At 41.2% G+C, this 65934-nt stretch overlaps 6 protein-coding genes across 9 annotated transcripts in view; 3 read left to right on the top strand and 3 right to left on the bottom strand.

The window, feature by feature from the left end:
* Positions 1-8744: 8744 nt before the first annotated feature.
* Positions 8745-9953, top strand: LOC308099101 (uncharacterized protein). The gene is made up of 2 exons (XM_080447694.1): positions 8745-9589; positions 9647-9953. Exons 1-2 carry the CDS (start codon positions 8759-8761, stop codon positions 9752-9754), a joined length of 939 nt encoding a protein of 312 aa, XP_080303820.1. The 5' UTR covers positions 8745-8758; the 3' UTR covers positions 9755-9953.
* Positions 9954-11841: 1888 nt separating this feature from the next.
* On the bottom strand, positions 11842-15151 carry rpl27 (ribosomal protein L27). The gene is made up of 5 exons (XM_080447700.1): positions 15091-15151; positions 14018-14100; positions 13483-13652; positions 12769-12879; positions 11842-11927 (listed from the first exon to the last, which is right to left on the bottom strand). Exons 2-5 carry the CDS (start codon positions 14096-14098, stop codon positions 11879-11881), a joined length of 411 nt encoding a protein of 136 aa, XP_080303826.1. The 5' UTR covers positions 14099-14100; positions 15091-15151; the 3' UTR covers positions 11842-11878.
* Positions 15152-17809: 2658 nt separating this feature from the next.
* On the top strand, positions 17810-23000 carry ifi35 (interferon-induced protein 35). The gene is made up of 10 exons (XM_080447691.1): positions 17810-17842; positions 18103-18146; positions 19336-19413; positions 19607-19765; positions 20139-20255; positions 20717-20864; positions 21242-21351; positions 21484-21667; positions 22122-22231; positions 22556-23000. The coding sequence occupies exons 2-10, from the start codon at positions 18129-18131 to the stop codon at positions 22751-22753; spliced, it is 1122 nt and encodes a 373-aa protein (XP_080303817.1). The 5' UTR covers positions 17810-17842; positions 18103-18128; the 3' UTR covers positions 22754-23000.
* A 650-nt stretch (positions 23001-23650) lies between these two features.
* On the bottom strand, positions 23651-44992 carry LOC308099098 (branched-chain-amino-acid aminotransferase, cytosolic-like). Of its 2 annotated transcripts, XM_080447690.1 has the most exons (18): positions 44753-44992; positions 44609-44647; positions 44308-44405; positions 43468-43534; positions 43277-43368; positions 42886-42990; positions 42719-42786; positions 42480-42576; positions 34118-34189; positions 33194-33394; positions 32106-32216; positions 30704-30823; positions 30200-30363; positions 28245-28387; positions 27978-28063; positions 26198-26338; positions 25929-26003; positions 23651-25754 (listed from the first exon to the last, which is right to left on the bottom strand). In XM_080447690.1, exons 1-18 carry the CDS (start codon positions 44841-44843, stop codon positions 25713-25715), a joined length of 1812 nt encoding a protein of 603 aa, XP_080303816.1. In that variant the 5' UTR covers positions 44844-44992; the 3' UTR covers positions 23651-25712. The 2 variants fall into 2 exon arrangements, with proteins under 2 accessions (XP_080303816.1, XP_080303815.1); XM_080447689.1 differs by lacking the exons at positions 42480-42576; positions 42719-42786; positions 42886-42990; ... (3 more) ...; positions 44609-44647; positions 44753-44992 and adding an exon at positions 35219-35248.
* Positions 43547-52677, top strand: kcna7 (potassium voltage-gated channel, shaker-related subfamily, member 7). Of its 3 annotated transcripts, none has more exons than XM_080447678.1 (4): positions 43547-44122; positions 46757-46791; positions 46994-47709; positions 50380-52677. In XM_080447678.1, the coding sequence occupies exons 3-4, from the start codon at positions 47044-47046 to the stop codon at positions 51343-51345; spliced, it is 1632 nt and encodes a 543-aa protein (XP_080303804.1). In that variant the 5' UTR covers positions 43547-44122; positions 46757-46791; positions 46994-47043; the 3' UTR covers positions 51346-52677. The 3 variants fall into 3 exon arrangements, with proteins under 3 accessions (XP_080303804.1, XP_080303802.1, XP_080303803.1); XM_080447676.1 differs by lacking the exon at positions 43547-44122 and adding an exon at positions 46271-46363; XM_080447677.1 differs by lacking the exon at positions 43547-44122 and adding an exon at positions 46318-46370.
* Positions 52678-57766: 5089 nt separating this feature from the next.
* The window catches only part of slc1a9 (solute carrier family 1 member 9), a gene marked incomplete at both ends in the record, with an annotated part of 14953 nt that continues 6785 nt past the window's right edge, over positions 57767-65934 (bottom strand). The window contains 7 exons of the mRNA XM_080447671.1: positions 57767-57952; positions 58101-58539; positions 59817-59951; positions 61000-61194; positions 62378-62611; positions 65405-65531; positions 65649-65754. Coding sequence (XP_080303797.1) covers positions 57767-57952; positions 58101-58539; positions 59817-59951; positions 61000-61194; positions 62378-62611; positions 65405-65531; positions 65649-65754 — 1422 coding nt within the window. The remainder of the gene's footprint in view (positions 57953-58100; positions 58540-59816; positions 59952-60999; positions 61195-62377; positions 62612-65404; positions 65532-65648; positions 65755-65934) is intronic.

Here is a 65934-nt window from a genome sequence, read left to right as displayed (position 1 = left end):
CCCTTTTGGGGAGTCGCGGCCTGAAAAGGTTGAGAACCATTGGGGTAGCACATAAAGTAGCTGGGTACAGGCCTACAGGGTACCTATCATAATAATGAAAGGGAACGCACATCGACTGGTGGGTGCTGGGCTAAAGAGCCTTCAGTTCAAAGAGGGGAACACCTGCATAAAGCTGAACTGTCAACAAAGCACTTCAGTTCATCAGCACCTGAAGAAGTAAGAGCACAGCACTGAGACTAAGCAGATTGGCACCTACAACTAAACATGGACGAACATTCAATGTACATTGTTATTTTTAAAGATGGATACAAGCCGTACAAATTATAAACAATAATATATTGATAGTTTTTTGTGATAATAGAACCAATGTCAGTGGTAGAATGTAAGTTAACTGTATGTTTACTTATTAGTATTGTAGGCTACTTAAGAATTGTACTTCAGTACAATTTTGAGGTACTTTTACTTTACTGGAGTATTTCCGTTTTCCAAATATTGTCTAATCCACTACATCTCAGAGGCAAATATTGTACTTTTTACTCCACTACAACTATTTGACAGCTTTAGTTAAGTCATTTTGGAGATTTTTGTTTTCTTTGGTGCTCTACTGTTTTAGCTACAACTGAACACTAGCAATTTAACTAACTTTCAGTTAGGATGATCTGAATGAGTGACAACCCTGTACAAATTATCCTGAGACCCCTGGTATCTGGCAACCATATCTTAAGCACCACTGCCTTAAGGCTATATTTTTTAATTGATTGATACCAGACATCATCCACACTAGCATTAATAAAACATATGTACAGTAAACAATTGGGGGTGGGGTCATTTCTGGTGTTAAGCTTAGACGTTAATAGGACCAGTTACCATTTGCAGACAGGTGCTCTTTTACGGCAGTTTTGAAGGTAAGCCAGAGTCACACTTTTTGATGTCTGTAGGTAGGGCATTCCACATTCTGGTCACCTGGTGGCATAGCAGTAACACACTTACTACGTGAGTAAGGGCTATGGGTCGCCATTCATTTAGGCTGCTCACTTTCTGCTGCTTGGGAAATGGGATTTTGATGCTGGTTAAAGCAGGTGGGGACAGAGCTGAGGGAAAGAGACTGGTTGAAAATGTCAGGGACTTTGTTGGCAGTATTTTCTCTATTCGTCACTTAGGAGTATTTGTATGTGGGACTACGATGGAAATGAGCTTCTAGGTAAATCTGGCATATTTACATGAAATCATGTTTATTGATTGAAATGTTCATTAATGTGTAATGTCCCGGAAATAAACAAAGTACATCTACTAGATAATTAGACTCACCTGCTGCCACAGAGGTCGAAAGAGAGGGCAGACACTTCCGAAGTGTCTACATAATGTAAAGTGCATGGTTTTCTTAGTCAGTATGACGTTTTGCCAAATTATTGTGTCTAATCCAGGTCCGTTGTTTTGTTTACATTTGTGAAGCATCAAATGGATGGCTTCAATAGATTTACAAATTGGTTTACATTTTTCAAATTACGATTCTATTTTATTTATGCAATTGTAAACGTGTAATGTGATTAGACAACACACAGGTTTTATTTTGAAATCCACCTACTGGAAGTTGGAAGTGGATCGTCTTCAAGTAGACAAAATGGACAGAGGGGTCTCCGGTTGACAATTAAGTATTAATGCACACAGGGCCCTGCAGGCTGCGGGCCGTGGGGCTTAAGCCCCCCTGAACTCAATGGATAATCTGTGTGTGCAAGTGGTTGCTGTTGTGACTTGTTGAGTTGTGAATCATTGGTGTGGACTGGGCTTTAGCAAAACGAGGGAACTGACATACTAAACTCAAAAGTTAGAGTCAAGAGTATGAGGAGTGCCGACCCAAAAGCCATCACTCTTAACTAATGACATGACATTTTTTTTTTTTTCAACAATATGTTTATTTATTTTCTTTTACACACATTACAACAACTTATAATACAATAAAAATAAAATATACAGAAAGCAAAAATGAACTTTTACATTAAATTATACAAGACAGTTATTGAAATGACAAAAAACAAAAACAGTAACAAAGACAAAAGAAAAACATACATAGGCATCAACACTACTCCTCTCCAGATTCTTCCATTAAATGTGGCAGATTATTATTTTCCATGTATTGAATAAAGCAACCCCACACCTCCTGAAACATCTCTTGTTTGTCCTTAAGTATGTATGTGATTTTTTCTAAAGGTAGGCATAAAGACAATTCCCTGAACCACTGTGCAATGCTTGGTCTGTCCGGCCTCTTCCAGGTCAATGCAATTACTCTTTTGGCTTGTAAGAGACAAATGTCTATGAATATTCTGTCACTACGCCTAATTCTTTGTCCAACTGGGTAGAGGCCTAGCAGGAAGAACTTAGATTCTGGTACGATGTTAATTGAAAGAATCGTTTGTATTTCCTGCCCAATCTCCCTCCAAAAGTCCTTCAATCTCGGGCATGACCATAAGCAGTGGAACAGTGTGCCTCTATCTTCACCGCATCTGGTGCATAGGTCCGGGATATTGTTATTAAACTTATTGAGCTTCACAGGTGTGATGTACACTCTCATGAGCCAGTTATATTGAAGGAGTTTTAGGCGTGTATTCCCAGTCTGGGATTGAGCCAGTTTACAAGCTGTACTCCATTGCTCCACTGTTAGGTCCTCCTGCAAGTCTGCTCTCCAGGCATTAAGCCTATGCTCAGAGGATTCCGGAGAGAATGACATTAGCAGGTCATAAAATTCTGATATTATTCCCCTTCCGAATGGATTTCTAACCAAAACTCTCTCCAACACAGATAAGGGAGGGGCCAGCATGGATTGATCCTGGTTAGCTCTAATAAAGTCCCTCAATTGCAGATATTTGAAAAAATGAATGCGAGGAATATTATTTTTCGTGACGAGTTCTTCAAAAGTCAGCAAGCTCCTATTAGCACCAAAAACATCCCTCATTTGCCCCACTCCCCTATCAGCCCACAATTTGAAACCCCCATCCGCTCTCCCTGGAACAAATTGTTTATTGCCCCAAATTGGACTAAAACGGGAGAGGCGAGATGGTTCGCCCAGGTGTTTGTTTACCTCATGCCAGACAGAAATCATAGTTTTAGTTATGGGATTGTGTGTATTCTTCTTTAGGTTCTTAAGAGTATCTGAATAGATATATGTAGGGAAAGGTAGCTTCAAGGAACTTGACTCCATATCCCTCCATGCTGGCGCATTCTCCACTGTAAAATAGAACATTAGAGTTCTCAATTGGGCCGCCCAGAAGTACCACAACAAGTTAGGACACTGTAACCCTCCCCTGTCATAGGGTAAGTGGAGTAAGGACAAGCGAAGTCTAGCACGTCTATTATTCCAAATAAAATTAGTAAACATTTTCTTGGTTCTAGAAAAAAAGTTTGAAGGAGGTGGTAGGGGTATATTTTGAAATAGATACAATAGCTTGGGAAGGACATTCATTTTAAGTATATTGATCCTGCCAACCAAAGAGATTGAAAGATTTGACCATCTATCAATCGAGTTTTCAATTGTGGCTAGAATTGGGTTATAATTGGAATTCACAACATCTTCCAACCTTGGAACAATTTGGATTCCAAGATAAGTAAAGACGTTTACCGATCTGAAGTGACCAACATAAGTGGGTGGGTTAGATCTTTCTTCCTGATTCAGAAGCATAATGGATGATTTAGCATTATTAACTTTATAACCAGAAATGCCGCCAAATGTTTTAATTAGGTCCAGAAGAGCCGGGATAGAGACTTCCAAATTTTTAAGGAAGAGGATTACATCATCGGCATATAAGGATATCCGGTGATCAAATCTTTCTATCCTAATGCCTGTTATCAGAGCATGCTCTCTTATAGCAATGGCAAAAGGCTCTATTGCGATCACGAACAAGAGAGGTGATAGAGGGCATCCCTGTCTACAGCCTCTATTGATCTTTATCGGCTTAGATATAATATTGTTGGTGAGTATTTCTGCATATGGGTCATTATACAAGAGTCTTACCCAATTACAAAAGTTCTCCCCCAAACCAAATCGACCAAGAAGCTCAAACAGGAACGGCCACTCCACCCTATCGAAGGCTTTTTCCCCATCGAGAGCCAAAAAGGCTGTGTCTGGCGCCCCCTTCTGGACATGTAGTATATTCAGTACCCTCCTTACATTATGAAAACCCTGCCGGCCCACAATAAATCCATTCTGGTCATCTTTTATAATTTCAGGTAATAGAAGTTCCAACCTTTTTGCTAAGATTTTACAGAGTATCTTCAAATCAGAGTTTAAGAGGCTAATTGGACGCATATTTCCGCATTTGTCATTAGGTTTACCGGGTTTTGGAAGGAGTGTAATGAGGGCTCCTCTCAAAGTGAAAGGCAAAGCACCTTCCTGAAATGATTCAGAAAACATGTCCAAGAGGGGTTTCGTTAATTTGGCCACAAATTTTTTATATATATCTATTGGAAGACCATCGGGCCCAGCTGCTTTTCCAGATGTCATGTTGCTTATTGCCTCTGTTATCTCACCCTCAGTCAAACCTGCACCCAGCTTTACACTGTCCTCCACTTGGATTTTGGGAATAGTAATGTTGTCTAAAAAGGAACTTTGATCCAGTTGTTCTTGGCTTGACTCAGAACTGTATAATCTACCATAATAATCTCTGAATGCCTCACTTATTTGAATCGGGTCTGTTATCGTCTCCCCCAGATCATTTTTTAATGTGGTGATAGTTCTTTCTGTTTGGAGCTGTTTAATGCGCCAGGCCAGAACCCTGCCAGACTTCTCTCCCTGGTCAAAAATGGTTTGTTTTAGTTTTAACAGGTTAGCTGCTGCTTTGGAAGCGGAGATTTCATTATACTGTGCACGTAATAGTAAAATTTGCTGATGTAATATGGGACAGTGCTTCTTAAAGTAGGAAGCCTCCAAAGCCTTAATTTTTGACTCCAACAGTAGTATTTTTTGTTTGATTTTTTTGGATTTGGAGCTTGTAAAGCTTAAGATCTGACCCCTGAGAAAGCATTTAAATGCTTCCCATCTTATGCTTGCCGACGTCTCATCAGTATTGGCAGCGAAATAAATGTCTATTTGTTCTCCCATAAAAGTTAGCAGTTCAGGGTTCTGGAGCCATCTCTGCTCGAACCTCCACTTAGGGGGATCCCGCATCCGACCCGGGTCTACATAAGTCAAACTGATAGGAGCGTGGTCTGAGATTAGAATGCTATCATATACACAGTCTTTAACTCTATTTACTAGACTTGCCGAAACAAGAAATAGGTCAATTCGACTGTAGGTTTTATATGTACTAGAGTAACATGAATACATAGACACATCGGGGTTTCTATCTCTCCATATATCCCTAAGATTTAAATCATTAGCAAACTGGTGTATAATTTCCCTACTTTTGGTGTGTGTTTTGTCTGATTGTGTAGATCTATCCTTGGTAGGGTGAGGGGTAACATTCCAGTCCCCCGCCATCAGATAGTGACCTCTGAGAGATGTTAATAACAAGAATAAATCACTGAAAAATTTTGGGTCGTCCTTATTTGGTGCATAGATATTTACCAAAATAATACACTCTGCAAAAAGATTACCTTGAATGATCAAATATCGCCCCTGTTTGTCAGCTATTACCTTGGTAACGTTAAACGGTATAGATTTGTGTATAAGAGTCATGACCCCTCTAGATTGAGAGGTGAAAGGAGCCGAAAACACTGCCCCCCGCCATCTCTTTCTAATTCTAATATCCTCATTTGGTGCTAGGTGGGTTTCTTGGAGAAATATTATTTTAGACTGAACATCTTTTAATCTACCCATCACCTGTTTGACCTTTTTGATTTTCTGTAAACCCCTACAATTCCAAGAAGTAAATTTGACCTCCAATTCTTTAGCCATAATCACCAATCTCAAATGACTTTTTCACGCCTGAATTGAAAGTAGTGCCATCAAACAAAAACAACAAAAACACATATAAGACAGAAAAACAGGCTGCTTCAGAGAGCCTGAAAAAACGCAAAGTATCCCTTGAGCCCATACAATGGACTTCCTCCCCCCTCCCTGCTTCCCACCTCAAAATGGCTGAGGACCATTCCACACTCAGTGAGGAGTAGTCAAACATCACCATGCGACCTGTGGTGATCTCTCCCTCCATCAATGTAAATGAAAACAGAACTATATCCATAGTTTGAAACCTTGAGCAAAATTTTTTTTTTTTTTTTTATTATACTTGTTGCAACCCAAGCCTGAATTCCTTTTTTTTTTTTTTTTTTTTTTTTTTTTTAATTTTTAATTTTTTAATTTTTTAATTTTTTAATTTTTTAATTTAATTTTTTAATTTTTCAATTTTTAATTTTTCAATTTTTAATGATTGATGATTAATATAATTTTTACTTGTATACATACGTACGTGCGCAGACCCACCAGTCACTATTACATTCTAGAAATAAAAAATTTCCTTCCCTTCCATTATAACCATGTAAATCCGGGTGTAGTACCGGAGGGCGCCAGCATTAGCGAACACCTCACATTCCCAAACCCCACCCGCCTATACCTGAACCGGAAGTAGAATGTGAAACCGGATGCCAAATGCATCATGGGAAATTGAGTTCCGTATCTAGCGCGATGCTGCATGTCTTACAAACATCCCAACAAAAAGAAAAACAAATCGGCTACAACAAGCACAAACTCAGTCAAATGTGAACAGGATGATTATAAACGAACATATCCCAACCAATAAAAAGTATCCTTATGAATCACACAAACAAAAAAAGTGCACAGAAGTGCTAACCACGGGGTTAGCTTACCTTCGGCCATTATTAGCTTCTAGCCCCCATGCTAGCCCCACAGTCACGACACACCAGAACAAGGTATTAAAACCAACTTGTTCAATCTCCAGTGTAATAAAAACAATATATCGTGCCTAGCACGATAGTGACCTAATCTAAAAAAATATATCCAACACTGGTTGCTTTATATAAAAATAAAAAAATAAAGGATCTGTGCCCCGTGAAATAAAAGTATTTTTTAGATGCCACGAATTAGCTAGCTTTAAACAACAAACAAACAAACACCCAAATAGGGCTAGCTAGGCCTGGCCTCCAGCCAACAGTGACTCCTCAAACCAGCACCCATTATAAAACAGCGAAAAAAAGTAGTAACAGTAGTAGATTCTTTCGGATATAATATAAAACTATATCGCGTGCCTAGCACGAATTTGACCTAAGCAAGTTTAAGATTGAATAGAATATTGTAAACAAAGTCCCGTGCCCCGTGTATTAGCTGCTTCAGAATAGCCAGCTAGCATACCTCTCCTCCTCACTCCGGCTCCAGCTCCGACGCGGATGCCGGTGCGGCAGTGAGCATTAGGCCTCTCCCGGCTGGTGGCGATGCAGTAGCCCCTGTAGATGATGGTCCTGGCGACCGCGTCGCAGCCTTCTCCGGTGCGGGAGTGTGCAGTAGGCCTCTCCCGGTTGGTGATGACGAAGCGTCCCCCGCAGACGAAGGACCCCGCGCTGGCGTCGAAGACCTCTCCTTTCCCTTGATACGTCGGATAAATTCTTTCACATCCTCTGGTTTGTCAAAGGCTTGGGTTTTGTCTTTGTATGTTATCAACAGTTTTGCTGGGTACAACATGCCTTGACGAATCCCAGGGATATCACGGAGTTGTTGACGTACCGCGTCGAATTCTTTCTGTTTCTTCCGCACCTCCAGCGCCAGGTCCGGGTAGAATCTGACCGTCTTGCCGTCGTACAGGACTTGGGCTTTGGCTCTGGCTGCCGCGATCACCTTCTCCTTGTCTCTGTAGTCCAGAAACTTCATAATCAAGGTTCTCGGGGGAGCATTGTCGTCCTTTCTTTGGCCGATTCTGTGAGCTCTTTCCACAGATAGCTTCGATGCTAACCCCAATGTTTGAGGTAACCACGTTTCGAGAAAGGCACATGCATCGGAACCTTCTGCCTTTTCTGGTAGATTTACCAATCTCACATTGGATCTTCTGGCCCTATTTTCAAAATCGATTAATTTAATCTCCATTTCCGTGTATTTTCTTTCGAGGTTCAGGATCTTGGTCTGTAACTCAGCAACAATGTCCTCGGTGCTAGAGATGCGAGTCTCCGCACATTTGACACGTTCTGTACATTCCCCGACCTCCTTCTTTATTCCTTCAATCGCCGTCATTACAGAGTCAAACTTGTCGGAGAATTCGGACTTCATATTCATGATAGCCTCGAGTACTGGTGCATTACTGCGGCCCAGCTCTTCTCCCGATTTCTCCGCCGTTCCAGAGGCCATGTTGCTAGCGTCAGCTTCCTTAGTGTTTGGTGAAGTGGAGCTGAAGTTTAGTTTAGGCTGGTTCTTCCCACGAAGTCTTCTTGATGTTCTGTTCATCTGGAAACTTATACTAATAGTATAATTGCTCACTTTTCCATTTTATTCTGTTTCTTTTGTTACACAATTTTAACGAACCTACGGAGCGGAGAGATACACGTCCGCCTAGCTCGCCGCCATCTTGAAAGTCCTAAAGGCACTTTTTTAGCAGTGCCATGACATGACATTTTTAATAACATACAGCAGCAGAAGGAAACAAATGCATATCCTCTACGATTCTGAGAAATGTGAGTGTTCCTGGTTTTAGAATTTAGGACAGTCGCAAACGTCACAAACGTTCTACTTTCCCTTGATAGGCATCTCACCACACACAGGAAGTGGAGACTGCAGCCAACAAGAAGCAGAGAGTCTGTATCAAACTGCATTCAGTCACTTGTCAAGATGGCATTTGCACCAACCTGTATCATTTCATTGTTGTATTTCCTCATTTGCTGTGGACCTGCTCAAACAGATGTTGATCATCCAGTGAGGCTGGTCAACGGACCACACTCCTGTTCTGGCAGAGTAGAGATCTACAATGATGGCAGATGGGGGACAGTGTGTGATGATCTGTGGGATCTGCCTGATGCCCAGGTAGTGTGTAGACAGTTAGACTGTGGAAAGGCTCTGTCAGCAAAGGACAATGCATTCTTTGGACGGGGTGATGGAAACATCTGGTTGTATGATGTCAGATGTTCAGGCAGTGAATCAAGTCTCTCACAATGCAGCCATCCAGGGTTTGGAACCGACAAATGTGGTCACCGTGAAGATGCTGGTGTTGTTTGTGAAGTATCTGGATCTACTCAACCTTCAGTGTCTGGATCTACTCAACCACCAGTAACTGTACCTCAGGAACAACAGAGTTCTCCACATGTAGTGGGGTTGATTGTAGGACTTGTTGTTGTGATTCTACTGACCATCCTTCTGATCCTGCTGTGTCGATACAGAACATCTAAAGATCCATGTTGTGTCAGATCTGTCAGGACCCAGGGAACCAATCAGGACGCAGCAGCAGACCAGAGGACCAACCAGAGTGGACGTCCAGATGATGGCCACTCCCCACTTCAGCATGATGAGGCTGCAGCTGAGTCCAGTGATGTGACATATTCACAGATTGACCTAAAGGATATTGGCAAGAAAAGGAAGGAGACAACTGCTGATCCATCTGAGAGTTCTTTGTATTCTGATGTAAAGACTGGATCACACACAGAAGCAGATGTGACCTACGCCCAGGTTAACTACCAAAACAAAGACACGAATAAGAAAGAAGCAGATGTGACCTACGCCCAGGTTAACTACCAAAACAAAGACAAGAATAAGAAAGAATCAGCAGCTCCAGAACAAAGTGAAGATACAGTTTATTCTCAGGTCAAAGCAGGAACATCTCTTGGTTGGTAAATGAAGAGGTCAGGAAAACATGGTAAAGAGAAGACAACATGGAAGAAGTCACATGGATTCACACTTTAACAATGTGATTTATATCCACACATTGATGAGTCATTCAAATGTATTTCATTTAAGTCTCCACTGTGTTCTGTGATACCTACTGATAAACGTTTAAGTTTCTTTTTTTCTCTCTCTCTAAAAATGTTCAACTATAATTATATACCAAAATGATTGAAGGCCAACATCTGGGAGACTGTCTATTAGGAAAACGCACCATCAATTACTAACCATACTGAAGAGAGAAAGAAAAGCCTGGTGGCTAAAGAACCAAAGTGTTGCTTTCCTTGTGTTGCAAATGAAGAAAGATTCAAGTCTCTGTTGAAGGCATATTTTAATTGTGATTGGTAATGGTTCAGAGATCCAACCCTTATTTCTGTGCCAGGAAGTCTCCTGCATGTGTAATTGTGAGATGTGTTAGAAATGGTGATATTAGGTGATATAACGTTCCCCCCTTTCTGTATAATCCATTGAACTTGTAAATACAGCACAGAGCAGTAGGGCTGAACAACCAGTGTTGTTACGATTGTTTTAGTATAATTTGTGGAGTTAGGCTTACTGTTTTTTTTATGTCTTTCTTTATTTCTTTCTTTTTATAAAAAAAAACATAAAACATTTTCTCTTGTTTTAGACTCAGACCTCTAGATGAGGGCTTGACTACTGTTAAACTTTTTACAAAACATTGTAAATGTGAAATGAATCAATAGTGTACATCTGTAATGGCCACGACACATCAGAACTACAAACATTTTAGTCATACTGATCATTGATCATGACACCGGCTTTATTCAGCAAAGGACTGATTTGGAACAGAGATGTGTGCATCTTAGTACGGTTACAAAAAGGAATGGGCCACAAGACTCCAACCATTTTTCTAATTGGACTGAATGTAATTCAGTACCTGAGCAAAACCAGTGACAGCAGGATCACCTGTGATATTCAGTACTCTCCTTTAGGCAAAGAAATGCCCACTATCATTAATATACTGGGCATAACATGCCTTTTTTCCCTCCAAACACTGGATAAGTTTGCAAATGTTTATCAATCTCAGCTTAAAAAAACAGGAGGCAGAACCAGGGTGTAACAAGGCTGAAGGAGCCTGGTTGGTCGGTCAGGGACCATTCAGAAGGCTGAAAATGGGTCAATTAGGTGTACAGTAGCCTACACTGTTTCACTGTCTCTCACTTGTCTAGGTCTATGACCGTGACTTGGTGATTTGTGCATTTTTATACAGTACATGATTATTGACAGCTATCAGAACCTGTTGCATTTCATGTCAAATGTATTGGTAGTGATTTATTATCTTTAACTATTGGTAACATTTTGTATAATGTCACTAATGTCACTCCGGAACTCATTGGTTTCAATTAAAGTCAGGGATCCACACCATGACAAGCACTTGGAATTGTAGGCATTACATTTAGTTAGTTTCCATATTTGACAATTTGGTTCTAAAAGTCAATAAATTGACGTGCCGATACCCTGTATACACTTACACTGCATGTTCGTTTACCGTTGAGTGAGAAAACAATGTTGCATATCACGCTTATCATCTGGGGAGCCCCCAAATTAATTTGGGGACCCCAACCTTCAGTTTGAGAACCACTGCACTGTCAGTTTTTTATTAAACTAGAAAATATTGCTCCAGAAGTGTGGGTTGCCATGTTGATAGTGTTAAACAATGTCTGAAGATTCTTGCCCAATTTATGTTAACTCATGACACATTGTATGCCAATTTTTTGTAATCCATTATAAGATCCAATATTTGCAATCAATTATTCCCAGAATCATACACCAAGTAGTGGAGAAAAAAGGCCTGTGATACACTACTGTGATGGTTGCCAGTTCCGTTTTAGGAGCCACCAACCAGTAATACTTATCAGACAACAGTTTATCCGGGATACTAGGAGAACACAATTAACTCAAAAAACCAACAGTACCATAAGATGTCAATACAATTAACAGATTTTATTCAAACCACTTTTTCAAGCCACATCCAAAACATCACAAATATACAAGAAAAAAAGACAAAAGTCATGTGATCAATTTTTATACATTTATTTGGAGAACCAATGGAGCCTAGAATCTGAGCTTCTGGAAGAACCATTTGTTCTTGCCTGTCTTGTACCTGTGGAAAAAAACAAACAAACAAAACTTTAGAAAATACTATTTACATCAGAGCCAACACTGTACATTTTCACACCAACACAAGGTTGTTCAAGACATAACCCTTTGACAGAAGACAAAGTTAATCATAATTATCTCAATTGTTTGACATTGAAATTTTCAGCAGAAGCAGGTTTTCAAAATTTCAGATGGAGCAGTTATTCTGCCAAGATACTTTTCTGAACAGAAGAAAATTTAACACTTTTCTGTCATTTCAGAATTAAGCAGCAAGGCATTACTTGGTTTACAGGCAAATAAGACTTGCTGCCCAGAGTTAAATGCAGACTTGATGTCATGCTCAGTTGACTGGCTGTTGTAGGTGTTCATTTAAAAAAAATGAACTGTTACAATGACATGGCAGTATACCAAAACCATAAAAAAATGTAATAACGCAGCAGCATATAAGGATAATTCCTTTTAACAGGACGTTCATGAAAGTCCTTGCGGGCTTGTTTCCAATGAGGGCCTGTGAGCAATTAGGGGTTAAGAGTCTTGCTCAGGGACAAATTTCATTTCATCGACACATATGCTGGCGTGGCCTGGAATCGTACCTGGGGCAACCAGGGCCTCTGGCTCCCTAGGCGGGCTCACTAACCACTCAGCTATGGCCTCACACCACTTAACAATTTTGAGCATTAAGCAAAACAGATTCATTTTAACTTGTTAGAACTTACGTTGTGCAATCATGTGGACTTTTATGTAGACGGTACATTACAGGTGGATTTTATGTCCATGTGCATATACATTTCCACAAAGATCCCCAAAAAAATAAATTGCTCACAAAAAAAAACAAATAGTCTCACCTCTCCTCAAACTTGACCTTGGCTTCCCGCCTGGCTTTGCGTTTCAGGGCAGGGTCCCTGAAGACATCCTTGTTGACGACGGTTTTGTCCAGAGGAATGTCCACAGAGTATCTGAAAAATAATTAGCAGTAGTCCATTAGTCAAAAGCCCATAGATTTTTAAACACTTTTGTTCAATGCATTTCCTGATCATGCAAACTTGAACTAAACCCTGCTTTACATTTACTGTCAAATCTGAACACCATCTAGTCGAGTAGCAACAACATTGAGCATATAGCAACTGGGGGTTGTGAGCATTGTTCAAGGCAGCAGCGTCGTTGTTTACGCAGCCATCCTAGTTTATTAAGAGGTTGGCCTCTGTTGCGCTGAAATTTCTCTCAAACCAGAGTTTGCTGGTATGGGGCACACTAGATCGGTCACAATTATAACCAATTCCCTGATTGCAATTATTTGAATCGTTAGTCACGAGTTGTACTGCAATTAATGGTCAACAGAAATGTCAATCGTGACAACTACACACCAATGTGGCACACTCACACATGCAAAAGAACAGAAATGCCAACAGGATTTTAGGAGTGTTGGACGGTCTATGACCAGACTGTTAAACATCTAATTTCAACATAATCTGTTGCTTGTTCAATGTAAAACAATATATATAGTCTGAAAACATCTTATTAGATTGAACTATTATCCACATCCATCAGCTGGTACTGACCTGGTGGGCATAAGGTGATTGTAGTTGAACACCTTCACGAAGGCCTTGATCTTGGACCTCTTGGCAACCTTCTTCTTGCTCATGGATGCGGTCACCTTACGAGGGTAGCGGTCGATACCTGAGACCAGAGCGTGGCTGTAGGGTCGGTCAGACGTGCCATCATCAATGTTCTGCAAAGAGAAGCAAAACGTGTTGACATAGCGTGCTGTGTATAATTAAATTAAGTCATGTTTCAACTTTAATTCAATTCTGTCATTGACATTAAGCCATATTAAACAATGGTGAGTCAAATTGGGGGGGGTATCGACATGTACACAAGTAGGTGGATATATAACTTGAAACCCATGCAAATGTGACATGCTGTTACTGCTGTCTTGATGAATTGAATACACAGGTCCTCAATGGAAATAAGCCATGGCTTTTTTTTAGTTATCCTTTTGTATATATATATCTGTACCACTATGCCTTTTTAGCAAGTTGTTAATAAACAAACTAATTGTTAATCAATCTACATATTTATTAGTGTAGCCTTTACCTTCACGATGACTGCTTTACGCCCGGCGTAGCGTCCAGCGAGGACCATCACCACCTTCCCAGGTTTCATGAACTTGCCCATATCTGGAACAAACAAAACACAGTAAGCTCTCGCACACACACCACATGTTTATATAGACACCACTGGAGGCTTTGTATGCCGTCGTGTAAACTGCACAAGTAAACAATATATTATGTGGAATCGCATGAGTTATGGTTCAAAGCAGCCAGCTTGATTACCCAGCAGTGTTGCCAGATTCGGTGAGAGAAACTAGCAACCACTGACCAGGTCTGGAAAACGAGCACATAAGCAGCGACTATCGGGTCACGAGTGCTTAAATAAGTTAAATCATACATCGGATATTTGAAAATAGCCAATCTACAAGCTCACAACGCACATATAGGCTACAGGCTCACATCGCGAGCCTGTATACGGGGTCCCTGGCACATAATATTTTCAGATGGGGGCCGGGGAACAAATACATATTAATGTGGGGCCCTTCCCATTAAAATGTTTTAGAGCCACTGATTTATACATTAGGAAACGAGCCCATATAAGCAAATACACTTTAAAAAACAAGACAAAAAAAACCGCAGCCACCAATTTTACAAGCAACTTAACAGAAAAACAAGCCCGAAGTCACTTATAATCAACAGACATGGCAACACCGTTAGCCAACCGAGCTAACATTAGCCAGTGGCTGCGGAATGCCGGTTACAACCACAAAAGGTTATTATAAATATTTCGAGTGGCCAACAGCTCAATGTGAACAGATTACGCATTGAAAGCAGGTCGGTGTCCAGACACCTAAAGCCAAATAACAGCACGGTTCAGACTGTAATGAACAGAGAGAGCATCTACGTGCAGGAAGCTGCCATGTTGGAATGCTGGCTACAGAGACCAACTCTTACAACATAGTTAATTTTCCTCCACTGAAAAATCGAAATGAACGGAAATAACGGACATATCTGAGCTTTATGTATGTCCACTGCACATACGTTGTAGTTGAAACGATTAAAACGACTAGGTTTTAGAGGATGATTGAAGATTAATAAAAGGGGAAAATCACTCACTGGTGCTGTTCTATGGCCACCGCTATCAGGAAAGGAAGTTGGAAAGGTTTTTTTTAACCTTTCACACCAAATTGGTAGACGTCACTTCCTGCTGAACCTTCAGAAACAGCGTTGCCAGATTTTGTGAGATAAATAAGCAACGGCTATTTTCAACAACAAAAAAAGCTTATAGAAAATTTGGGAAATGTTGGAAAATGTGGAATATTTTTGAAACATTTTAACAACTCAAATCTTGTATGGGGGTCCCTGTCAAACATACTTTTCAGATGGGGGTCCGCAAACAAATACATATTAATTTGTATGTTCTTGACTTGAAATTGTTTGAGAACCACTGGTTTAAACAACATAGGAATCAAGCCCAAATAAGCAACTAACTTTAGAAACAAGCCCAAAAAACCGCAACCACCGATATTTACAACAAGCAACTAGAAAAACAAGCCCAAAGTTGCTTATAATAAGCCAACATGGCAACACTGAACACAGGTCTAGTCAGAAATGTGTTTATGATTGTGAATACATTGTCAATTAGAATTTACTTGTGAGCTAATTTATTATTTATTTGAAGGTAGAATTATTATTTAATCCCAAATTATATTTTTCTTTTTTTCTTTATGTTTAGTAAACAGACTATGATGATTGTGTTGAAATAACACAAATCAACAGGACTTCATAGAAAACGAAACAAAATAAGATAAAAGAGACAATACAAAATAAAATAAGACAACTTGGCTCACTGCATATTCATGCCTTATATTCAAGTATGACATTATGTCTGTGTTTCTGATCATGGGGCTTTATCCATCCAGTTCAAATAATATAATTTCTTGCACCTAAATGTACTTTTCAGTAAATGCGTAACTTTATACATGACTAAGTTTTATTGTCCTTAGCACAAAATTGATTAAAAGTAACACATCATAAAGGTGAATTTTGTGTGTGTGTGTGTGTGTGTGTGTGTGTGTGTGTGTGTGTGTGTGTGTGTGTGTGTGTGTGTGTGTGTGTGTGTGTGTGTGTGTCAGCTATAGCAACCCCTGATTTACCATAGCAACCATCAATTTCACCTTAGCAACGGCCAGGTTTACCGAAGCAACCACCGGTGTTACCCTAGCAACCGAATGTTAGACTCTAGCAACCAACTATTAAACCCTTGCAACAGCTAATGAGACTGTTACGTTCCACGTAGTTTTGGTTTTGTTGTTTGGGATTTATATGTATTCTTCCTCCCCCTGTCTCTCCTTCCCTCTATCGAGGTGGAAAAACTGGTGACCGAGGTTACCCTCTATCACTCTATGCAGGTCTGAAGTCACCAATCACCTCATATGCTGTCAATCAACTCATTACCTGACTCCACCTTCATCCATTCATAACCATCTGCTGGTTATAAAAAGCTGGGTCCCACCTTAGCTCATTATCTCTCATTCCTTTGACCTGTCAGCTTGTAGCCTTATGTTTGCAGCCTTGTGTCTTTGCCTTGTGTTTTGATTACCCAGAGCAACCTTTGTATATTTTCTCCTACTTAAGAAATTGTCTGTCTCTAGGCTCTGCCTAGAGACAGGAAAGACAGAGGCCTCTATACATAGGCACCACGTAGGCAGAACCCTTTGTTAAGCACACTTGGTAAGGGGTGGTTGCCACTGTATTTTTGAACATTGGTTCGGTTAGAGTTGTCTGTTAGGTAGGCAGGCTTTTTGTTTTCACTATCGATCCTAGTTAATTAATTAGTTAGTCTGTCTTTGTTTTCCCTAGCTGCTTATTTTGTTTTGGCAACATCTGTGTCCCTTTGTAGTGTCTTGTTTTTGTTTATGCCCTGTGCATATCGTGGTGTAAACAAGAAACTCACTAAAATGGCACCTTTTGCACTTTGAAACCTTGTGTGGTCTCCTTTATATTTGCACCTCATGCTCAACAGCCCGATAATTCCATCTTCAATATGTTTGTTACAAACTCATCCCTAGACCCAAAAGGGTTTTGTAACAGAGACCCTAGCAACCACCACATATTAGACCCTAGCAACCGCCTAATAGTCTATAGCAACCACCTGTTTTACCCTAGCAACCACCTGTTATACCCTAGCAACCACCTACAAGACCATAATAACTGCTTTTACCCTAGCAGCCACTTGTTTCACCCTAGCAACCACCTAGTAGACCCTACCAACCGCCTATAATATACACTAGCAACCATAAGACCATAGTAACTGCTGTTTTAACATAGAAACTGCCTGTTTTACCCTAGAAACCAACTCTTAACACTAACATGGCTTAAAACTTAACACTGTCAATAGGCTACTTAACACCATCAACACTCTTTACACTAACAATACTTAAGCCCAGTATGTGCACTTTGTAAATTTATAATTGGTTCTTTTGGCCCTCAAGTTGTTGCAAGGAACAGGGCGGGTTATTTCTAGCCTGGTAAACCCTCCCTCCGGAAATCTCATTTCCATTTGAGGTCCTGAAATCAAATGGAAATGAGATTTCCGGAGGGAGGTTTTACCAGGCCAGGTTATTTCACCAAGGACAAGGGTCGACTGGAACAACTTTATGACATTCCAGGCAATTGAGCACAGCTGTGTGTGTGTGTGTGTGTGTTGTTCCACCATGGTTCCGCCCTAGTTCCACGCTCAACCAGTGACGACTCAGAACGCCCTCCAGTGGAGAGACCTTTGTATTACATACAAGCCATCCTGTTGGTGACTAAAGAGAAATAGAAACCGAAACAGATCTAGATTTAGTACACATCGACACGACTGGTGAGTTGAGACCGTATACCTATACGTAGTTGTATTACCCCAGTCAAATACTTTTTGACAATTTGATCAAACTTGTTAAACCAATAATTGAACGTTCAAATGTTGAGGACTATTATAGATTGAGTTAAGTACGAGTCCTCCTACACAAGATGTAAAGGGGCATTTTGCTGTTTGTTATTCATTAGCTATCTGACCAATCTTGCCTGTAATTAGACCATTAGTAGTTATATTGATTCATAATCTATGTATACTTCTTCCAGATGGTGTCAAGTGTCAACACTGTACCATGTATTCAGATGACGAGGTGAGGTGAACCTGTGGACAAATCGTGTGTGTGTGCGTGTGTGTGTGTGTGTGTGTGCGTGTGTTTGCACGCGTGTGACAGATGTTTGATATCATTGATTTATATCGAACATAACACATTTCAACTAGAAGTGAGGTCAACCCTTTCATTACATTTGGGTGTTTATTGTGAAAGTGACTATGGTATATCCAGGACTAAAAGTATAATTTCAAATCAAACATGAGAACATGGATTTCCATGATATTCCATTTCATTGGTAAAATACTTGAAGGTTTGTATTTAGAACTGTGTGGGCTCAGCTGTAATGCAATGAGTTCAGAGTTCCTGGCCATTGTAGAGTCCAGGTAAGAGGTGAGAGTCACAACAGTCCTTCTGATAAACCTTTTGTTCCTTGGTTCAGAGGCATTGACACCCTCCGTCTTGTCTTGATCACTCAGAAGAAGGCTTTTGTATTCATTTAAACTAATCAGAGTAATCATTGTTCCTTCCTGGGCCGATCAGCTACAGACAGGAACTGTGTAGTGAATGGTTGGAAGTCAGGTCAAGATGACTGGGTAAACAGTTAAAATATATACACTTTGGTTATTCTTCTTTCTTAGGTCTTAAGTGTGTAGTTAAAATGATTAAAGTCTGGATAACTATGACTGTTGTTAACAAAGAGAAATGTAATTTAAGGAAAATATTCTGTCTTAAAGTAACTGTTGTCTTTGTTGACTCATTGTATTTCTAACTGCTGTTTGCAATTGTGAATGTATAATGTGTGTGGACTTAATTTGAAGCTAATAAGATGATTTCATAATATGAGCTTGTGTAAAAGTATAGATTTATAGATAAATCTAGGCGGATGCTAATTTCTTGTGCCGATTGAGAAGGCTGGCCCAAGAAGCCTTGTGTTTCTAAAAGCTTGTTTGTGAGTGGTCAAGAAAGAGGACTGGGAGGAGGTCCTAAGTCAAATGTCTGTCTGTATAAAGTGCAATGTTTTGGTGATTCAGGTACACTCTGTGGATTGGCAATGCAGGTGTCACGTCTGTGGAAATAAAAGCATTTATATGGACAAACCCTCTTTCAAACTGGATCCTTGTTCTTTTTGAATTCAGGGAATAGTTATGGAATAGTGTTTTTCTTGTCTGATCATGGACCAATATACGACATGACAAAAGTGTGAATACATTTTGTTTCCCCCCTCCAGGATTTTTCACTTGTGTTAGAAAACAAGCAGCCCATGGAGACCTTGGAGGGAATCAAAAAGGCAATCAGCAATTACAAGGTGGATTACAAAACATTACAAAAACAATTATTGCAAGAATTATGTTGTATGACTGCATTTGTATTGAGTCTCATTTTTGAAGATGCTAAATGGGACCACTCTCCCTCCCTATCAGTTCTTTACCCTGAGCTGTTGATTGGTTATGATCACTGCATCGAAAAATACAAGGATTCATTACATCCTCTGTCCACAGATGCAATATGAGCAACTCCTTCAGGAACAGAAGGAGCTCTCTGATTCCAGGCATGAACAAAAGGACATGGCAGAGAAGTTCAGGCAGCGCTCTCAAAAACTGATTAAGGGGTTGGAAGAAGACCAGCATGCCCATACCAAGGACATTGATGACCAGAAGGTAAGGCGAGGAGAAGTACATTGTTAAGAGATAGGTACACATTTACAGTGTCATTTAAAGGCATGCTAATCTCAGTGTGTCTTAGAAACAGGTTCTGGTTATTGTAGCATTAAAAATGTTATTTAACCACTTAAACCCCAACATCCATATTGTGGGGAGAGCTTTCGCAGAAAATAGTAGATCGACAAGCTCACAACGTGTCGCACTGCAACGTGTCGATCAGCTATTTTCAGCAAAAGCTTTCCCCACAATAACAGAAAACAGAAAATACACTAGTACAAAGCCCTGAGGGACTCCAGTCCACCATATAGGGTTTATGTTTAAAAACCATAGAGGTTACTAACTATTCTGACTGATGTTTTTCTCCCACTAGGAGAAGCTAAACAAACTACAGCGAGAGGAAAGCCAGCTAAGGAGTAAGCTCAAGGTGTCGGAGGCTGCCCTGAATGAGACGGAGGCAAATAATAGTAGTCTAAAACAACAGACTGATGTAAGACACTGGTTCTCAAACTTTCCATGTTAAGGACCCCAAAATGAATATGTGTTTGTGCCAGAGATCCCCATGAAAGATTTGTGTTGTTAAAATGTTTCCCTTTTTTAAGAAAGAAATTCAGGATGATTTAAAAATAGTTTTTTAAATCACCAATGCATATAGGGGTTAAAGTGTTTAAACTGATTTTGATGCTATATTGTCTAATCGTGTAGGGTCCCCCTGAAACCCCCTCAGGGGACCCCACTTTTAGAACCACTGATGACACACCTCAAATGCATGTACACACAGTAAACTCCTCAGTGTCATTTTAACTCTTGATTTACAAACGGGGAAAAAATGATTACACTAAGGATTTTCACTGTGTACGGATTCTATATCACCCCTTGCTTTACATTGTGACTTTATTTTTCGGGGTTCTTTTGTTGCTAATCCATTAACACAGTATATTCTCATCATAGTTGTCTACAGCTGATGTGCCTGAAAAGAAGGTTGTCTTCACTGGAGCGACTGGGGATGCAACCAGTACACAGACATTTGACATGAAGGCCCATATAGTCTATCCAATGGAGGGGGGGACTGCACTGATTACTTTTGAGGAGGAAATAGGTGAGGTTGTGACATGTTTTATTTGTTAACAAATAGCAGGGTTTTTTCTGGACTTATCGATGCAAAGGTAACATAAGCAGATGCCTAAATTGATACGTAACAGGCTACGGACTCCAGCAAAACAGTTAATCAGTAGTCATTTTCTGAAGAAAACACCACAGTCACTCAACTATTTGAAAACATGCTAAATGCTTTTACATTCTAGTTTAGATCAAAATCATCTACACATGGCTACAGTTTGAACACATACACTGTTGGCAGCCCAATAGTAATTCCTGTTGGAATCTATGAGTTCATGCACCTTTCCTAAGAGTGACTGTTATTTTTTTATATGTGGCTACTGTATGTGGACTGAATGACTCATGCTTTGTGATCAGTGGCCCAGAAAATCCTAGACACGAAGAATCACAAGGTCGACCTTGGTGACGAGTGTGCTATCACTTTGGAAGCAAAACCAATTCAGCTGATGATGCCCCACATTGTTGAGGTAATGGATTAGAAGGTGAAGGAATAGATTCAGCGAGAAATAAATCAGTGTTCTATCTTGAAGTCAACTTAGATTCCAGTGCATATTGACCTTGGTATTCTTATCATTTATGTATATGTCAATCTCTCTCAGATGGACACCCAGGTTTGTCCTCGGCGTATCCTGGTCTCCAATCTGCCTAAGACGGATAGCGATATTCTGCTGGACAAGCTGGAGATCTACTTTGCGAAGCGCAAAAACGGGGGAGCAGAGGTGGAGGACTGTGACATGCTGCATGACTCCGGCAATGTGGTCATCACTTTTGTTGAGAAGAATAGTGAGCCACTTATGATTCTCTTATACCTTTAGCATTACTTACTTTTTACCTGTGCAGTTGTTAAAGCAAATCGTATTTTCTCAATTTACTGTATGAAATGTGTCTTCTAACTAAAGTTTCATTTGATTTTGATTTGTTATAAGTTGAATTAAACTGAAGCTACATCATAATTCCCCCACAACCTTTCTAACCATTACCATAGGACTAGAGGCCATTTTAGACGATTGGATTGGAAATAACAGCAATATCCCCCCTTTATAAAATATTTTTATGCCTTTATTGTATAGTACAGTAGGTTGAGAGAGATGGGGAGTGACACGCAGCAAAGGCGATCGGGACTCGAACACGAGACGCGCTGTCACAATGAGCCTAGGTGCCCGGACGGCCAGCTATATCCCCCTTTTAAGGACAATTTATTTGTGTTAAATTGTGCCTGATCTTTCTTTACCAACAGTTGCCAAATATTTGGCTGATAAGCAGAACCATGAAGTGGCATTTGAGAAGGGGAAGAAGCACAGAGTGAAGGTGACTCCTTTCTTGAATGGAGAGATCACAAAGTTAAAGGTGAGCATAGTTTCTTTAAATTCTTTAAGTTATAGAGCAAAATAAAGAAGGGTTCAAAAGAGTTTGTACTAACTCATTTGTTTTGAGTTTGAACTAGAGAGGTTATATTTAATCTTTTTTTTTAATGTTTTTCTTTTTGTTTAGGCTCTATGCATTTATTAGTTATGTGTGTTTTGGCTTTGTTTCTGGAGGACTTTTCTGACTTGCTCTTGTAAAATGTGTCCTTGGGTTACTTAGATGTGCTTATAAATAAAGTTGAATATTTATTATTATTATTGTTAAAGTTCTTCTTTGATGTGTGATTCTGTGTCGATTCCCTACCAGAACGAGCAGGCAGTTTGTGCTCGTACTGTGCTGCTGACGGGCATCCCTGCCATCATGGAGCAGGATAACCTGCAAGACTTGCTTGAGATCCACTTCCAGAAGCCCAGTAATGGTGGAGGGGAGGTGGACGCTTTCCTCTACAATCCCCTGGGTCAGCACACCTTAGCCCTTTTCGATGAGGATTGCCTTAAGGTGTAGAGCAACAGCGATGATTCACTGTGGCATCACTTTATGATGTGTTGGATACATGCCTTAATTATTGTTTACTTCCAACAGTCACATTATCTGTTAAAGATGGATGGTTGCGTGAGTGATTTGGGCAAAGATGGTATTATTCTTTCATTTGGGTGAAAAGTTGTAATTGGTTATAGTTTGTTATGTAGCCAATGATGGGTTTCTGTACTTTTCCGGAAATTATATAAATAAAAGTTATTTAAAAATATCTTGAAATTGTATATATTTTTGAGTGGACATACTGTTGTTGTACACCTCTTTTAAAAAAACGATAATCCTACTGGAATTTCCCAACAGTGTTCTGTTATTGTGCCTTATATAAGCTCTAGGGAAAATTGGGCAGCTGGCCAATCATCGCAAGTTTATGAACCTTTTATCGCTCCCCTCAACCGAGGCAAATAAGGGCTGGGTGGGTATGTAGTAAAATATACCATGACATTGTCACTGCTCAGACGATCACAGAGCACCAGTATCAATATCTCACTCATGTATTATTGCTTTAATTACATACAACAGGGTTGTTGTCCATTTTATGTCTTTACATTTCAAACTTTCTTCCAGGCTTAAGGAGTAGTTCACCAAAAACAATTACTTATTTTCTATCAATTACACTCCCTATTGAGCCTTGAATTCATGGAGATGTTTTAGTTTTTGTCACATTCATTCATACTCCAATGTTTTGTAATTTTTGAATAAATATTTGAAGTTTTTCAGAAAACTTAGGTCAGGATTTAGAAGGCGTTTTTAGAATCGGCCTCGGGTCTAAATGGGTTAAGGAGATGTTTTCCCCAACAGCTCTAGATAAAAGTATATTCTCAAACTTACTACTGACCATTTAAAAAGAAAAGGACGCAGCAAACATTGTCCACAGATCTGGTTTATTGTAAAAACACAACCAAATAAAAGTAACATTTTTGCACATTAAAAGTAATAAAGTCCCACACATAAAACTAAACTCACATCACTAACAGAACAAAGAATCCAGCAATAGCCCCTAGTGCAGTCACTTAAAAACAAACCAACAAAGCAGGATAAAGATCAATGTAACACAGTAACAGAGATACGTAGGTTAGGCACTTTAGACAGAGGGGGAGACAGGTATATGGAGTGATAGGTATAACCTCCCATGACAACATAAAGGCAAATTTATACTTCGTTGCATTACCGTGTCGTATGCTACTGGCCATAGATACGACCATGTTGTGTAACAAAAACGACATACTTTCAACTGAAAAAAAAGTGTCGATTGTTGCTGAAAGTACGTTATTTTTGCTGTTCGACCCAGCTGATGAATTATAAATTAGCCTTAAGAATACATTCAAGGGCAAGAAAAGCAGCAAGAGAAGGACATAAAGCTGGATAATATACAGCAAACATTGGTTATACAGCAAAGCAAACACTTGGGAAGACTAGTTATAATTCCATACCCAAAAGGACAAACATAATTTAAAATCCCCCTAATTTGTCTTTTCTTTTTTTTAATAGAAAAAAATATTTTTTGTTACAATACAGTTTACATAACGATAACACGCAAACTAGTGCAGTGTTTGCCAGCAAATCTAAAATGGTCTCTTTCTCGTTGCTGAAGAGTAACTATATCTACAGCATCTAGGCCACAGCCTAATGTTACCCCGCTATTTGTGCATACTTACTGTAGGTTTACCTAGACCTCATCTTTAAAATCACGATCATTTGACAAAATTCTTTTTTGTCGGCAGTAACATCTTTACAGTCAAAATAGAAGGACATGTTCCTTTTAAAGTAAAACAAACGTATTCACATGACTGACTGACATCATCCAGGTCATAGTAAACCCAGTTCTACTGTACGACGCTGTTTTAAAAAGCACCTTTAGTGTCACACTGACATGGACCCATGACATCTAAAGCAATACTCTATACACTAACATCCCCTGTAGTTCGTTATATATATATATAGATATGACAGTATCAGTACTACATCCAAGGTTTAAATTCTAATTCTTTTTTTAAGGCCGTCTTTGCTATGAGATTATTTTCATATCATAGTAACATAAGAAAATAGAATACGATGTTAAAGTAAAATAAACATGTTAAAACCTTTAAATTATGAAGAACAGTACCTGTAGAATGCACTTCACTAACCAACAAAACAAACATGTAACTGCTTCTGTATTGCTAGTTCTTCAAGTCCTAGGATTGGATTATGTCATATTGTTTGCGAAGATGACCATATTTGCAAGCTTAATTTGTATATGTGCAATGAGCTACGAGGAACACTTAGTGTAGCTCAAAATGTGCAGAGATACGAATGCATACAATGATATGAGACAATATGAGACATTTAAAAATAATGCACTTTTGAATGGAGTGTAGACATTTTTCGGAGCAGCATAATTGAGCTGTTCAGCTATCTTTTTAGTTTTTTTAATATTACCCATTAGACTTGAATCAGTCAATTCAAAGTAGAAAGGACATGACTACCAGGCCAATCCATCAAATGTCATTAAACCTGTGCAGTATCCATACAGGATACATTTTATTTTGTTGATTAACTACTTTCTTCTTGATTGGTTAGTTGTTTTTGCTTGCTACTTATTATTTTGCTTTTCTATACACAGCCGGCTAACACTGGTATTCCTGCCTTGTGGCCTACCCCTTGGGGTTAGGGTCAATGCAAAGACAGTCGACATTGCATATCATTGTTAATATTGCTTTCAAATGCAAGTTGTCACATTCAAAAGATGAACCTTATTCCTTGGAGATTCTGTATAGAAACTGTGATTAAAATATTGTGCCTGAGAAGCATAACAGGGGAGTCTTCTCTGGCCAGCCAATCAGTAGGAGTGCATTAGTGGGTTGAGGGAGGGGGCAGGGACTGCTGGTGTTCCAAGCTGGAATTATGGGACTTTTCTTGATACAAATGGCATGTGCAAGTGGCCAATTTAAACCACCAATGGAGCCCAGTCACTCTCTTTGCGTCCATACTGGGTAAAGCAAGGGAGCAAGTGCAAAGAAAGGACAGGAAAGGAAAGGAAATTAAAACTTGTTGAATGCTTGATTTGTTGTTTTGTAACAACAAATTTTAAGTACAGTATGATTCGTGGTGAGTGTAAAAGTATGAAGGCGAGCATTGGCGCAATTAAGGCTTTTAGGCTTACCTGAATATCAGTAAGTTCTTTATGGAATCTCTTGGCCAAGTCTGGACCATTCTGCATAGTGGGAATCTGGTATGTCTGAGAGAAAGAGACAGGTTGAGAGTTTAAAGATGGAGAGAATAGAATAAAGAATTTAATCAGTACTTTCTGATGTTAAGGAAGAACAGAAAATGGTTTACCCTCAATATGAGACATGATGGACTCTAACTCAAAACGTTTGCAGAAAGCTAAAAGATATGAGGAAACTAGTTGGTTGCACTAAAAAGTCGTACCTTTCCTCTGTACAGCAGACTGCCAACAGGACAAACGACACAGGCAGTCCCTGCTCCGAACACTTCCAGAATCCTTCCCGAGTCCAGGGCTCCAAGCATCTCCTTCATGCAGATTTTGCGTTCTGTCACTTTAAACTCACCCTGGAGGAAACCAGGGAAACAAGGAACAAGACTCAGAACAGGATTGGTGGCTTTGTGTGTGCCCTCCCCGACCTCATTCACTAGCCTCAAGAGTAGAACTGCTGCGAATGCTTGTGAAGCATAGCATGTGAGCTATGGTGACCATCCTTTGGTCACCAGGCAATGTGAGAAAGAAATAAAACACTTCATAATAAATCAGCATCCTATTATTGTTGAGAAATGATTCAATAAATGACGTTGTTTGAATGAGGATAATCCTTACAGCCCCACTGGCACGACACACAATTACATAATTTGCATTTTTGTAGGGGATGTATACAGCATACTATGCAACCTGATTCTAGGTCTCCATCTTTAGTGATTTGTTTGCTGTGACATTTGTGACTACCAGTGGTTTGCTGTGGATTTTAGAGGATTAAATAATTAGCTTTATGATTTCAAATACCCTGTTCAGCATTTGCCACTATTAATTACTGTGCAGACAGTCTTTTTGCTTCACTTGGCATTTTGTTTCCAAGACAAAATGGAGCTGGGATTGGCTTGGGAATTCTGTGGTCAGCCAAGATCATTAAGTAAATGCATTGTCAGAGATATTAAATCATGATGTGGAATTAGATTAGACATTTACTCTCAAGGCTTGATCAGTAAATAAGCAGAACGGTAACAACCAGACTAAGTGGCTGAGAAAGGCAAGCCCACCGTAAGGTAATACTGTAGATGACTACTGATGGTTCTCTTAAACCACAGGTTCTCAATATGGAACCCAGCAAAATGACTGATAGCTAGGGAAACAAATGGACACTAAAGGGTCTGTAACTGCGAGAGTGTACAAATGGAACCAAATGGACCGGTATTTGTACACTCTCAGAGTTAAATGAACACAGTGTAGATTTGGCTCCCAGAGATCAAATCACACCCAGTGTGAAATGAGCGGTGTTATTTAAAAACAACAGTGGTCATCACAGTGATGGAAGCTCACTTCAAAAAAATATTTTTTTTTTTAAGTGCGTGGTACTATTTATAGGTTATGAATTTCATCATGCGTCTCGCTAGCCAATCACAGTACTGAGCAAAGGGTCTGAATACTTATCAGCCAATCACAGTACAGCGAAAGTCCCAACCCCACTTATAGGAGCGGCTACACCGCTCAAAAATCTTATCAAATGGGGGTACGTGGGCAATTGTGTCTTATTTGTTAGTATTGTCCTTTGTGTTAATGGTACAATAAGATACCAGGGTTGTGGCTCTTTCGGAGCGGGAACTTTGGGGGGGTGGACGTGGGAGGGGTAACATACATTCACTGTTTTTGTATGCCTTTTGTTATTGACCTGTTTGTGAAAATATAAAATAAAGAAACCTAGAACAAAAATAATGCATATCAAACTGGCGGTTCTTGAAATAAAAAAGGTTGAGAATCACTGACTTTCCCTCTCTTAAAGGAGTAGTTCACCCCAAGATTCTGAGCCAATAATTTGATGACCAGGTCATCGGTCAGTAGGAGACTCAATTGAGTCTCAATTGAGTCTCCTACCGGAGACAAAAAGATCTCCAAGGCCAATTTCTACTTTGCCACACACACCTTAAATAATTGTTTTGGCATGCGACACCGTCATGCAAGTAAGTATAAAGTAGGCGTTACCCATTTTCGGGCCAGGTCTAGCAAAGACTGCCTTGTGACTCCAGGTAGAATAATGCCATCCAGAGGAGGGGTGAGCAGCTCCTTCTCTGTAGAGACACAAACAAACTCACTCTCACAAAAACACCCATCTTTATTTATACTAATAAAAATCAACCTTTCTTTCAATAGTTACGTTTTAAAAGGAGAACACACACACACACACACACACACACACACACACACACACACACACACACACACACACACACACACACACAGAGTCCTGACCTCCAGTCTCACTGGTCCAGTAGATAAAGAGGTTCATCGTGCCGACCTCGGTGATCTCCTCCTGTTCTCCATACAACCACAGCACCTGCTGACAACCCTGCTTAATTGCCTCATTCTGCACAGCTATTGTGGGACCGTAGTTACTGAAGAATGAGAACAAACATTTACATAATTATTATCCCAATGTCTTGTGTAACAGGGTAAAAACACACCCAAAGTGAAGCCCAGGTCCTGCATCACATTAGCGGAGGTTATTTTGCAATGATGACATGTTCACTGTACATTATATTATTTCATGCCTACTTACAACCTAAATCAATCATGTAAAATGTATTTAAAATTGGTTTTATTATAAGCTTACAATCCTCCGCTAACAATGTAACCTGGGGCAGGTTAAGTCTAACCTGAGGCAGGTTATGTCTTTTAATTTCCCCCCTTTTTTCTTTTTCTCCCAATTTAGTCACCGTGCCAATACTTCATTTCCCCATGTATTATTAGACTCATGTCACTCCTAACTCCTACAGTTAGTCCAAGAGAGAGCACAGACAACCATGTGTCTCCTCCGGTATACATGACATCAAGGCCGCTTCTTTTCAGTGAGGTACACGCTATTCATCCTAGTTCCACACACCACTTAACAGGCAAGTAGGACTCGGAGTCACTAGAGCACTAACAGGCAACAGTTAATGCTATACATATAGTGAGTACATGTCTAACTAGACTACAAAAGACTACAATATCTTTCAGTGATTATCAGCTACTCCCATCTGTAGTCTACTGAACTGTCGGGTTGGCTGAGAAAGGCAAGCCCACCGTAAGGTAATACTGGATGAGTACGAGCTTACAGGTTCTCAATATGGACCCCAGCAACCCCTGTACCCACCCAGCTACACTGTATGGCAAATGTTACCAGTGTCACTATTGACTGCTGATGACTTGCTAGCTTTAGCCCTGCCTTTGACCCACCTCATGTATGCATGTGGACACAAGATGGCGCTAGTCCTCACATTGACCTGCATTTGCTAAATTTACTGGCTTGAAATCAGACCAAATTCTTTCAACTAAATAAAGTTTGACCTGAATTGCCAGCCCCAATATTATACAGCAGAGATTTGTGTCTACAACATTGCCACCTGTCTTTAGGACTCTGAAGCTGATGCAGCACATTCTGGCCTAGAATAAAGTCTCTGTACAGTTCCTTCATGCTAATAAGTATCACTAAATGTGCATAAGGTGGACATGAAACTAATGTTTCTGAATTAAATGAGTGAGTGACAGGTGTAGCTGCAATGGAAAACAAACAGGGAGTGGCTCCAATTCTAGAAGCTCACTCTAAACCACATATGGGCAACATGGGAACCGGCCCGTGGACCATCTCAATCTGGCCCGCAACATCCTCAAAAGGAAAACAAAACGACCCTCCACCAAACAACTAAATGATAAAAGTCAGAATTATGTTGATGGATTTCAAGAGGAAATTATTTAACTCAATTCCAAATAATGGTATTAATATTAATATTTACCATTTGAGTAGATACCTGTACTCAAATATTAAATGTTTATAATTGAGAAACAGTCTGCCTTGAGTCCATATTCAGTCCATATAATACAAAACATCAAAATACATCAGAAAGACACACTCAAAAACAATCTGTCATATCTTTAACATAATTCAACAGGTTTCAAGTTTCATTTGAACTGTCCAATGCGTGCCCCCTTGCTCACTTTATCAAAGTCACTATGGCCCTCTCAAAAGAAATGCTGCCCACCCCTGCACTAAACCCTTAGAATTGAGATCAATGTGCATAGTGTGCGTCAAGTGGCATTATATAATCTAAGCTGAGCCAATGCAGGTCCAGCATGACAAGAGTCATGTGGAACGAGGCCTGTGATTAGGATGTACATGGAATCATGTGTGGGGGTGTGGCCATATCAGGGTAGGATCCAAAACTCACCCTCCCATCTTATATGCGCCGACGCCTCCTCTCCAAGCTCTGACAAAGGCAGGGTCCGCCAGCAGGGAAACGGGGTTGAAGGAACCCGTGGCAAAATATGGCCCCACAGGTCCAACGATTACAAAGATCAGTGCTTGACCTGCCCTGGACACTCCTAAGGAGGGCTGAGTACAGTGAAGAAGGACAGAGATTCAATATTTCTTCGGAAAACAGAACTTCACAATGCATTATACAAAATCTTCCAACATTCTGTATTACAGAACCATGTGCTCAGTTACATAGACATGTCACTGCATGTTCTCAAACGTGCTGAGAGCATTTCATTACCCCTTAGCAACAAGTACCATTACCAGCAGCATGCATCAACCATCTGTTGAGTGCTACTAGCAAAACAAAGATGAGTCCAGTGTGGTCACAGGGGCTTATAAATGTAATGTAATGTTTGTTTTTCTTTTACTTTTTTGCCTGTACATGGAATTAGCTTAATGTCACTAATAGGCTCACCTCAATTCCTATGAAGGTTGGTCTGATGTAGAGACTAGCATCCAGGGAGAAGGGAACCCACTCCTGGTCTACCTCCACTAGCTTCTTTATACACTCCAGTAGTTCTCCTTTGTCAAATAACTAGATGCACCAAAAGAGGGACAGTAGTTTAATGATTTCACTTCAAAATATTGCATACAAATTCATACCTAAGATTAATTACTTGGTATTTCATAGATAAAGTTAACAGGACAATGCCTTATTAATGAACACTGATACACTCCAGGAATTCATACAGGAGGCGAACATATTTTTCTAGTTGCTTCATTCATGTGATTTCGGTCACTGGGAGAAATTTGTTCATTCGCATGTTCCCTAATTATTCGAGCAAACACTGTGACGCAAATGAGTGTCTTTTCCTCCTCCCACCTGTCAGCTTTCCTGGCCGGGATGAGATTGTGGAGCTCACACGAGGTGAGACACCAAACGTCTGAGTAAGAAGAAAGCAGTTTTGTTGACTCAAAGACCGACTGGGGGGCTTGTAATAACAGAAAATGTGCATAGGGACTCCTCCTGCATTCATTTACCAGTGTTAAGGGCCATCCACACCAAGCACTATAACTGTAACTATAACAATTAACTATATTGTTCACCACTGTCGTCGTTATAGTTGTGGTGTGGACTCTACCATCCACTTGAGTTTTTTAAAACTATATATTTATAGTTATAGTGCTTGGTGTGGACAGCCCTGAGAGTGTATAAATGTAACCAAATGGTATAACCATTTTGTTACATTTGTACACTCTGTACACACCGTTCTCTTCCAGAAAATACCAAGGTCTTTCTTTGCGCCATCAACCATGTCAAATATCACCACCATCGCTGCGTTGTTGTGCCCAGTGAGGAAGTCCCAGACTTGGCACAAAGCCAAACGCTGTTGTGTTTGGGTACACAATGTACACGAACTACAGGTATGAGGTACTCCATCCCAGCTATGGAGTGCTTAAGTCTCCGGGGAGATGCAGTTTCATCATTGTTGTGTCAAAATCAATTAGAATTCACTGTATCTAAAAATGCACTATGATTGGCTGTTGTGACGCGAATGTTTTGCTGAAGTTGTTGCCGGTGCAAACTTGTGTCTATTTGTGTCTTTGCATTGACTTTGTATGTAATCATGCTGCATGAAAAAAATATATTCACCTCCTGTGTGAACACACCTTTAGAGGCTTATGTTGCCTGATATATTCACTGGTAAACACTTTCTAAGAGAATGTGTCAGTGATCTCAAATGGTGCACATCTGATTTTGGATTGACTGAAACTCTTTGGCTGTCAATTACTGTTATCAGATATTTATGGTTTTACAACAAATTGAGTTTGGTGTGAGCCGTCATTAACAGGGGAACAAGAGGTTGAATGCTTACAGGGAGGCAGCTCCGGTCTGCACTGCGATGCATCCTCTCCATGTTCAACATGGGCCTGTACAGACGGATGTGGTTGTCAACCCCACGGAATGCCTTCATGCCTTCAAAGAGCTGACAGTCAGGAATGAATGAATGACAGATTACAGACTGATTTCATACTGACACAGTATGGATGTATGGATAATGGATTATCACTGGAGAGCTGACAACCACTACCAACACACAGTAAATGGTGAATGGTGCATTTATATAGCATCTTTATTCAAAGTGCTTTACAATGTGCATTACATTCACCCATTCAAACACACATCGACGGCAGACACATGCAAGACACCAACCTGCTCGTCGAAAGCATTTTGGGGGTCCAGTGTCTTGCTCATGGACACTTCGACACTAACACAGGGGGAGCTGGAGATCGAACCAGGATGATTCCAAAGCAGCCGCTCAACCTCCTGTGCCACTGCCGCCCCAGTAAAATCCTCTGTGTTAATTTAACTCTGAGAGGGTAAAAATTTTACTAAATATACCCGAAAAGGGTCCATTTACACTCCCAGAGTTACAAATAGATAAATTAATACTGAGGATTTTCACTGTGTAAGAGCAACAATGTGTGCCAAAGTGTGTGTCAAGCCAAAGTGTATGCTAGGGCTGTCACGATTATGACATTTTACATGACGATTAATTGTCACTCAAATAATTGCGATTAATGATTTAATTGTGTTTTGGTCGTTGAAAATTACATTTCTGTTTGGCTTTATAGGCTTTGAAGTTGCACATGGCAAATATGACACATAACCTAAATATACAAAGAAATGACTGACCTAATTAATAACTTTATATAATATATAAAAACACATGAATAGTGTAAATAGCCAATCTACAAGCTCACACCGCATCGCATTGTGACGTGTTTTGAGCTTGTAGTTCGGCTATTTACAAAAAAAAAAAAAAAAGCTTGAAAATAGGAACCTTTTATCATGGAAATGATTATGATGATTATGGCAAAATAATTGTGATTATCTCAAATACTTGCGATTAGACGATAATGTAATAATTGTGACAGGCCTACTGTTTGCTTGGGGTCTCACCTCTATGGAGTAGTGCAGGCAGGAGGTGGCAGGGTGTAAGGACAGGTTCTGAAAGGGCTTTATCTGAGGCACCTCCCAGCCCTGCTTTTCTGACCAGTAGATGGTCAGCATGTGGTCAGAGAAGTGTTTGCCGAACACCAGGCTGGAGGAGTCAGGTTTAGGCGCACAGTTTGTGTTCCGCTCAATAGTGAGGTCTGCCGCCTGAGGTGTATTGACGACACGGGGAGAAAGAAAAGGTCCCAGAGAAAGACAAGCACGGGAAGAGAGCAAGCAACGAATATAGTGATTTTCTTCATTATTGATGGTGCATGCTTTAAGTTTGAAATGGACTCTGACAGCATGCTTGTGACGAGAATTGATTTTACATCACGAAAAGCCAGTCAAACCACAGAGTAATCGGTTCAATCATTATCGTTTCTTTTAAATTAAAGTTAATTAAATGACAACGTACACAAAGGGAAAGAGGGAAGGGGAAGAGAACGGTCACAATTGTATATACTGTAGGCCTGAAACATGACTTTACAAATACTTTTCAAACTCTCAACATCCAACCGGGTAAGCATATGTGTCATTTTAGATTTTTGCGTTGGCTACTCAAAAATAGCAGATATACAAGCTCACAGCGCGTCACTTTGTGGCGCGCTGCGAGCTTGTACATCTGCTATTCTTGAACATTTTTTTTAATCTTGAAAGTGTGAGAACTACTGATTAGAAGGCATTTGTAGAATCGGCCTCAAGCTCTTAAGGGTTAAGTGAGAAAACAACAATAATGTCATGTGTTTGTTACGACCTTCCTTCCTGTCATAAAGACACAAAAGCGTAGGCTGTGCTAAAAACCACACTCAGGCCGGTAATAAATTCCATTGGGTGGCCACTAGCCAGGGCCAGTCAAGAGATGTTTGCTTTGTTTTGTTTTTAAATTACCTTAAAGGAGCTGGCAAACCGCAGTGACCCCAAGGAGAAGGGGAGGGCCTGAACAATCCGTCCATGAAGTGCCTATACAAGAACAGAAGACAAAGTTCAAAATATGGGAAATCATGGCAAAGTAAGTGTGTAACTACTGCATATCCAGACATTATGCAATAGGCTTTGCACCACAGTGGGGAAAGTAGGCTATGCCTTTCAGCCAAGGTGACATTTTATTCATTTGCATGTCCCACCAAGCCAGTTTGTGTGTTTGTGTGTGTGGGCTCAAAGAGACAAATGCATCCAAGGGGGCGAGCTTTAAATAGCACCACACAAGCACACATGACAGCAGGTCTGATCAGTGACAGCACAGTGACAACAAGCATCATGATAAAGTAGCCCAGGTGGCTCATGTGTTAAAATGCTCTGTGTTTCATCCAGACTGTTTGGTTACATTACACTCTCAGAGTTAAATTAACCATGAGGATTTTATCAGTGTACACAATCAACAGGACAAATGGATTGATATCAGTGAATGTAACAACACTTGGTGTTTTCACAACTTCACCTTAAGACAGTGGAGGGCGTGTACACCCCCCCCCCGAAACAAATATCCACTATTAAGGTGTAATAATAACGTCGTGAATATATCAGTAGGAGACATGAAATAAAGTTGGACCCAAGCTGTTCCCTAGCAACGACCATAACTAAACATTTACAAAATATTATTAAAGCATAACATTTCGGCTTAATATTTAACACCCAATGTGACACCATCTACAGTATATAATCCACGTATTATGCAATAAGACAAACGTAATAAAAATGTGCGCCGGGCTTTAAAACCATAAGGGAGTGTGAATAATCAATGTAACGGTTAATTAACTATTTCATAAGACATCTAACCAGAAAGAAAAAACGTTTCTTCCCTTTCCTTCCTTTGAGTCTTGACGGGCTGCCCTGTCAGTAAAAAGCAATCAACCAAATATCAATCATCTGGCTATTATCTGCTGACTAATAGGTCATTCCTTTAGTTACTCATTGATGGAAACCGTCCTGGGAAAGAAACAGACAATATTATTGAGAGATAAAACAGCGATCTTTGGACTCGGGACTCACCGTTCTGATGGCTGCCATTGCTGCTGTGTAATGAATTAGTGTTGCCAGGTTTTGTGAGAGGAATAAGCAACCAGGTCTGTGAAAACAAGCCCAAAATAAGCGACTACTAGGCTACATGAGTTTTGATTGGTTGAATACTTTATTTAGAAAAGACATGGAAACAGTACATGGAAGTACAAATCGCAATACAAGGTCCTCTAAGATGTATCGCTCATAAAAGCACAGGCTTATTTAAAATGAGATCCCCACGTACTGAAATCATGATGACATTTAAGAAAACAGACAGATATACACTAGTATGCAGAACGTCATACAGTCAGCTTACAGGTTACTGGCAAGAGGAGGGGGGTTGGTTAGGACTTTGACAGGGGCCAGTTTGGAATTGCAGTCTCCTGAAGGTGTTTTTTTAGGGCAGATTTGAAAGTGAGTAGGGTTTTGCACTCCTTTACTCCTTTTGGTAGGGCATTCCACATTTTTGTTGCATAGCATGAGAAAGAGCTCATTCCTTTGTTTGTGCCAAATCCGGGTTGAACATGATCTGTGGAGCTGCCTCTGGTGTTGTGATTGTGGACTTCATTTACGTTTTTGAAGTACTTTGACAAGTACACGGGTATCTTAATGTTGTGGTGTATCTCGTAGACCAGGCCCATTGCAAGTTGCCGTACTCTGTCCTCAACCCTGAGCCATCCAACCCATAGGAAAATGAGCAGGGGTTGTATGTTTTAGGCCAAGAAGTAGCCTTACCCTTACCAGTTTGTTTTGGGATGTCTGGAGCCTTATTTTTAAGGCCTTAGTGGTGTGTTGTTGTGATACCGTGAGAAGCACGCATAGTCGAAATGACCTTGGATGAGGGCCCCTGTAAGAATCCTCAAGGTATTACATTTTGATAAAAAATTCAACTATTTTAACAACACAAATCTGGTATGGGGGTCCGCAGACAAATACATATCAATTTGGGGGTCCATGACATGAAAATGTTTGAGAACCACTGGTTTAAACGACATTTAGGAAACAAGCCCAAATAAGGAAATACACTTTAGAAACAAGCCCAAATAAGCAACTACACTTGCCCAAAAAAAATCACACCCAGTGTAAGTGAGTGGTGCCTTCACCCCTGTTTGTGTTTAATTAGTGTAACTGGTTGCATCTTTGTGTTGCAATCAGCTGCAGCTGTTGAGGCCGTGCTCAAACATACGGACACCCGGACGGACAGACACACACACAAAGTCAGTCCTTGGAGTGGTTGGCACCACTCAAAAACTGCAACCTGCAACAACCAATATTTACAGGCGACTTTACAGAAAAACAAGCCAAAAAGTCGCTTATAATAAGCGGACATGGCAACCCTGAATGTAATGAATGCTAAATCTGCTCGTGTGGGAACACATTGACATATCAGTTCCGGTTTGACAGTTCTGTTCAATTTTCCACGTGAAAGCTGCTTGAATTACATCCTTAAAGCCCAAAACAATGACGTGTTTCTTATCACAATTGACTGTTTTAGGGATCATTCTTTATTTTACATTAACCCGTTTACATTTCCAAATATGTTTAAATTGCACTGAGAAAATAATGTAATATTGCTCTTCAGCTCACGTTAGATTACCCTTTTGTTTTTCTCTTATGCTTTATAGTTCTATACATTTGCATAATGATTCAAATTAATATGATTGACAATAACGCCAAAAAATGTTGTCTAAATACTGAGCCACACGGTGTCTGTAAAGACTTCATACGGAAGTAATTGGTAGGCGTGACAGATGTCTGCCATGTGATTGGACAGAAAAAGGAGGTTAGTTGAGTTCAAACAGGCCATTGGACTGTCAGTGGGGAGTGGTGGCAGATGTATAAATATTTAGTTGGTGTGAGTGTGACAGTGCCAAAAGGAGGACCTTACAGTATCATGTCTACCAACCAACACACAGCAAAACAAATAAACATGTGCTACTAAAATGTATTGAAATATGAAATTAACCTTTATTTCATAATAAGAGTACACTTTAGGTCCCACTCTTAGGCATGTTTTTTATTATCATCATTCCTGAGTATATATTAAACAAATGAAAACAATATTGACTTGAATAGCTATTCCTTATTAAACTAAGCAGTCAGTTAAAATGAATTACATGTTAAGCAAAATAATTTCCATTCTGTCTTTGGTCACTGAAGAGGTCCAGGCAGGTAGTTATGATGATGGGATCTGACTCTTGAAAGCATAGTTGAGCTCAGCTCCTCCACTCATCAGCATGTCGATCCCAGTGCAGAAGGTTGCATCAGCAGCAAGAAATAAGGCAGCCAGCCCCATTTCAGCTTCCGTCCCCATCCGACCCATCAGCTGTTTGAGGGAAATGACCAGTACAAACATACTTCTTAGTGCACTGGTTCTCTAAGTGGGATCCGGGGACCCCCAGGGGTCCTTGAGGGGGTTCCAGGGGGTCCTCAGCCAAAATCATTAACAGTTTTTAACACTTCACACTTAAGCCCTATTTTTTTTAATAGATGATTAACAGGCTAACATCAAGCTAGATCGGCTATTAGAAAATAGCACATCTACAAGCTGCGAAGTGTTGAGCTTGTAGATCTGCTATTTTTGTAAAATGTTGACAAATCTGAACAAATCTTCTATGGGGGTCTTCTAAAAAAAAAATCAAACTTACGGGTCCATTTGGTCCCATTTGTATACTGTCAGAGTCACAGACTTGTAAGGGTAAATTTTGACCCCCCCCCTAAAGGATCTCAGAGAGTCCCTGGAATCGACTTTGAGAACCACTGTTCTAGAGCAGAACTTTGCAGAAATTTGATGTCTCCCCAGGACCCAAACTAATGAAAATAGCAACCTACAAGCTAACAACACATCATGATGCAATGCATTGTGAGCTTGTAGATCTGCTATTTTCACTATTTTCTTAAAAGTTGTATTATTCTTTTTTTTTTGTTTATGAAGTTCTTTTGAAAAATGTGACATTTTTCTTATTTCTGAAAATGTTAGATTTTGTCTAATCATAAAAAAAAAAATAGAATTTAGAAACGGAAAAAAGGGATATTTACTTGCTAGTCCAGCGTTTGGGACACTGTTTTAGAGCTCCATCAGGTAAAAACATCCAACTTGTACCGTATCAAGCATACCATTTACAAAACACTAAGTGAGCATGTAATATAGAATTAATCAGAGTTAAGAACAATATATGAAGTGAACAAAGGTCGTTATCTGAAATAGACATGACACAGTAATTAACTGTTTGTTGTGTTCTCAAACTACTGACACAAATTATAGCAGTTTTAGGATAATTCTGTTGTGTGCTTTACCCAGCCTTGCCTAACTAATTTGTGTTAGCCTAGTTGATTAGTTGATCGAATCTTAGCCTAGAAGCCTAGTTGATTAGTTGATTGAATCCAACATGGAATACAGAAGGCAAGACATTTTTTGAAGATATAGAAATAACATTCAGAGCAACTTGCCAACTTCATGCCCCTCTATTATTCTTAAGATCAACAGAAAGTATTTGAATAATTAGATGGTGGGTTTTTTCCCCTTCAAATGAGCCCTAGACTTCAAATCCACAAAACATTCCTGTAAATAGAACAAGGGCCTTCATCAACCCTTGTGCAATGAATAATGAAGTGCAAGTTGAGACTCTACTCTCGAGCCAACATTACACACCCTGCAAAGTTAAATGACCAGTCCCAACAAGGACTGGTTTGAAGAGAACTCTGTGTTTAACATTCTATAGCAGATAGTTAGTATAGTCCAGTATAGTTCATTCCACAGCCTGTATGATGAAAGGCGGAATCTTTTTAAAAATAATTCTCAACCTGGTTACCTGGTTACCTGCTTAAGTGCTGACATTTTTACCATTGAGCCAATAGAGCCTGCCTGCTTGCTCAGGGGTCAACATTTGTGTCAGACACTGTGTCTAGGTGAGACATGACCTTTGACACAATCTAAAGATCTCAATAGAAGGGAGACAAAATACAACCACCCCTATTGTATAAGTTATATACTAACATACTCTACCATACAGATTAAAAGAAAGTCACATAGTGCGTGAGGCTTTAACTGCACTCTTTTCATCATCTCTGCTCGATAGGCGCCAATATGATCCATCACCTCCCTCACTTGTTCTAGGTTTGAGTCCATGATGTGGTTCTTCTGTTTGGTCATTTTAAGTACACATTACAAAGGATCACCATAAATACCATGTCCATGTCCTCATGTTAAGTGTTGGGCTGTATTGTGTATAATAATATTATTATTAAACAAAAAGTAACTTTTTCACACCCCCTGATGGAACTGCGCACCGGGAGTGCACTCACGTATTAGTTTGTATTGGCCAGTGCGCTCAGTGCTATATATCCGAACGCACCCAGTATGTCACATGATTATAATGATTTGGCTGTTAATCTGTTGCTCTCACAACTGTTATGTTCCCATATCCCACAGGGATGCCTTTCCAATGTCAGAACACTGATGTCCCAAATGGCATCACAACACATTTAATCCAGACAGTATTTCCTCTTATCAGGAAATACTGTCAAATGTTTCACGCACAAAATATCATTATTGTTTCCAAACGCGGGAGGGACAGCCCAGTGGCGGTTTTATATCTTATAGCCTGGAGGACAGGCGCGTATCGTCATTGGGGCCAACGAGGCCATGGCCCGGTCTGTAAACCCAGCTTGTCCCTGTGTAGGGGCAAGATCCAGGGGAAAAAAACTAAAAATCAACATTAGCAGCCCCTCACCCTATTCTGTTGTAGCCGACCACAGAAAGTCGCGTTTGTTTTCAAATGGGGCTCATTTGCATTCGGCCGAATTGTTAATGAGTGGCCATTAAAAACCAGTTTAGCCGTCAAACCGGTTCTGGCCCGGTCAACGTTAGAATCCACAAAACGCCACTGCTGGAGGACCCATTCCATGTGTACACTCTTCAGAGTTAAATCAATATTGAGGATTTTTGAAAATAAATATAACAAGTAGTGAAACTAATTACTGTTGGCAGGGAGTAATAAATCACTTTTTTGAGTAACGAGCCCAACACTGCTCATGTTGTAATGGCCTTGTTTTTTTGTTTTTGTTTTATATAGTGCCTTTATTCAAAGTGCTTTACAATTGACCCACACATTCACACACCAATGGCAGAGGAAACCATGCAAGGCACCAACCTGCTCATCGGGTTCACTGTCTTGCTCAAGAACACCTCGACACTAACCCAGGGGGAGACGACGGGGATCGAACCAGGAACCTTATGTTTCCCAAGCGGCCGCTCTACCTCCTGAGCCAATGCCGTCCAGAGTGGTTCTTTACCACAGCCATGTGTAGGAACATCCATACAGGATGGTTGGACGAGAAGACAGCTTCAAATACTGTAGTTTCATAATCACACTGAATGGGGCACCGTAGTTGGTACAGTAACAACGAATAGAATCTGTTTATTTAAGTGCTTCACTTTCTCCTCCACATGCATTTTCAGTTAGGTCAGGACACTTCTACCAGCAGTGAAGATACAATAGCACCAACGACAACGTAGGTGAAATTGTATAAGTGCCTAACTATTAAAGAACCAAGGTCAAATTAGCTGACAATCTTAATCTGAGCGTATAATCACCATGAACTTTGTTTCGCTTTCATGACATATTCACTAAAATGTCCTCCAAGGTAGAGTTATTCTATTATTCTATAAGTAATATTCTAGCTGAGGCACAGTTCAATGGTAAGTAGCCACAATGACGGAGTTGAACAATTATATACTGTACACTTGAATGTTGTCCATGACACAGGCAGAAACACATCTGGACTTATTCCATCAGGTACAGTTCCTTTATCTGGCTTCACTCGGTTGTTAATCACATATGTTATTTGATATGATTGGCTCACCAAAGAAATGGCACGCTCATATTCTGCTGTGCTCAGTGAGTTTATTATTTCGCCAGCAAAGGATTGAGCAGCCCTTGCATATGCTCCTGTTTCAGTTTCCGATGGCCTTGCTTGATGCAGGGTAGGATCAAATTCCCTTTTCCATTCAATGGCCTGCCATAACATTTTTGCATCATCACAGTTCATTATGCGCTGCCTTCGGGGTGGCAAATATTCTGGGACTAGGGGCAGGGTGTGCTCAGCCTGAGGTGTCTAATTTAATTACATCAAAAGGCATTTCCATAGATTGAATGGTTTGATTTTCTTAAAGTTTTATTTCTCACTACACTTTGTTTTGTATAAAACCTTCATTAAGTCTGATGATAGTATGTAATTTTGCCAGCATGTACACTTAAAAGTTTTGTTTGTTTTGCACACATACTGTTTTACACACGTGTTTTTGTTCTGTTTGTTGGATTTGATTTTCTTCAGCTTTATGTACTCTATAAATAGTGGTGGTAGTAGAAGAATTAAGTAAACTTTTTAATGCACAACATTTACTTTTAATTGAGCATTATTCCATTATGGTATTGACATTTTTGTGCGAGGAATTTGAGTATTTTTCCTACCACTGACTTTATCAGTCATATGGGAAGACGATACCTCATGGAATGACAGTGGTGGACATACAATTACATGAGACTAGACCATACCCGTTAGGGCAGGGATATGAGCACCTAAAGTGCGTTATGGTCCGCTTGTTTCGAGGATGTGGCAACACCGGCGCTTGTTTCACGCACATGATTTGGCAACCCGGGAGGCAGCGAACATAAAAACGCTAATAAACAGCTGACATTTGGGGAAAGCGAAAAACGGGCTCCGGTGTTCCGTGCACATGGTAATGGGCAATGGCTGTGTGCAAATGCAGATCAATTGCTCCAGTCACTGAGGAGAACCGGGAAGAGCGCACGCACGCGCGCACACACACACACACACACACACACGCACACGCACGCACGCGTGTGCAAATGCAGATCAATTGCTCCAGTCACTGAGGAGAACCGGGAAGAGCGCACACACACACACACACACACACACACACACACACACACACACACACACACACACACACACACACACACACACACACACACACACACACACACACACACACACACACACACACACACACACACACACACACACACACACACACACACACACACACACACACACACACACACACCTTTGTAGAATTATAGGATGATGCCCTAAGGAATGAGCAATACCTTTCCAGATTTTTGACAATTCCCCAACATTTTGAGACCTAATCCTATACTGTTCCCAACTCTCTAGATCTGTGCAGTGACCAAATATGTATCTTAGCTCATTCTCCTTGAACACTTGCCTGACAATTCTCTCCTGCTTTTATGGCTGCAGCAGCATCTGTCGTCTGTCCAGCTAATTCTTCCCACAGAGGTGTCAGAACATTACCTGGGGAGAGGCTGCAATGAAAGTCAAATAGAATACAATGATATTTATTGAAATAGCAAAATAGCTAGTTAAATGGCTTTGTTTATATCCCATTCTGTAAAACAGGAAACTTTAAATCGCACTACAGTATGTGAGAAAACCTGTTTGGCTCACCTATTAACTCTCACTTTGTATTGGCTCTCATCCACAGCCATTGCTCTTGTCATGGCATTTATCGCCCCCTTGTGGAAAAACATTCACACAACAGGGCAATTTTTTCCTATGGAGTCTGACAACAGAGAATTAGATCTGGGCATTTCTTGTCTGGTCCTGTAACTCACCTTAGTGGCCACATAAGGTGCAGCATCTTTCTGACCAATGGTGCCCACTAGACTGGACACATTGATGATGCTTCCTTGACGCTGTCGCAGGTAAGGCAAAGCAAACTGGGGGAATACGGAGGAAAAGTAATTGAAACATTGTTTGTGTGCGTGTGTGTCTGTGTGTGTGTGTGTGTGTGTGTGTGTGTGTGTGTGTGTGTGTGTGTGTGTGTGTGTGTGTGTGTGTGTGTGTGTGTGTGTGTGTGTGTGTGTGTGTGTGTGTGTGTGTGTGTGTGTGTGTGTGTGTGTGTGTGTGTGTTCTTTTTAATGCTTTTTTGTCTTAGTGTATTGATTTGGGCATGCATATACAGGTACGCTGTCTTAATATATTAGAATAATTATGTATATATACTTTAGAAGCCAAGAAGTAGCTGATGAGATTCAGATTCAACAGATCTCTAAATTCATCTGCAGTGGTCTCATCAGTAGGCTTATGAGGTGGATCTGAGGGGGAGAAACAGGCAAAACTATAAGTTAAGTACCATAGACATGTTCCTACACAACATCATCTATTCTCCTCAGAGAAAAAGATAAGATACTCACGCCACCCAGCATTGTTAACCAAGCAGTCTATTTGTCCATAATGCTCAACAGTCACTGCAATGAGTTTCTGGGGAGAGATATTTACTCTTTAATTCAAATGCACTGGAAAGAAGTGGGCACAGAAACCGGTTAGGCAATTCATCATAGTCAAAGGCACAATGCAAAGCATGAACTATAATCCAGGTGAACAAACAGAAGCTCACAAAACATGGGAGTGTTGTCATATTCGCAAAGGACACTGAGCAGCGTGGGTTAATCTGTGGCAGTACTACTGTATGTGCGAGATACCTGTGGAAGAATTATGGTAGAATTATACCTTATATTGTTATGTTGTTCACCTTTGGCCTGATGTTATGATCCGACCGTCTGAATAGGCCATGGCACAGGCCTGGTATTTATTGTTTTGGGTACAGGTCCTGTGACAGAAGTAGTTCCTCCATAATCTTTGTATATAGCTATGCTTTTTCCTTGCTTTCCTTAGAGCCATGGCATCTTGACTATTTGATATTCAGATGGTCAAAATATATAATTAAGGCCAAATGTGAACATAATAACAATACACAGTGTAATTCTACCATAATTCTTATGATATTCATAATGTGCCCCTTTCACCAGCCATGGGTGCTTGGGGAGATGGAAACCACAAACATAAAAGGTGAATATTTAATTATTCTGCATAATTCCACAACGAAAGCTGCAACCAAAATTGTCATACAAAGTTGTTTATGTTTATTGGCCTTGGTCAGATGAAGAATTGGATAGAATCCAAGCCAGTCTTGTGATCATGTACCATCACTAGACTAGGAAATACCACAGCAAGCTAGCTATGTATCACTTTACCTTGATGTCGTCCTCTTTGCTCATGTCACAACTCACAAATTTGCATGACCCCGGACCTGCCTTGTTGAGCTCCACCTCTAGAGCTTCACCTGATGCAGCTGAAAACATTCATAATGTTAACAACAATAATATTAATTATAGTATAATATAGACTAACTATAGCAATTCCCATTAGTGCTCTTTCCGTTTTAATACAAGAAATTAATATGATATATAGCATGTTTTTGGGGATATTCATTTGTGTGGTAGGCATGTAGGCAAGGATTTTTTAAGGCAAGAAGTAATAAAACATTTTACCAACCTCCTCTTGCACAAAATACTACTTTGGCTCCATTCTCCACTGAAAAATGTGAGCGAAATTGTTAGTGCATCCTTCCTGTGATGATCATCACAAACTGACTATAACCAACTGCAAAGTGCAAAGAGAATAATATACATATCCTACCAAACACTTGCACAATGCCCTTGCCAATTCCTTTCGATCCTCCAGTGACAATGGCAACTTTGTCATGGTACCGCAGTGAACTGACAGACATTATGATGCTGGCAGAGAAACTCAATGATTTGGCTGTCAACCCGCTCGTAGGACGCAAAATGCCTGATGTGGGAAGTCACGCGACCTGTTGCACTTGTTTGTCGAGCCCTGGCTGCAGGCAAAGCTATTTGCGTAAAGTTTTACGCACTCCTGTTTCCTCAAAAGACACGCTTGACGCTTCCTTTTTCAGTTCATGTGATAAAAAGGAGGCGTGCACGCGGTGTCTGTCATCACAGTTTATTTATCTTTCATTTTATTCCTTTAAGTTCAAAGTTCCCCAAAATCATGCATGACCTTGTGGGAGTTGTAGTTTTCTTGAACACAGATATTTGTTTTATGTTTGTGTATTGTTAAATAATTCATTGTAATATCCATTACTGCTTTTATGGGTCACAAGTAACTATCCCTTCATATTTTGTTTCCTATATTTTGTTTTTAATTATTATTTCAAAACAGTTTCAAAAACGTTTTTAAAAAAAGCTAAATCTTTCATCGTTTTAAATGTCATGAATTAATAAAAGAAAATGTAAGAAATTCTATAAACTAGAAAACACATTTTTAAGAAGTAGTGAAAATAGTCGATCTACAAGCTCACAACGTGGCGCGAAGCGACGCGTTGTGAGCTTGTAGATCTGCTATTTTCACTAGTTTGAGTCCCGGCCAAACATCTGATTTCTCTTTTGGGTCTTGGGCTAAAAAAGTTTGGGAACCACTGCATTAGGCTACTTATTCTCACTGCCCCTCACCCTTACTTTTTATTAGCCTGATAGGTTGATTGCCTTAAAAAATAAAAGAAAAGAGCATCAGAATGGGCTAGTTTGAAATAATCCAGAATAAAATAGATCAATAGATCAATTACGGTATATGACTATTAAATGTCAAAGAGAGAGAGGACAAGACAGAAGTGCATGTAACTTTATGCCTTTTAATACTGAAAAGTGACATGTTTGTCCCATTGCAGTGTTGTTCACCACTGCATTGCACATCTGTGGGTCACTGTTGTCTACTCTAAGTACAGTAGCTGCTCCATGTATTTACTACGTGTCTAAAAGGGATTATTGGGGCAGGGGGGTATAGGAGGTTGACATTTTAGGGTGGGAAGGTTGTTAGGGGTGGGGTAGGGGGTGCGAGGCTGCACTTGGATAGCAGAGAGTTGAAGATTGAATTTCGACCTGACAGCATTCCCCGGAGACTCCGTGAGCGTGAGAGAGCGTGAGCGAGAGCAAGCGAGGGAGACTGCAGATAGTGACCTACAAACAAGCTTAGCTATCTTAACTTCACCCAGGGTGGGGAACCAGGAGACAGATTAACGCTGACCCTGAGGGAGCCATGGTGCTTGCCCGTCCCCTCCCAAAGTTGGCACATGAAGATGGCATGGGACGGGAAGGGTGCAATGAAGGAACGGATGGGGGGGGTGGGGGTTTGTGTCTGAGAGAGAGAGAGAGATGAAAGAAGGAATAGACAAACAGTGTAGAAGGCACACACAAGCAGACAGGCACCTGGAGGGACGGTAGCAGAGGGGTGAGAGGTCGGCTTCTATAGTAAATTATATCAGCAGTCTGGCATGCACTGTAGTAGGAAGTGGATTTGCTGTACATGCTAGTAACCTATGCGATGTTAACAAGCATGAAGCTGATACTGCAGGGAGATTATTTGCATGATGATGTCTGGATGAGTGGTCTGGGAACCAGCGCTAGATTAACTTTTGAGTGGCACTGAATTTACATTACTATGTTGTAACAGATCAATCACATGGATTTCAGAACAATCTAACGTCACTTACGTGCATCCACTTAATAACTGTCATTTTAATACATCTAGTTATTGAATAGCTTTAGTCATGGATATTCATTCATCACTCCTACTATGTTAAGCGTCATCAAATTGAAGATTATTTCATTTTATGATTTCCAGAACATTGATTGGTTGAATCTACAAAGAACATTCAGGTGAGATTCTATATAATATATAATGTACAGTATAATATTCACAAAGATGTGCAATTAATTTAGAGACTTTGTTAGACATGACTGTGCACATACTGTACATCAGTGATCTTTGCATTTGTTTGTTTTTCCTCTTCAAACTTCATGTTATTTCATGGCTTTATTACATGTTAAAGTTGATGTTTTCCATTTTCATCCTCCCCAGAGACAAGCAGCTGACAAGTACAACATCAAGCAAAACAGTAGGACTGAGGGATGGAGAATCATGACAACGGAGGAGAAGGTGAAGGAGGAGAAGCGGAGACAAAAGACAAGCACAACAAGGAGAACCAAAACAAGGCAGAGAAGGGAGAGAAGGAGAGCAGTGAAAAGGAGAGAGGCCATAAGAGGGTGGGCCGTCGCCCGTGGAAGAGTGGCTGGACCCTGACGGAGCGTCTGGCCATCAACGTGTCAGGGATGCGTTATGAGACTCAGCTCCGCACCCTTGCTCAGTTCCCCGACTCCCTGCTGGGCGACCCCCAGCGGAGGCTGCGCTACTTTGACCCCTTGCGGAACGAGCTCTTCCTGGACCGGAGCCGCGTCTGCTTTGACGCCATCCTGTACTTCTACCAGTCTGGCGGGCGGCTGCGGAGGCCAGCCAGCGTGCCCCTGGACATGTTCTTGGATGAGTTAAAGTTCTATGAGGTCGGGGAGGAGATCCTGGAACGCTTCAAGGCAGACGAAGGCTTTGGCAAGGAGGAGGAGGAGGCGCTGCCTACTAACAACATACAGCGACGCGTCTGGATGCTGTTTGAGCACCCAGAGTCCTCCCACGGAGCACGCATCGTTGCCATCATCAGCGTCATGATCATTGTGGTGTCCATCCTTATCTTCTGCATGGAGACAATGCCCGATTTCAGGGCTGATAAGGAAAGGAGAGAGGTGAGAGGGAGCGGTGTGTGGTTGGTGGGTACCGGATGGGAGGGGGTGGTAGAAATGGGATAATCAATGACCAAACAATGCATCACTGAATGACCGTCGGTGACAATGAGTGAAAACATGAAGGCATGAGAGGGCAGGTGATAGAGTGCCAAGAGAACAGGGGTTAACACAGCAAGGAACTGATGAGGCAAATGGAAGCATGACAGGTGCTGACAGGTGTCACCTTGTCAAAAGGAAATGCCATCTGACTAAATATGCTCTATTTGCACAGGGTTAAACGTAAGAATTCACCTTGAGTCCAATTTCACATAAGGCAAGACATACAATACAATGCATGAGGGCAAGGGAACAAAGGCACATTATAGTAGTACTTAAAGCCGGGAAGGGGGGTTAAGGGGTAACGGTTTATGTCAACAAGCTCAGTATGAAAGGAGAGGCTACGGGAATCGATGCAGTGAAAAGGAGATGGAAGTTATGAGAGATTATTTTAGACTTGTCGTTAAATCTGATACAGTTGAGATTTACGTGGAAGGCACGTCAAGAATGAGGGGGGCAGTTAATCCGCTGTGGAAAGACAGCAGCAAAACACGGAAGATGAGAGAAAAAGAAAGCAAGATGGTTATTGAAGAGGAGTGGGGGCGTGAGAGGAGAGAGAAGCAAGAGAGGGGTTCAGAAAGCAGATGTAACAAGAGCAGCTGGTTTGAGTTTTGTTTGAAGAACATTATACAGTGGTGGTGGTGGTGTTATGTTCAGGTCTATTTGTCTACCACTGAGCTGTAAGGATCACCATAAGACCCAGCAAATGTGTGTTGTTTTGTGTTGGACTGGAGAGGTAGAGATGGTTGAACCAAGAAACGTGACAGAACGTAGAGTCGAGACTTAGGTGGACAGAAGTGTGAAGGCAAGGGAAGGAGAAGAGCTTGTCTCACGTTACCCCTTGGAGATCTAAGGAGCTATATATAGAGGAAGGACAACCCTAAGAGCACATCAACACATAAACGAATGTCTGTATTAATAAGCACGGTGACTCATGCACCGAGAAAGTGGCATGGAAAGACACTTACAGATCACCTTTTTGATGACTGTCGCAAAATGAAATTAGCGGCGCACATTTAGTTGCATGGGGACACTGCGGCTTTGGTTTGGGACACCCGTGCAGCATTACGCTGAGATGCAGCACTTACTGGGTTTACGCCCTACACTGCCACCTTCAAACATCGAGAACTCCCATACATAGACTCACTCTCATGAAGAGAGCATTTAACACCTTGGATGCAACATAAACAAACACAAACAAACACAAATGCACTCACTCACTCACTCACTCACTCACTCACTCACTCACTCACTCACTCACTCACTCACTTACTCACTTACTCATGCACTCACTCACTCACTCACTCACTCACTCACTCACTCACTCACTCACTCACTCACTCACTCACTCACTCACTCACTCACTCACAGATGATTGAGATAATGTACGATTTCAACATGGTTGACAATGCTGATGACAGATCATGATGCAAAAATTGCATAATTCTGTGACAAGAGATGAATGAGCCTCTTATGCCAGTGTTTTTTACAAGTGTCTTTCAAGCAGGAGATGTCTCTTAGTGAGAGAGGAGAACATACATTGTTAGCAGATCAGGTCTGCTGTATGTACATAATGCACAGACAGTGAGAGTGATAGAAACAAAACAAATACAACACAGAGATTTAAGACCGAACAAACACAATTTTGAAAGGAAGAGAGAATTAATCTTAAGAACATGGTATGGCCAGCATGTTGTAACAGCTTAGCTTAAAACAATCCTTTACATCAAACAAGCAGCAATATTTATAAGAATGTAATGTTTGATATGGCTTATATTCAGTGGTGGAAAGTACATTTGCTCAAGTACTGTACAGTTTGTAGATCGACTATTTTCGAAAACGTTTGACAAATCTGAGAACTTTTACTTTTTTGATGCCAATCCTTTTGTAACATTTTGAATACAGGACTTTTACTTGTAAGAGAGTATTTCTAGTGGTATTTCTTGTGGTATTGCTACTTTTATTTAAATAAAAACAGTACTTCTTCCACCACTGCTTATATTAAACAACAGTGTGTAGGCTACTAGTGTGAAATCACATTCATCAGCCATATCAGTGTATGTCTGTAACCTAAGGCAGGGTCACATGCTCGTAATGTTTTTTTGTACGTGTTTAAATATAGACTAACAGATTCATATAAGATTCTGTGAAGAAAAATAGAGAGGGTGAGTGTAGGAAAGACGAGCGTGTGTGGAGAGAGAGAGCAAGAGAGAGTGAGAGAGGGGGAATACGATATCAAAGATCTCACAATCCCAATAAGAATGTGATGACAGACACATGCTCTGAATGTGCTGAGGACAAACTCAACCACTTTTCTAATGATGATATCTTCTCACTTACCACCCACACTAACTTGTTTACTCTCTCCATGTTTTCACTTGCCTTAGGGCTCCTCTAACCTTATTCACCATAGAGCTGTTGATTATTTCACCATGCATTTATCTTTCTCACTCCTATGGGCTAGATTCATGACAGAAGATGATAGTAGAAAGTGAGTTGCATCTGTGTAAGAGAAGTTTGTTCATGTCTGAGCACAACTGTAACCACTCTTTTTTTCTCTCCTGTCCATTCCAGGCACCCTACACCATACCGCACCCCACCATAGCTAACGAAACCATCAGGGTCTTTCCTCCTTATGCCCCCTTCGAAGACCCTTTCTTCATAGTGGAGACCATCTGTATTATCTGGTTCTCCTTTGAGCTCGGCATGCGATTACTCTCCTCGCCCAGCAAGGTAGTGTTCTTCAAAGACATGATGAACACCATCGACTTATTCGCCATCATTCCCTACTTTGTCACGATTGCCACGGAGATCAATAAAGACCATGATGCCCCACCATCCGCCTACCTGGCCCTGATCAGGGTCATTAGGCTGGTGAGGGTGTTCAGGATCTTCAAGCTCTCGCGTCACTCCAAGGGTCTCCAGATCCTGGGCCAGACACTCAAGGCCAGCCTGCGAGAGCTCGCCCTGCTCATCTTCTTCCTCTTCATTGGAGTCATCATCTTCTCCAGCGCAGCCTACTTTGCCGAGGTGGACAACCCTACCACGTCCTTCACCAGCATCCCAGAGGCGTTCTGGTGGGCGGTGGTCTCCATGACGACAGTGGGCTACGGCGACATGTACCCTGAGACGGTCGGCGGGAAGCTGGTGGGCTCCATGTGCGCCATTGCCGGCGTGCTCACCATCTCCCTACCCGTGCCTGTTATTGTGTCAAACTTCAGCTACTTCTACCACCGCGGGATGCTTCCTGCGGAGACTTCTGAATATACCCACGTCCCCACGTCTCTCTGGGAAGAGGACACGGACGTGGACGAGGAGGAGGACGCTGTGGAGGGTGAGGGCGAGGATGGTGGGGACGACGACGCGTCCCCACCCGGGGGCGTGAACGATTTCCCGCCACTTTATATGAGCAGCAACGTGAGCGTCTGCAGCCCACTGAACGAGAACTTCCTGTCTGAGCTGCAAGCGGGGCATGCTCATGTGGATCAGAGAGGGGTGAACTACTTCCCCAGACCAGAGCCTCTGGTCACTCAGGTCTGACAGAGGACGACATAGATTGGAGTAATTGTGCCAGACTAACTTTGGATCTCTTCGGAAAGAAACTCCAGCGAGATAGAAGAGAGGACTGGGATGGCAGAGTGAAGTAGCAGAGAACACGAGACCGATGCTATATTTACACAGGGACTGACTTGCACAGACATTGCTACTTAAAGCTGCAACCTGGAACTTATTTGAATGAATAAAATGTTGTTTTAACCACTCTGTATGGTAGAGTATGTTAATTCAATACCTGCAGTGATTAGAGGTGGACTCCCTACATATCTAAGGTGTCCGGTAGGACACCTACTTGTTGACATCTCTCCTGGCCAATCAGGGATTCCAACTTAACGGTACAACTTTGATCTCCCACACGGGAGATCCGGGTTCAAGTCCTGGTAGGAAATGAAACTTATGGATTGCAGACTGTAATTTGAAAATGAAGACATCTGGGTAAAAAACTGCCAGATTAAATTATTATTTATTTATTAGAGTGTTTTATTTATTGTATGTTACTATCTAAATTATAAAGTGGACTGCAGTGCCATTAATTGTTGCAGTGCACATAGTCTAAATGACAGTATTTCTGAATGAATCCAACTGGTGTAAGTACAGAGGAATTGAATGCCAGAGAGACAGACAGAGAGAGAGAGAGAGAGAGACAGAGAGACAGAGAGACAGAGAGACAGAGAGACACAGACACAGAGAGACACAGACACAGAGAGAGAGAGAGAGAGAGAGAGAGAGAGAGAGAGAGAGAGAGAGAGAGAGAGAGAGAGAGAGAGAGAGAGAGAGAGCTACAGTATGACAGAATCACAGTGCTGTAAACTTCTGCTGACATGTGAAACACTATGAGATTGGTCAGGGGGCTACAGTGAAGGCCAAGATCACGCCTACGACTTGTCAGTTTATATGCTATAATGTAATGGATAGGTAGTGGAGAATGTTAATCTTGGGCCAGCCACAGGGCTGCTGCGGACATTCAAACGTGGCCTTTCCGTTTCGGTAACAGTGCAGAGAATGGGGGCAAATATTGTCTGGGAGCTATACTGAACCCCAATGGTCTGGTGTAGAACAAGCCACTACCATCAATACTACTTGTACTATAAATACTAATAATACAAGTTCTTCTAGTAGATGCACTTCTACTGCACAGATTTGTGAAAAGTTGTGCCTTATTTATCCTCAGTGTGGTGGGGAGGAGGGTTGTCCTTGTCTGTATGCACACGCGCAAGTGTAGTATCTTCCTTTGTTCTGGTGAGAGTGACTGCAAGTGAGCCATGTCGATGTGTCTTACTTTATTTAATAAAGACAACTGTATTTTATCAACTGTAATAGTGATTTCTGACTTTTAGTAAGACTCCCACGAAAGTAACTAAAATAACGCCATTCTGTCTGTCTGTCTGTCTGTCTGTCTATCTATACTGTATATATCTTTTTGTAGATATCACAACATATAGGCTACTTTTCAGACTGCGGTGCGATGTGAGAGTGCAGACTAGCCAACACCAACTCGGGACTCTTGAATCGCTGACCTCCACACTCTCCTATCTTGCATCAGGGTCTTGAGCTCTGCAGTGTTGTTAGCTCTGTGGTCGCGCTGCAGTACGTCTACGTAGGTGGTGCGCCTCTTTCCCTTCCTGGCTGTGCCTTGGGTTGGCTCCCACAGTTCAGTTTGCTTACCACCAGTTATGGGTGCATGACAGTGCCCAGCCAGCCAGCATCCTTCGTGGTGGGACTAGGCCCCCGTAGAGGTACACGTTTCTGATGTGGTTCGTCCATGTGTCCCCATGTGCCATTCGTATCATTGTTGTGTAGACGCCGTCTTTCTTTTTTCCATTTGTCATCATACTGAAAATCATATAGACTACTAACAGTGTCAGTACACATTCCTAGTCCATGTCAAGAAAACTGTTTCACTGTGCATCTCAATACGTAACAGGCCTGTTACAGATGCTTTTGAGGTACGAATCCAAAATGAAATTATTGCTGAAATGAGTGACGTAAAATATTTGGGAATTATTTCGGATAAAAAAATCTACATTTGAAAGACAGGTAGGCCTAAAGCATATTATGCAAGAAGGTTAAACCGACATGTAAAACTGCACAGCTGTACATGCATGCTATGCTTTTATCACACTTGTCATACTGCATTACATCATGGTCACAATCTTCTTTGGTCTTAAAACCAAAAGGCTAACATCAATATACAAACAGGCTATACAAATCATAGATCAGAAACCATGAGATGGCACCATTGTAGTATTTTAAGAAAACACAACCTTTTTACTTTTTAAATGTTTACATAATCATGTTTCACCTCTGTTTTCTGGACTGGTTGGTAGGCGTCAGAGCTCTGGTAGAGCAACTACACGAGCATCAACAAATGGTGACTGTATTGTTCCCATAAGCAAGAACACATTCGGACAGTCTACCTTCTCAGTAAAGGAGGTAAACCTTTGGAACTCTTTGCCTATGGTTCTAAAACTAGAGATGGATGGTAATGTGTTTAACAGAGGACTCAAATTATGTTTGAAATCAAATCAACTGTGCTCACATGTATAGTTACTGATTGGTTATCTGAATGATTATGTCTTCTTTTGTTTTCACAAGTTAATGTATTGGATCTGATTTTGATTTTGATTATGTTAATTATTAGTTATTTATTAGTATATATGTTATATATATATTGTACCTGATTGGGTTTTACTCTATTTTAGAAAGGTTTCCTGAATTCCTGTTGACAGGTGTTAGCACTCGTGCTATATACACTTTAAACAATTCATCTGGTTTCGTCCAATGTAATTGTGATGTCCATATCAAATAAATAAACATAATATCACATCATGCAATAAACACCTCATGCCTCTAGATGGCATAAGTTGTTCTAAAAACACCACCACTGCACAAAACCTGACATTACTCATGATGGCAATGCGTTTACGCCAACTTTCTATAGTTTGAGTAGGATACTGTAGTACTCAAACTATGAAAACAACACTTAATTGTCTTTCAGACTGGTACGAATGCAACGCAGTGCACCCAGTGTTTGAACGCTCTTGTCATAATTCAATGAGTGAAGGTGTTGTCATGTTCAGTCATTTCTTCATCATTGCCAATAAAGTAGGCAGATCGCTGTCTCTGTTATGCTGTTAAAAGTTATTTTCCTGGTTGTGTGTTGAATAATGCTGATTACTGTATATAAGCTCACATTACGTTGCATGTGAGCTTATAGACTGGCAGTTTTCCAAATAATTTACAACATTTTAGAATTTTCTGTAAATAGGCCTTGGGCTAGGTGCTTAATTAATTAAGTCACATCCATTTTACATACAAATCACTTATGTCCAAATTACATTTTGTACATTTAAACAAAGATCACTGACTGATTTTATAGGTCTTTGCAATCAAGGTGAATAATGGCTGAGCTTCTTATAGAAAAAATGTAAAAGTAAAAAAGAACCCTTAAGTGGTTAATTGATTCGTTGATATCTGAAAAATGTAAAACATATTTTTACAAAAAATGCTTTTCAATTATTAGATTAATTGAAAAAGTAATCGATGGATTAATCGCTGAAACATAATCGATAGTTTCACACTACATGCAATGGGTGAGATTAGTTTTATTTCACAGACATCATCAGCTGTTGTAACTTTGCTGTGGGCAGTTTTTATTTGCATTATGGTCTATGTGTGAATAACTCACAATGTTGTTTGATATGCCTACCGATCAGTGTTGGGGAAGTTACTTTAAAATGCTACTTATTACATCCAATTAAAAGTAATGACTGTTACTATTGTACTGTTCTTTCTGTGCCAAGTAATGCATTATATTACTTTTGCGTTATTTTCACAAAACACCCTTAAATGAAGCAGAAAAGGACTAGGCATAACATTAAATGGAAGAGATTAGTCTAAAATGGAATAGAGAAGAATGGCATTATATTCTATTGGTATTAAAATGTCACACAAACAACTCTGCTGCAGCACCATCTATTGGTACAGGGTATATATTTTGCTAAATCAAATATAAGTCTGTAGACAAACTGCATTGTCTTAAGTGTGCATCATGAATGTGTGAGTTCAATAATATTGCGTTACCCATCCAACACTGCTACTGAGAAATGAGGAAGAGTCCTGCAGACCTGAAGCGTCCTCTTCTTGCTCTTTCTTCCCATCTATCCCTTTAGTGTATATGATGCTCTAGCGCAGGGGTCCTCAACGCTTTTCAGGCCAAGGACCCCTTAGCTGAGAGAGAGATGAAGCAGGGACCCTACCTATTGGATCCATGTTAAATGTGTGTTTTCAGACATTTAACGACTCAAACCCTCAATACTTTGCAAACTTGGCCTTTGGCTCCGTACTTGGTATGCTCTTTTTTCCCTGTACACCAAACCTGTTTGCCGAAGCGTTGTGAGCTTGTAGATCTGCTATTTTTGGCTAATGTTCCCCCCAGAGTAGGGATGCTAGTGTTCAAGTGGTTAATGTAAAAATAAAAATAGAAGTCCCTATCACTGTTGAAGACCCCTGCTCAAGGGTCATAGAAAGGGATAGATAGAAATGGACCAGCACTAACGTCAGTCCCCTTTGCAATTATCCACAATGCCCCTATGCTGTCTGGGAAGAATGAGAAGGATTGACGTCTTTCTGGCCATCTGCCGCCCTCCTATATCTCTACCATGTTTCACTCTCTGTCGCCTTGCCCATCCCCAGCTCTTCTTTGAGAGGATTAAGTGTTGGTACTCTGTGTGTCTTCATCTGTATGTTGTTGTACATTGTGTGTACATGTCATGTAGTACTGTGTGTAATTTTCTTGTGTAAGCGTGTAATCACTGTGGCGTTCATCGCAATGCCAGCATTCAATATCATTGCTGTCCACATAATTTGTCCTCTGTCTTAGTCACCACACACTGTTGTGTGTTCCAACCCCCCCCCCCCAATTCCATCACAGTTTACAAGGTTCTTAAGCAGCACAAAAATACCATGGAATTGTCATTCATATAAATCTCCAAGATTTTATTACATATCTTACACATCTGGGCCTGTAAAACCGATTTAAGACTTTGGGGAGGCAGTCAATGATTTTCAGTTTGAAACAAAAGGCAATTCAGACACGGAGACAGAGAAGGTACAAGGTAAAGTATGATAAAACCCGATTATGTTGTTTTACAATCTTGAAGAAGTCCGCAAGAACAAAAATATGAGTAAAAGTAAAGTAATAGAACATGGAACAAATTTAAAACAAGTATTGTGCATTTGAGCAAAGACAGCTAATTATCAGCATTTTGGAAACCAGACCACAAAATAAATTACAAAACAATAGACCAAATACAGTAAATGACAAACACTTCATGGGGGAGAATTAGGTTAAATTAAAGTGGAGGACAAATGACAAGAATACAGATTAACGCATTGAAGATAAGCAGAAACAAGGAAGCTGACAGCATAAATATAATGTTTGCTGACAGCACAGTCTTTACATAATGCAGTTTGTATTCTTGAGGTAACTTGAGTGATATTCTTTCATTCACTTCCTTGTTTAAGGAGAGATGCATGGCACTATACAGTATACAAGTGAACAACTGAAGAGATTTCATAGTTGTGCATTTCCTGAATGCTCCCCAAACAAGACTATATAAATAAATACATCTAGCCGCAACACCACAATACTTCTCTCATCAGGGGCAGACATACAATTGACCGGTATCAGGCAAATTACATGAAGGATGTATGACTTTGGTCATGAAATGACGGCAGCAAGATAGCGATTTCTGCAACTGTAAATAGGAATGAACCTTGAACCTTGAAGCGAGTAAAACAATCCCCATTAAAGCCTTATTTTACAAACATTGAGCAAAAGCCTCTGGCTATTTTCGGCGAAGAGATTTGGTGTGTAGACGGGAAAAAGGAGCGGGCCTACTATAGTGCTTGGCAACGTGTCGTCAACACGGGGGGCGGGGGGCGTGGCATAGTAGCTGACATATTGGTGGGGTAAGAATCGATGTTAAGTCAAGCTGTTTATGACCCAACAAGATGTCCGCCGCTACAAAGTGACACTTGTTGATGCCCCCCTTCAGATTTTTTTGCTACGCACTACAGACCCCTGGGGAACTACGGTCATTGAAGTATATAAGTGGTTAAAGGGTGTTGCCATGGCAACATAATATCTATGAATATTATGCTGCAAATAAACGTATTGATTACTCGAATCAAACAGGAATCATATCGACCGAGATCATTGAAATCAAACAATAATACCTCTAAAAGGTGATCATTTCATGTGCCTGAAACCCACTGTGGGCCCTGGAACCCATAACCACACCGTTGCAACACACTGGAGAACTGTGTAAACTATGAAAATGGGGGAAGTGGCAGTACAACGGAAGCAGATGTACAGAGAAACCTTTGTCATGGAGGGCTCCCATCAAGGCAGGTCAATCAGTGGAATGGCATGCCTCCTATCATATGCAGTGTCGTCACTCTCCTCCCCGTCGCTCATTTCTATCACCAACTCTTCCTCCGTTTCGCTTTCGAATCGTAGACGCTCTTTTTCCCTTTCCCTTTCCCTTTCCCTGTCCCTCTCTCTGTGGGGACGGGGAAGCGTTGTGATCTGGACACACAAAGGAGAGAGAACAGACAAAATGGCAGAACTGCTACAAATGCAGGCATTATAAAGAATACATTATTTCACCATATTGGAATACGTGACTAAGTATGTTCTGCAACTGTAGAACCAGAGGCTAGCGTTAAAGTGATACCTGGTTATCGTGGCTAGGCACGGGACAGTAGCCAGGCTCTATCCTGTGGAGAAGGCATGGCGAGTGGGTGCTGCGGAAGGCGGGTCGGGGGGAGCGGGAACCTCGAGGGGAGGGGGAGCAGATTGTTTGTGGCGACGGAGAGCGGATTGAACGGGCTGGTGAGTAGGACATGGAGAGCGACTGGGAGAGGGTGGGACCGGTGTGGTTCAGGGTGTGCGGGCGAGGGGAGCGCGGGGGTAATTCTGGTGGTTTGACAGGGTCCATCAGGTCCATCTCTGTGAGCATCGGAGGGGGAGGGAGGAAGTCGAGCTCTTCCTCCTCGGGAAGCATTTCCATTTCTGCCATGTCAAGCTCAGCGAGCTCCGCCTTTGACAAGTGGTCCACGATCCCAGCACCGAACGAGTCGCCCACAACGTTAATAGAAGTACGCATCCTGTCACTGCACAAACAAAAAGTATGAAGTGGCAACAAGTAAAACGGATGAATTGCATCTTTTTTTCTTTTTAATTTATGTTTTATTTTTCAACTCTTTTTAGTTGCTTTTCTTTTTTTTCATCCCAAAAGCCTATTTCCCCCATGTTTGCATAGTCCCCCGTCAACACCAACCCCCAATGCCTGGTCTGGGGAGGGTGTAAACCATAGGGTGTTGGTTTCCAAACGGTGTGCTGAAGCACACTGGTGTGCCGTGAGACAAGTCCAGGTGTGCCTTATTAGCATTAGTTTTGAGTTTTTACTTATATCAGTACTTTGTTTGCGTGTGCACACTCATTTCCCAATACAAATTCAAATTTTATACCCTAAAAACATAGGGTTACTGGTGTTCATATTTTGGGCATGTCATTATAGGCAATGTTCCTTGACATTTGGACTTGTCCATTGGTGTGCCTTGGCCCTTTTGGGCACCAAAAGTTTGAAAACCACCGGTGTAGACGACCAAACACATGGAGTCGACACTCGCTTCTTCTTTCATCTGACAGTGAGGAGTTACACCATGTGGAGGAACACGCTCCCTCCCCTGCCAGCTCCCCACCCACAAAAATGGCCAGTTGTGTTCATTTGGAACACCTGGCCAAGCCAGAGAGAGGCACCATGGGACCCCAGTCTCCATGGTGGCAGGAACTGGAAGTACTGAAGAAAAACACTAGATGTCGTCTATCTATTTCATGCTTTTCCGCCCAACACAGTAGGGGTACAACAATTAATCGAACTAATCGATTCAATCAATATTCGGTAATCGATCATTTAATAAAATAATCGATGAATAATCAATTGCAGCCCTACACAGTACAATTAAATAATGGTGACTCTCACTTGCAAACCACAACCTGATTGCACATTATGATTGAACAGCAATATAAAGTCCTGTTACAGTGCGATTACTGATATATTTGTTCACAAATGTCCACAAGACAAAATCCCTATCCATTCTATGGAAAATAAAACATTTCTGACATGAACAATCTCTCTCACATACTGTGCTGTTGATACTGAATAGACACAGGTTGTTGCTATTGTGTGCTGTAGAGCAGAAGCATGACATATCAATGCCATAACTTGACATCCAAAAGGAAACGTATCTGACTAATTATTCTGAAAATAAATTACTGACCCGAAATTCCCTGCTTTACACTGCTTATAACTAGGCACCGACCCCCTTCGTGCCCCTACGGCCCAGGGACAGACGTCCCTCCCCACCCCCCCAGACACCTGACTCACAGCAGCCAGTCAACAGCGATGAGCAGGCTGATATCCTGAGTGGGCAGACCCACGGCTGTCAGGATCAGCAGCATGGTGACCAGGCCTGCACTGGGAATACTGGCTGCCCCGACACTGGCCAGGGTTGCAGTCATACTGAGGATGAGAAATTAGATAAAAGAGAGAGATAAAAATAAATAAAAATAAAAACATAAAACATAAAACCATTTTATCTAGCATCGAGTGAGTAGTTGCAGTTATACAATGTTTTGTTCACATTACAATTCTACAAATAAAATTACCTCACTTATTTTTCCTTTTTATCCAGACAGTAATCTGTGTTTGGCAACACAAGGGAAAATAATGGTTTTCTTGATGTGTCCATATTTAGGGGATTAAGACGCAACCAGATGTCACTGCAGGCTACGCTTGGTTCCAAGATAAAACGTGATTTAATGCCTGGTATTTAATGCCTGCTGTCATTATGATAAGCAAGCATATTTACCCTTGTGTGATCCTGGACTCAATTTTGACTTGCCTACTGTATTTTTGCTAGTGTAACTTTTGTGATTTGTTGTTGTATCTGTAACTTTCTTGGCCAGGGCACTCTTGAAAAAGAAGAAGAAGAATCTTCTCGGTTAAAAGGATAAGTCAACAAATAAATAATCATTCATCTGAATAATACAAATCTAAGAAGACTGTATTTCATTTTCCTTGTTACATATCTAGCTACAACACTAATTGACATATCACTGTGGCAGGGGTATTAGAAGAGGCTTATAGAGATTTTGCACACATATGGAGCTAATTTTAAAACAATTTCACCCACAGACAATATGGTGCTCATACTTTTCCACCAACTATCTGGTAGGCAGATGATGAAACAGCAGTTGGTGAACAGCAGCCCTCGGACAGCGTAATTGTGGCCACGACATGCAGGGCTGCATCTAATCAAAATAGAGTGGTTCCCCTCTGGGTAGACTGTTTTGACGAAACCAAAGAAATGATCCCACCACATAATAACATAATCATTTATTTTGAGTCTATTCGGGTGCACTCTGAAAGTACCGCACATAGTTTGTACAAAACACAAACTAATGAGTTAAAATGCCTCCAAAAAAATATAACGTGTGTGTGTGTGTGTGTGTGTGTGTGTGTGTGTGTGCGCGCGCGGGCATAAGCCAACCACTTCCAGGGGGTTTACCTGACAGTGAAGATTTGTCCTAAATCTAGGTTGATGTCATTCATCTGGGCGATGAAGATGGCCGCCACAGCCTCATACAGGGCAGTGCCATCCATGTTAATGGTGGCGCCAATGGGCAGCACAAAACGCGTTACGCGTTTGTCAATCTTCAGATTCTCCTCCAGACAGCGGAAGGTAACAGGTAATGTCCCCGCGCTGAGAGAGTGGAAGAAGAAGAGGCTGATAAGTAAACAAGTTCTGCCAATTAAAATCACACAAAAGTTGGATTCATTTCAAAGGCATAAAAGCAGGAAAGTATAATGGTAGACAGGTGGTGAGGAGAAATCTTAAGCAGAGAGTAGGGCTTAAGTGGAAAACAATAGACAGCGAGGAAGGGGAGATTGATAAATTTGGCTTAGAAGCACACAAAAAAAGAGACAAAAAAAGTCTGTAGAGCATGAGAAATTTGAGTAGAGTGAGAGCCTCTTCCTAACAGCTGGTGCAGGCCAGTGTTGCAATCCTCCAACATATGAATTAAAGGAATTTGATTCCAGCCCCGGCAAAGCCTGGGTCATCATAATATAATTAGAGAAAAAGTTGATGGGATTACCCATACTCATGTTTTCAGCATTATCCCAGGCAGGCTAGGATACAGGATGCAGGGCAGGGCCAGCTTGTCCAGTGACGACTAATCCAGAGGCTTAAACATTTACAACACAGAATCTGTCAGACATGGACTTGTCCACGATAACCCGAATTCAGACACCTACGGCCCTGCTGCCGTGAGTTGCCGTTTCAGTTGCATAAATATAGTATTTAGTATTCTGCCCTCTGCAATTCAACCCAGTTCAATGACTGAAAAGCAAATACCCAGATATGCCATTCAATCATAATAATTACAGCAATTGTTGAAGGCTTGTATGACCATGAAAAACAAAACAAACAAAACACGAGACACATACACGTCATATACAGTACATGCAAGTATATTCATTCACCCATGCACAAGCACAATCTCTCTCTCTCTCTCTCTCTCACACACACACACACACACGCGCGACGCCACACACACACACACACACACACACACACACACACACACACACACACACACACACACACACACACACACACACACACACACACACACACACACACACACACACACACACACACACACAACCACCCACCCCCACCCCCACCCCCACCCCCCCACATACACACACACACACACACACACACACACACACACACACACACACACACACACACACACACACACACACACACACACACACACACACACACACACACACACACACACACACACACACACACACACACACACACACACACACACACACACACACACACACACACACACAATGCAGGTCCGTACCTGCTGGCAGTGCCCAGAGCAGTGATCCAGGCTTGGAAGATTCCTTTGCAGAAGGTCAGGGGACTTTTCCTGGTGACACCGAAGAATATGGCAGGAAGGATGATTCCGCCATGAATGAGAAGGCCTACAATCACAGTGACCATGTACAAGCCGAGCTGCCTGGCCACTATCTCCAAGCTACCGATGGCTGCGATCTTTCCCGCTATCAGAGAAGCAATGCCAAAGGGAGAGTACCTGTGCACACAGTAAACAAAAACCATCATCAAAGCTGAAATGAACAAAAGTTAACCAAATCAAATGTGGTACAGACTACTAACGCTAAACAGCGAGAATTTAGGTTTATGCAGTTCGCAACACATCCCAAGTCAGTCAAGAGTAAAAGTTATGATAAGCACTTCAGTTGTTGTACAGTATGCTTGTCAATGTCAACACCTTCACACGTTGACATGCAGGCACAGAGGTTGTATGTGCTGAGCATTACCATGCTGAGAGACAAAGTTGAAGGCTGGAAATACCTTGGAGACAAAAGGATTCTTCATTTGGACTTTTGCCATCCACACTATTTCTATCATTAAACCTGATATGAGCTATCTACTGGAAGAATGGACTGGCCCAGTTAAGCCTTCTAAACTGTGCGACAGTGATACTAGCATGGGAAAACTGCGTCTGCTGATCACCGTCTTGGAGTTCTGTTCCTGAAGCTCATCAGTGCTCATTCCCAGTATGAGGAGAGATTAAATCCATTTACACATAACAGGGAAATATGTTTGGTTGCAGGCACGCTAGGCCTCAGGTGGGCAATCTAAATGAGCGTAGTAATAGATTGTTAGGCCTATTGTAGCCCCGTAACAAAAAGGCACAGAATTGTAGCATCAAGGAGAGCTACTTTATATTGTAAATATTTACAAATGTCTCAAAATAGCAAGCTTTTAGCCCTGGCAGTGTAAGCGAGTCCTGAGTCCCGCCCCTAATCGGTGATGTCACACCGATGTACAGCTCATGGAGAATGAACCGAGATGGAAAAGATAACTGTTACATCATCTGGGATACGGGTACATGTTGTTTTAAAGGGAAATATTCAACACGTTTCCAAAATCAGCGTCCTATTCATCGTTATTAGAGCATCTCCACAATGTACACAAAAAACATGAGAGATTAGACTCAGATATGCTCGGTTCAGCATATCTGAGTCTAATCTCAGATATGTTCACGTTTCTGAATACCAATTGTCCTGGTGCTGGACATAAGGAATGGATAGATATAGGAATCAAATTGACGGGTGGCTTTCCATTCAAGGACAGTTTCGGAGAAGCTCCCACAACCAGTCCAGCTTGGCTCTGCACTAGGATCAGGTTGTGACAAACTGCATGTAACTGGGCGGATGTCAGTTGTTGGTGACAGTTGTTGCAGCACATATGAGCTTGTGGTGTATATGATCTGATGGAGGCGTTGTGTCGTGTGATATGCGTTTTGTACACACTGGGCCCTCTGTTTGGCTAGCCCTGTACTCCGTAGGCTCATGAGTAATCTGTTTACACTGCTGAGTGATATGAACAAGGGTACAATTCCTTTGGTGTACAGCTGCTCATCTAGATGGCCTAGCAGAGTGGCGAGACAAGCATGCTGCTGTTTTTCCTTCCACCCCCCCCCCCCCAAATCCATCTCTCTCAGGGCGACTGGACTCTCTCTCTCTCTCTCTCTCTCTCTCTCTCTCTCTCTCTGCGGTGCTACTAGCCGGTGTCCTGTGAAGCCTCAAGGCTTACATCGATCTCTAAGGCATGCACTCACACGCATCTTGCCACGTCCAGTGTTGCCAGATTCTGTGAGAGAAACAAGCAACCAGGTCTAGGAAAAACCAGCAACAACAGAAGTGACTATATGGGCCAAACGAGCACTTTAACATACATACATCAGCTATTTGAAAATAGCAGATCTACAAGCTCACAACTTGTTGTGAGCTTGTAGATCGGCTATTTTCAAATAAAATCTTGCGGGGGAAATTATAATAAGCAGATCTGGCAAACACTGGCCACGTCCCCCACTGTCCCCCTTGCAACTGCTCTCTGCTTTACTGCCAGTGGGCTCCACTGCTTTACGGTCTATGGATGCATTACATTCTGGAGAGCTTCCACCCTGCGTCCCCTGGGAGCCTACAGCACTGCTCTGGCCCCCCCTTGCTGCTGCTATACTCCTCGGCATTCCTCAGACCCCGGCATGTCCCGGGGAATCCCTCTCTCTCCCTGTCTCTCCCGGTGTCTCTCGCTCTCTCTAGCTCACTCTGGCTCCTTCCTGTCTCTGTCCATCTGTCCCTGTCCTTCACCATCCGTCTTTCGGCCTCTTGTGTGCCTCTTCCGTCTTCTCATTTTCACTGTTGTTAAACGGTCTGCCGCTGTTTGCTGGTTCCCACAGCGTTTCTTATGTACACAGTCAACGCTTTATCCATCACTGTCACTGGTCTTTGTGGGTGGTATCTCCGCTATGTCCAAGCACTGCATTTTGAAGGAAAACAGGGAGACAACTGTGCAGGCATACAGTCATGCATTTTCGCAAACACATACTGTACAAGGCCATACATACACACACACACACACACAGACACACACACACACACACACACACACACACACACACACACACACACACACACACACACACACACACACACACACACACACACACACACACACACACACACACACACACACACACACACACACACACACACTGAATGGCATGATGTGAAGAGTAGGGCTGGGCGATACATCGATATCAGACTAGATACTGTTTGGGATTTTGGTTATCGTAATATCGTGATATAGTTTAAATGGTAATGTTTCTTGGTGTTAAAGGCTGCATTACAGTAAAGTGATACGATATTCTGAACTTATCAGACGGTAGCTGAACAAATGCCTCTATTGGTCATCCACATTATGCACCAACAGCTATTGCCACATTATCAATATCAAAAATATTGTGATTGTGCCAACATTGTCCAGCCATAGCAAAGGAAAAAAGCAAGCCACTGACCACATGATCATGGAAACCATTGTCATGATGATCTCGTTGAGGACGGTGAAGAAATCACACATGACTTTCCCCCTCTCTCCCATCTTCCCCATGCATATCCCAAAGGTGATGAAGAAGCCAATCAAGCCTTCGGAAAACAATCACAGCAAAAGCGTCATGCAAGTTACAGACAACATAAAACAATCGTCCCTCAAGCTCTCGTCTTTCAACAGAATGAAGCAGGCAAAAACGGATATGAACTCACCAAGGACATTCATGCCCCATTTGTACTCCAGCCTCCTCGTGCTGACCACCACAGGTTCTGTTTGGTTCGGTGGCACCACTGATTCCCTCTTCACCACCGTCGAGACCTGAACAGAACACATAGTGGACATTGCGTCAGTGATTCACATGCAGAATAAATGCCACAGATTGTGACTTCACAAAAAAGTTGTATGATGATGTGTCAGCAACAGAAACCTTGTCTGCTGAATAAAATTATCGAATTGAAATTTATCGATCGATTGGTATAAAAAAAAACTTGGAATGTT

Source organism: Gymnoscopelus braueri (genome assembly GCF_963280865.1).
Source record: "Gymnoscopelus braueri genome assembly, chromosome: 13".
NCBI lineage: Eukaryota > Metazoa > Chordata > Actinopteri > Myctophiformes > Myctophidae > Gymnoscopelus > Gymnoscopelus braueri.
The sequence above is the reverse complement of the archived record's forward strand: the minus strand, read 5'-3'. Positions and strand labels throughout refer to the sequence as shown.

Coding starts and splice junctions, on each gene's coding strand:
- kcna7 (XM_080447678.1), top strand. CDS start 47,044: ATGGAGAATCATGACAACGGAGGAGAAGGTGAAGGAGGAGAAGCGGAG. Junction 47,710..50,379: donor CTGATAAGGAAAGGAGAGAG/GTGAGAGGGAGC, acceptor TGTCCATTCCAG/GCACCCTACACCATACCGCA.
- ifi35 (XM_080447691.1), top strand. Junction 19,766..20,138: donor AGGACATTGATGACCAGAAG/GTAAGGCGAGGA, acceptor TTCTCCCACTAG/GAGAAGCTAAACAAACTACA. Junction 21,668..22,121: donor CACTTTTGTTGAGAAGAATA/GTGAGCCACTTA, acceptor CTTTACCAACAG/TTGCCAAATATTTGGCTGAT.
- LOC308099098 (XM_080447690.1), bottom strand. CDS start 44,843: ATGTCTGTCAGTTCACTGCGGTACCATGACAAAGTTGCCATTGTCACT. Junction 44,648..44,752: donor GGGCATTGTGCAAGTGTTTG/GTAGGATATGTA, acceptor CACATTTTTCAG/TGGAGAATGGAGCCAAAGTA. Junction 25,755..25,928: donor AAGAACTTACTGATATTCAG/GTAAGCCTAAAA, acceptor TGCTTTACCCAG/TATGGACGCAAAGAGAGTGA.
- LOC308099101 (XM_080447694.1), top strand. CDS start 8,759: ATGGCATTTGCACCAACCTGTATCATTTCATTGTTGTATTTCCTCATT. Junction 9,590..9,646: donor CAGATGTGACCTACGCCCAG/GTTAACTACCAA, acceptor ACCTACGCCCAG/GTTAACTACCAAAACAAAGA.
- rpl27 (XM_080447700.1), bottom strand. CDS start 14,098: ATGGGCAAGTTCATGAAACCTGGGAAGGTGGTGATGGTCCTCGCTGGA. Junction 13,653..14,017: donor GTAAAGCAGTCATCGTGAAG/GTAAAGGCTACA, acceptor TTCTCTTTGCAG/AACATTGATGATGGCACGTC. Junction 11,928..12,768: donor AAGGTCAAGTTTGAGGAGAG/GTGAGACTATTT, acceptor TTTTTTCCACAG/GTACAAGACAGGCAAGAACA.